The sequence below is a fragment of the Mytilus edulis genome, chromosome 1, assembly GCF_963676685.1.
Source record: "Mytilus edulis chromosome 1, xbMytEdul2.2, whole genome shotgun sequence".
NCBI classification, from domain to species: Eukaryota; Metazoa; Mollusca; class Bivalvia; order Mytilida; family Mytilidae; genus Mytilus; species Mytilus edulis.
This window is the reverse complement of record NC_092344.1, coordinates 76,681,399-76,753,487: the sequence shown is the minus strand read 5'-3', so window position 1 is coordinate 76,753,487 and position 72,089 is coordinate 76,681,399. Positions and strand designations below refer to the sequence as shown.

General features: G+C 32.4%; 2 long non-coding RNA genes across 2 annotated transcripts; both read right to left on the bottom strand.

Moving 5' to 3' along the window:
• Window positions 1-23,544: 23,544 nt before the first annotated feature.
• LOC139490393 (uncharacterized) lies at window positions 23,545-32,263 on the bottom strand. Its single transcript, XR_011656314.1, has 3 exons — window positions 31,740-32,263; window positions 27,857-28,015; window positions 23,545-27,507 (listed from the first exon to the last, which is right to left on the bottom strand). It is a non-coding gene; the product is annotated as an uncharacterized lncRNA (long non-coding RNA).
• A 7,572-nt stretch (window positions 32,264-39,835) lies between these two features.
• LOC139490385 (uncharacterized) lies at window positions 39,836-44,785 on the bottom strand. The gene is made up of 3 exons (XR_011656308.1): window positions 44,651-44,785; window positions 44,296-44,363; window positions 39,836-41,925 (listed from the first exon to the last, which is right to left on the bottom strand). It is a non-coding gene; the product is annotated as an uncharacterized lncRNA (long non-coding RNA).
• Window positions 44,786-72,089: the final 27,304 nt, after the last annotated feature.

The window sequence follows — 72,089 nt, the reverse complement described above, 5'->3', positions numbered from 1 at the left end:
GGTCTTCTCCGAGAATTGGCTGAACAATATGATTTGTCCTTATCTCGACTCAAAGGCAACATATTATTTGCGGTGTTATATATTTGAAAACCATGTCGGTGCCTTTTACAACTAACTATACGTTATTAGTGATTCTTATAGTTGAAGGACACTCTCTGGTTGTTAATTGCTTAACTCCACGTCATTTGAACTTTTGTTATTAGTTGTCTCATTTTCAATCATGCCACTTTTTTTTTTTTTTTTTATATAGTTTATTAGATTATACCTTGTTTTATATTTAACCTTAATTTACTTTATCTGAAAACACACCGAGTACAATTAAAAGACAAAACAGTATTTATAAATATATATTTGGACTTTTAGATGACGGTTAAGTAAGTGTTTGACGGTTTAGGCCGATTATTTGAAGCTGCAGTACGATTAGTGTACGCTGAAATACGATGGTATGACGCATATAAACTATTGTTTGACACCGAAGTACGGTTGTAACGCTATCTTACTAGGATACTTACAGAAAACATCGGCATCGCTAAACGGCTAGGTGATTATACAATGGTCCAAGTATAGCACATCAACGAAAAGAAGAACTTCAGGTTAGAAAGTGATGCAATTGCGGACCATGCAAGCAAATGAAAAACATGCGGTTAGATTATCACAAACTGGACACTTTATCTTAAGGGATCAAAATTGAGCGATGATACATTCAGACGCACGTTCAATATCTTTGACGTGCGATGATCACGCTGATTTCTAATCCTTTTAAACTAGCACGGGATGTAGATGCTTTATCTTCATCCTCACGGCACATATAATGTTGTTCCAGTAAATCTTAAACAGTATTGCTTTCATATCTCATTTAGGAATTAGAATGCAATGCAAAACTAATAATCGCACATACATCCATCTCACAATAACATTAATGTCAAAAAATAGGATCTTTAGAAATCACATATCCTTCTCATTTCTTCTCCGGTAATGACATAACACATGATGATGAAACTCTAACATTTTAACATTAAACTTCTAAACTTCATACACACCTAAAAAGAACAATTAATAGTGATGAGGTATATTGAAACAGCAGTGTAAATCAGATTGAATTCCAAAAATATTTAAAGTCTACTACAAAGTCTGCCATCAGAATCATTGAAGTTTGTTGCTGTGTTGTAATTTTTCTACGCTGTGCTATTCTTGTCTTCAATTGAACGGTCAGTAGAAAGATCGAATACATTCTCTCATAAAACAGAGCGCTGCGCTCACTAGCTGAAAAAGTTCACATTGTGGCTTGTGACTAATATTTAACGATATTAATATGTGGAAAACCCGAAAATCTATAATTATATGCGTCATTTGCATTAAATATACGTAAACAAATTTCAGTCGATGTCGTTTGTTTATGAGTTTCGTGGGTTTTTTCGTTTATTTTTTATACACAAATTATGCCGTTAGTTTTCTTGTTTGAATTGATTTACATTGTCATTTCGGAGCCTTTTATAGCTGACTATGCAGTATGGGCTTTGCTCATTGTTGAAGGCCGTACTGTGACCTATAATTGTTAATTTCTGTCTCATTTTACTCTCTTGTTGAGATTTGTCTCATTGGCAATCATACCACATCTTATTTTTTATAATCACAAACTTTCCCGTAAAATGGTGACGTAATAATTGCAAAAAGTTGACGCCACAATGCAAAAGTGATTGTTTTCTGATAAAACCTTTTGCCCACTGTCATACACGTTTTTTTTTATTTTGTTTAAAATATTCAACAAAATTTGATAGAAGCCTTTTTTGTTATCCGGCCTAAAAATATGTAATAAATAGACGACTTCAAAATAGAAATTTTGACAAAACGGTCATGTCTACTTATCATTTCTCGGCAGTAAAATATTTTTTGTCAAGTTGTATCTTGTTTACATATTTGAATTGATGTTTGCCCCTCGTGCAGATCAACACTGTCTCTTCTTCGTAAACAAGAATAGTCTCCTTACAGAAACACTGCTCCAACTCAGTAATGATAATGAACGATTAAAATCAACACAATATATAAGTTTTAAGGTATACACAGATAATTGGTTGAACAATATGATTTGTCTTTGTCTTAACACACAGGCGACATATTATTCGCGATCTTTTATATTTGAAAACGGTGTCGGTGCCTTTTACAGTTGACAGTACGGTATTGGTGATTTTCATAGTTGAATGCCGCTCGTTGGTCGATGAGTTTCATTTCATATGAACTTTGGTTGTTAGTTTTCTCATTTTCAATCATACCACTTATTTTTATTTTTATAGTTTATAAGTTGATACCTTTTTTATATATAATCTGAATTTACTTGATTTAAAAACACACCGAGTACACTTCAAAAGACAAAACGGTATTTATAAATATATATAATATATGTCTCGACCGCTTTGGTCGTTCTAACCGCTATTATCACGCTAAAGGATGATAGTTTGACGCTGATGAACTTTTGAATGGCGGTAAGTAAGCATTTGACTACATTTAAGACGATTGTTTGACGCTGATGGTGCAAGATGACAGTTAAGTAAGTGTTTGATGCTGAAGGACGATAGTTTGACGCTTATGGACTATTGGATGACGGTTAGGTATGTGTTTGACGCTTCAGGACGATTGTTTGACGCTGAAGTACGATTGTTTGACGCTCAAATACGATACTTAAGTACGGTTGTAATGTTATCTTAATAAACAACGATGTATTGTATTATCGTCAATATTTCTTATGTTCCTATGTCGATGAAGAAGTATTTTTTTTTTATAATTTTAAGTTAATTAATCTTCGTCAGTTTGAAGCTGAATGAAATAGAAATATCTATCCATTATCAGACACGCATAATATCAATGTAATCTTGTTAATTAAACGTTCCAAACACCGTTTAAAGAGATGTACACTATAAACTGATTAAACTAGGCTATAAGTACGTTACTTACAGAAAACATCGGCATTGCTACACGGCTAGGAGATAATGGAAAGGTCCACAGTAAAGCCTATGAAAGGAAGAACTTTAGATTAGAAACTGATGCAGTTGCGGACTGTGCATTCAAATAAGTAAAATGATCACAAACTGGACACTTTATTTAAAGGGATCAAAGTTGAGCGATGATACATTCAGAAGCACTTTCAATATCTATGACGTGCGATGAATACGCAGATTTCTAACCATTTTAAATTAGCACGGAATAGGAATGCGGGAATTTCTCGCTACATTGAAGACCTGTTGGTGACCCTCTGCTGTTGTTTTTTATTTGGGCGGGTTGTTGTCTCTTTGACACATTCCCCATTTCCATTCTCAATTTTATTTATCTTCAACTTCACGACAAATTCAATGTTGTTCCAGTGCAAGAAATCTTAAACAGTATTGCTTTCTTGTTTCATGAATCTCACATACATCCATTACATAATAAACATTTTCCTCAAAAGATAAAATTTTTATAAATCACATATCCGTCTCATTTCTCCTCCAGTAATGACATAACACATAATGATGAAACTCTACCATTTTTACATTAGACTTCTCACCGTCATACAACCTATAAAGAACAATTGACAGCAATGAGGTATATTGAAACAGCAGTGTAAATCAGATTGAATTTGAAAAAAATATTTAAAGCCTACTACAAAGTCTGCTATCAGATTCATTGAAGATTGTCTTGATTGTGAAACATTGATTTTTTTACGCTGTGCCATTCTATTCTTAAATTGAATGATGCATAGAGATTTAAATGCATCCTCTCATAAGATAGAGTGCTGCGCTCACTGGCTAATAAAAGGTTTATAATGTGGCTCGCGGCTGATAGTTTACAATATCAGAGTTAAGAGAACGCTTTAATTCATACGGTTGTGCGTCTTGTGCATTAAACATATCTCAATGAATTTTACATAAGAATAACACCCAACGCGATACAAAAAAAATCAATAGAAAAACAACAGTAAACAAACCATAACATATAAATGTAAAGACAAAGAAATTTGAAACCAACCAAAAAAGGGGTTGTGATCAGAGCTGCTCCGGAAGGTTTATTTGTATAATTATGTCTTAGTTTTTGACTATGCCAAGTTTTATACTATGATACGTCTTAATGGGATTCAATCCGTAAAAGATGGATAAAAAAAGTATCTCATTGTATGATATTTAGATAATTTGCCCAGTTCGGCTGTTGTTTGCTCTTTGTTCGGGTGGTTGTCTCTCTGACATACTGGCCGTTTCCATTCTCAATTGTATTCTCTATTTTTACTTTTAAATAAATACTTGTAGAAGATGATCTCAAGTCACTTAATTAACATTATTTATCGTCCCTTCCTACGACTATACAACCCTACTCAGTCCCTGTCTAATTCACATATCTTTGAGACGATGACAACATTATCAGCTACGTCACAATCTCAAAGGAGAAGTTATCAGCGACGTCACATTAGTCATTATCGAGCATGCTTTCGTCAAGCGCCAAACTTTCTTAGGAAGATAGAAGAAACCTGTTATACAACGATTAATATATAACTGGGTTTTCTTCGTATATATCTCGTAAAGATAGCAGCCGTTCGACACAAAATCCAGTTTTATAGCTCGTTTACCGCGCTCACTCGCCAAAACGTTTCACATTGTGGCTCGCGGCTAATATTTTACGATATCAATATGTAGAGAACCGGATAGTCTGTACTTCTGTTTCATCCTTTGCATTAAATATCTATAAATGAACTTCAGATAAGGGAAAATTTGCAAGTAGAATATCTGCTTCTCATTGAAATGTTCTTATGTCTTGACATAGATGGGCGACTTCAAACTAAAACATATGACACAATTGTCTTTTCAATTTTTCAATTGTCAACTTACCGTTTCTCCGCAGTAATTTATTTTCTTTCCAGTCGTATCTTGTTTACATATTTGAATAAATACTGGCTTGTACATATTAACACTGTCGGTTCTTCGTAAACAAGGATAATCTTCATACAAAAACACTGCTCCAACACAGTCATGATGAAGAACGATTAAAATCAACACAATATAAGTTTTGAGTTTACACCGAGAATTGGTTGAACAATACAATGTGTTTACAGCTGACTATACGGTATTGGTGTTTTTATTGTTGAAATTCCCTCGTTTGTAAATATTGCTTACATCCACTTCAATTGAACTTTGGTTGTTAGTTGTCTAATTTTTAAATCATATCATCTGTGTATTTTTATAATTTATTAGATGATACCTAACATCTTAATTTGCCATATCTAAAAAAAAATAGCAAGTACATCTGAAAAGACCAAACATTACTGAAATTGTCTTCTGCTTCTAATCCCACGAATATACTGTGGATTCATTTTTTTCGTGGGCATCCACTTTCATAAATTGAGCGAAATTTGCCTTTTCGTGTATATTTGCTTACGTTATTTTGCTATTATCAGCATGTAAAGTCTGTAGAAAATTGTATTCCGATGAACATTTAAATTTGTTGATAATAAAGGGAAAAAAATATCTAATATTTTACAAAGTATTTTTTCCCCCATTTTTAACGAGATATTTTCCGAATTTTTTAAATATATATGAATCTAAATCGCTATGGGCGTTCTAACCGCTATAATCACGTTGATGTACTATGGTTTGACACTCCGGGGCAATATCGATATCAGCCCTCCAAATTGATACCCAGCCCTCCTCCCAATTTATCTTCCGATACCTAGTCAATAAAAAACTTTTTGTTACCAAGATGTCATCTGAGGCAGCCAGACAATCAGAATCGGTTTCTCCCAGTATCAAATGACGATGCAAGTAAATTCATACAAGAAATGCAACATTTGCTCGTTGTTTAAGGCCGTACGGTGACTCATATTATATTTGTTAATTTATGTGTCATGGAGAGTTTTCTCATTGGCAATCATACAACATATTTTTTTAAGAATCACAAACTTTCCCGTAAAATGTTGACGTCATAATTGAAAAAAATATGACGCCACAATGAAAAAGTGATTATCACACAGGTTTTTTGAGGTTTTTGTTTAAAATATTCAACATTATTTTATAGATTTTGTTTTTTTTTATCCAGCTTGAAATATGTGATAAATAGATTGATGCATGTCATTTTCCATATTGGCCGTGGTATCAACTCACGACCCATATTAAACCCTCGGGGTTTGATATGGGATACATTATCAGCGACGTCACAATTGTGCAGAGACGTTATCAAGCTTGCTTTGATCAAGCGTTAAACTGTCCAAGGTAGGGGAAAGAGGTCATAAATAGGACGATGAGCAGATAATCGGGATTTCCTCGAATATATATTGTAAATTATCAGCCGCTCGACACAATGTGAAGCTTTTTAGCCCGTTCGCTGCACTCACTGGCCAAAAGGTTCACACTGTGTGGTGCAGCTGATATTTCACAATATCAAAATGAAGAAAATCTGATGATCTATTCTTCTGTGTGTCCTTTGCATTAAATATACCAAAAGTAAACACAGATATGGGAAACTCTGCAAGTAGCAGATCTGATTTCACATTTTGAAATATTCCTATGTCTCGACACGACTTCAAACTAGAAATTATTGCGCAATGGTCATTTCAACTTTTCAGGTGTCAACGTATCATTTTTCGGCAGTAAAATATTGTCTTTCAAGTTGTATCTTGTTTACATATCTGAATTGATACTTGCCCTAGTGCATATCAACACTTTCGGTTCTTTGTTAACAAGGATTATATCCTTACAAAAGCACTGCTCCAACTCAGCAATGATAAAGAACGAATAAAATCAACACAATATAAGTTCAGGGTTTACACCCAGAATTGGTTGAACAATATGATGTGTCTTTGTCTCAACTCATAGGCGGCATTACATTCGCGATCTTTTATATTTGAAAACCGTGTCGGTGCCTTTTACAATTGACTTTACGGTTTTGGTAAGCACGTTCAAAATCTATGATATACGATGAACACGTGGATTTCTAACACTTTTAAAATGCCAGATGATGTGGACGCTTTATCTTCTTCTTCACGACAAATATGATGTTTTTTCAGCACAAATAAAAAATTACCTTTCTTCAAAACATAATGTGATTTTTGAAATCACAAATCTGTTTCATCTCTCCTCCGGTAATGACATAACACATGTTGATGAAACTCTACCATTGTGATGACAGACTTCGAAACTTCACACACACCTATAAAGAACGTTTAATAGCAATGAGGCATATTCAAACAGCGTTGTCCATCAAATTGAATTCAAATAATATTTAAAAGTTTTATGGTATCATAGGTTTCATACAATTCGTATCAGCTGAATAAAAAAGTATCTCCCAATATGAAATGTTGATAATTTGCAAAAATCTATTTCTCAACTTTTAAATATTTCAAGTAAATGAAGGAGGATGTTTTGTCACTTAATTATTCACATTTATCGTCTTTTCCTATGAATATTTCATCCTGCTCCGTCGCTCAATAATTCTTATATCACGGTTTTGACACGAAAGCAGGCATTTTAGCGACGAAACAATTTTTCGAAAACGTTATAAGCGACGTCACAAAGTTTGGAGAAAAGTTATCAAGCTTGCTTTCATCAAGCGTAGAACTATCTGAGGGAGGGAGAAAAGACCAGTTAAAGAACAGTATTAAAACCGATACTCAGGTTTATTCGTAAAGGTATCGTAAAGTATCAGCCGCTCGACACAATGTAAATCTTTTTAACTGCTCTCACTCGCCAAAAGGGTTCCTATTGTGGCTCTCTGCTGTTATTTTACGATATCAATATGGAGAAAACCCGATAACAAAATTGAGAATGGAAATGGGGAATGTGCCAAAGAGACAACAACCCGACCATAGAAAAAAACAACAGCAGAAGGTCACCAACAGGTCTTCAATGTAGCGAGAAATTCCCGCACCCGGAGGCGTCATTCAACTGGCCCCTAAACAAATATATACTAATTCAGTGATAATGAACGCCATACTAATTTCCAAATTGTACACAAGAAACTAAAATTAAAATAATACAAGACTGACAAAGGCCAGAGGCTCCTGACTTAGGACAGGCGCAAAAATGCGGCGGGTTTAAAAATGTTTGTGAGACCTCAACCCCTATACCTCTAGCCAATGTAGAAAAGTAAACGCATAACAATACGCACATTAAAATTCAGTTCAAGAGAAGTCTGAGTCTGATGTCAGAAGATGTAACCAAAGAAAATAAACAAAATGACAATAATACATAAATAACAACAGACTTCTAGTAGTTAACTGACATGCCAGCTCCAGACTTCAATTAAACTGACTGAAAGATTATGATTTCATCATATGAACATCAGGCACAATCCTTCCCGTTAGGGGTTTAGTATCATACCATCATAACATATATGAGAAGAACATAACCCGTGTCATGCCAACAACTGGTTTTTGAATAAATGTGTTTAGTTCCGATGCAAAGACCCTATAAGTGAATCAATATTAACGCCAAAAAAATGCAATCTTTAATGACCTTACAACAGTATCGTAACTATTTCCCTTCTTAATAAGTCTATTCAAAGGTTTTGTTAGTTTTTGAGGTGAATACTGACACCTTTGTGCTTTATAAAGAATATTTCCATAAAAAATTGGATATAAAATACCTGAACGTATAAGAAGTCTGCATGTTGAGCTATATTTACGAATGATGTCCTTATACCGATGATAAAATTTAGTAAATGTTTTGACTAGTTTGTGATATCGAAAACCCTGGTGTAATAATTTTTCAGTAATACATAAATTTCTCTCGTTAAAATCTAAAACATTGTTACATACACGAGCGAATCGTACAAGTTGAGATATATATACACCGTAAGATGGTGACAAGGGAACGTCACCATCTAAAAATGGATAATTAACGATAGGAAATGAAAAATCATCTCTTTTATCATAAATTTTAGTATTCAGCTTTCCGTTAGTGATATAGATATCAAGATCGAGGAAAGGGCAGTGGTCATTGTTAGTATTAGCTTTATTTAAAGTAAGTTCAACAGAATAAATTTCTTTAATATACATACTGAAGTCGTCATTATTGAGAGGCAAAATATCATCCAAATATCTAAAAGTATTATTAAATTTGTTTATCAGATGTTGTTTCGATGGGTCTTTGCTTATTTTTGTCATAAATTGTAACTCATAGCAATACAAAAACAGGTCCGCAATAAGTGGTGCACAGTTAGTCCCCATTGGAATTCCGATAATCTGACGATATACGGAATCCCCAAAGCGAAGAAAAATGTTATCTAGTAAAAATTCAAGGGCATATATAGTATCAAAGCATGTCCAATTGACATAGTTTTTTGGTGTATTGCTACTAAAAAATGACCTAAAAGAGTTTGAACATATATATTCACATTCTGACTTTTTAATTCCCATTTAATTAGGTGTGTGAATTTTTTCTTAATGAGAATGTGAGGCAATGTGGTATACAGGGTAGAAAAATCAAAACTTTGAACAGTTTTAAAATCACCAATATAAGCATGCAATTTATCAAGATCTTCCAACGAGTTCTTGACACTCCAAAAGTAATTAATTCCACTATTTTCGAAGGCCTTATTTGAACAATTTATTTTCAGGTTTTCAATTGTACCAAGTGTGCTGGTAAGAAGAAAAGACAATTTAGTAGTGGATCAATGGCTTCGGAAGCCAGTACATAGTTGGGACTTTCATTGAATTTGGCTCTGTTTGTAAAGCGGTAGCTAAAAGTTTATGTTTGTTACAGATGTCGTTTTCTGAAAATGGAGTCAGTTGGAATGTTGGTGAATTGGTGATTTCTTTTTTCAGAACCTCAATGTAAAATTTACGTCAAACAATAATAATATTATTAGCAGCTTTATCGGCCGGGACAAAAACAAATTTCTTGGCTAGTTCTTTTAGTTTATGTTTGATACGAGAAATAGGTTTTTTGTGGTTATTGTTAATAGCAAAAATGTTCTTTAAAATGTTGAATACGTATATCAACTATCTTCATTACTGAATTAAAAAAAGAGTCCAAATATTTTTTGTCAGCTTTTTCCCGTTTTATCCATTTCATACAGTAAGTATGGAGTGAGTCGTGGATGATATTACGACACTCATTCCAATTAATAATTGATGGGGGACGATATTTAGGTCCTATACTGAGGAACTATACTTCTGTGCGTCTTTTGCATTGAAAATAACTCAATGCACTTCAGATACGGGAAAATCTGCCTTTCAACATTGTCGGTTCGTCGTTAACAAGAATAATCTCCTTTCAAAAAACACTGCTCCAACACATAGTTAAAAGAACGAGTAAAATCAACGTCATGCAAATTCTAGGTCTTCTCCGAGAATTGGCTGAACAATATGATTTGTCCTTATCTCGACTCAAAGGCAACATATTATTTGCGGTGTTATATATTTGAAAACCATGTCGGTGCCTTTTACATCTAACTATATGGTATTAGTGATTCTTATAGTTGAAGAACGCTCTCTGGTTGTTAATTGCTTAACTCCACTTCATTTGAACTTTAGTTGTTAGTTGTCTCATTTTCAATCATGCCACTTCTTTTCATTTTTATATTTTATTAGATAATACATTGTTTTATATTTAACCTTAATTTACTTTATCTGAAAACACACCGAGTACAATTTAAAAGACAAAACAGTATTTATAAATATATTTTTGGACTTTTGGATGACGGTTAAGTAAGTGTTTGACGCTTTAGGACGATTGTTTGAAGCTGAAGTACGATTATGGTACGCTGAAATGCGATTGTATGACGCCTACAAACTATTGTTTGACACCGAAGTACGGTTGTAACGCTATCTTACTAGGATACTTTCAGACAACATCGGCATCGCTAAACGGCTAGGTAATAATAGAATGGTCCAAAGTATAGCACATCACCCAAATGAATAACATCCGGTTAGATGATCACAAACTGGACACGTTATCGTAAGGGATCAAAATGATCGATTATACATTCAGACGCACGTTCAATATATATGACATTGCGAAGATTACGCAGATTTCTATACCTTTTAAATTCCCAATCGGATGTGGATGCTTTATCTTCATCTTCACGACAAATATAATTTTGTTCCAGTAAATCTTTATGGAATGCCGGAACTGTCTTATATTGTAAATATTTAATGTGTTTTGTCGATTTGCCTTTACGTCCTGTCATTTCTTCTTTATGTTATGTGCAGATGCCTTTCTTTCCTGACACGGAATCTCTTTGTTATGTAAAATTAGTAATTTGTTTGGTCAAACAATTGTATGATATGTCATTGCTAAACTTTGTTGTGTAAAATATGCATTACATTATGCTGTAACTACTATATATTCTGTGAATAGTTCGAAACTTTATGATCAATCACCTTTTCATTCTCTTATATTTTATCTATGCTGTGTCTATTCTTCTTTTACGTAAGTCAGTTAATAATTGCGTCCTGTCTCAAGTGTTATTGTTATGTCAAATGTTCCAAAGCTTTTGTTTTGATACACCTTTGTTCTATGTAAATCTCATGATATTATAGTATTTTGGCATTATGTTTTGTTTATACATATGTATCTCCAGTGAAAAACCCAATACATCATGGTATAATTCATATGCGTTTTGCCGAACAATTGATACTCTCTGTGAGCATTCATTACGTCATGTGCAAATGCCTTTTACATTATGTGCAAACAACTAATACGTTTTGTGCAAACCTCGTTTACCTTATGTGCAAACATCGTTCACCCTTTGTGCAAACATCGTTTACCCTGTGTTCAAACATCGTTTACCCTGTATGCAAACATCGTTTACCTTATGTGCAAACACCTATTACGTTATGTGCAAATACCTATTAAGTTATGTATAAAAACTACATCATTATGTGCAAACACTATTACGTTATGTGCAAATACCGCTTACATTATGTGCAAACACCATGTAAGTTATGTGCAAATGCCTATTTCATTATGTCCAAACATCTATTACGTTATGTGCAACACCTATTACGTTATGTCCAAACACCTTAACGTTATGTGCAAACACCTATTACGTTCTGGTAAACGCTTTTTTGACACAGATTAAAACAAAACGCATCAATGATATGCATTTTGAAAATGAAGAAAATTAATAGTTTGACCTTTCTAACAAACTTTGGATTTTTATATTAATTATATTGATTGGTGTAAAAATGCTATATAATTACATTGTATCTGTATCTAGTTTTATGGGAAATTAATTTGCTCTTCGCAAGAGTGTGCGTTATGCATCCATGCTTTTAAAATTTGTTTACTTTACTTGTTGAAAATTATAACAAATATACAGACACGACTTTAGTTTTCAAGAGGTGCAACCGAAAGGAACAATACGATATAAAAAGGAAGATGTGGTACGAATGCTAATGTGACAACTCTTCACAAGAGACCAGGATGATTTGTTATTAACCTCCAAGTAGGGTTATCATCTAGCGAGAAACGTGTACTAGATTAATGATACAAATGTAATGACCTCTCTTACGATTCACGTAGCAGCTAAGGAATCAAATGTTTAAGATTTTTTTTTTCATATTAAAAACTGCATCATCCTGTAATCTACAAAAATGACGCATACACATATTTTTTTTTAATGAAAGGGTTATCAGCCTTGTTTCACCTTCACTGGCCATACTCGAAATTAAATCCCGCAACTTGAAACTCCATATAATGACTTTCATTTATCCGTATTTGGTCCGTTAACTTTTCGAACCGTGTCATCAAGAACGATACAAAAAATAAATATTATAGTAAATTGAAATGTTTTCTTCTATTATTTTTTTTATAAGTGATATGCATATTTTGTTGTCCAGAAGAATAAATAAATAATTTCGTTGCTAAAATGGTCATCTTAACATAATTTTCCTTTTGAATTTCAGAAAAACCTGACTATCTATAAAAAAAAATGTGGTATGAATGCCAATGAGACAATTCTCCACGAGAGACCAAATGAAAAAGAAATAAATAACAATATATAGATCTTCGTATGGCCTTTAACAAAACACCCATACCGCATAGTCATCTAATCTATTTATTTTTCTACCCCATTTAATTTTTCACCAGTTTAAAAAAAATGGTTACAGTTAAGTAATTCGCTTTTATCCTGCAATTAGCTAGTTATTGTATACAAATAACAGATAAACAATTTTTTTTTGCTTTGTTTGTACATGTACAAATAAATTTCCCTGCTTCCCGTTTCCATGTTGATCAATCGGTAATATATTTCTCTCTGGGTAATCTTCATTTTGGGGTTTTCTTCGAGTCCGCGTTTCAATAATTGTAAAAATCAAAGACAATGGTTAAGATTTATACAACTTATGCTCAAATACCAGGTGTAAATTGTAAACAATATATGTACATTGTCAGAAATATAACATGTATTAGTTCTCGCTGCAAAACAGGAGAAAATTCGGTAAGCCTCGCTTTTCGTCCTGTTTCTAAAGCTCGTACAAATAAATTTCACGTTTATCGACAAAGTACATTTATAATCAATATATTATTCCACAGTTGTTGATATATATAAAAGAAGATGTGGTATGATTGCCAATGAGACAACTATCCACAAAAGACCAAAATGACACAGACATTAAAACAACTATAGGTCACCGTACGGCCTGTTGATATACATTTATCTTTTGGTTCAATATGTCAATGAATATCGTCGTATAAACTAGAAACATCAACCTATTTTCCGAACGGAGAGTCATAAATTCAATGAATATTATTGCGGGATATACGGTATAAACAGTAAGATTCGATGCGTTTAGTTATGAACGCGAATGGTTCGATAAATATAGCTAAATACACAATTAAGCCAAATGTTCATAAAAGGGATTTGCTGCATATCATTATTTAAGAAATTTTCTGTTAAAAAATATAAAATTTCATACAAATATATTCTTTTGGATCTAAATGTTATCTTTGACAGTTTCCGTTAAATATTGCCATTTTTAGATATATCGGTCCCTCTTTTCTCGGCTACTGTTAAAGCGAAACGGTTTTTTTATTAATAGGTTACGAGGCATATGATTCAATCCAAATTATCCTCAAAGTGCGGTTACAGTCTTGAATTGATTCAATCTTGTTCGCCTTGAAATCGACGTAACATATTTAGTCAAAATTCTTAAAATAAAATCACCTATATATCGAAAAGAAAACCGTGAAGACTTTAACACGAAAGGGAAGACTTAAATTCTTCTGTAATTTTCCTGCTACCAATTAAAAAATTAAGAAAGTCATGTTTTGTATTGTTGGAATTTCGGAACCCTCTTATTCATCCGTTTAAAGCACCATGAAATTGCAAGCTTTTAAAAAAATCTTTAAATGTGCAGTATGTCATTGATACGGTTTGAGTTCTCAAAATGAATCAAGATAAAATAAAAATAACAAGACATTTATAAAAAATATAAAACCCTTGTTATGTTTTATCAATTTTTGAGAACATCTTTAGGTTGAAGATATTAATCAAAGTACTTAAGTACTGAACATCGGATGACCGCAAGTTCTAGTGGACGGTCACAAGCACTTGTCTAAGAAAACCAAATCACATCTCTTTACCTGAAAGTGACGTTAAAATACAGATATATATTTTTTCTGTGCGTGGATGATAAATTCAACTTCATCGTAGAAGTGATACAAATCAGTAAACTCTGGTTTTTTTTATATACATTATTTTAATATTTGTAAATTACAGTTACAGGTATATATAATTTTTATCCATTTGTATATCATTCTATTGCACTATATTAATTATAGTGCTGTGCAAGTGCATGGTGGACACTCTGCTGTAATAATTCGATTTTTCTGATAGATTGAATTTGAGTGGGCATTCATATTTTCCAGCAAAACATCCTTTTGTCCCACGCAGAGAGAGGGAGCAAAGATAGATAACTCTGTATGGGAGATTACAAACGTTCTTATAAATATTAAAGATTTTTTTACTTTATTTATGTTTCTTACGAGTTTAACGACATTTTCATATCATTAATTTATGTTCAAAACAATATATTTTTAGGAGTATCCATTTGAAATGAATTAAGAACAAGTGATAAGGAATGTAATTTTGCACTCGATAACGTCCGCGTATTTATTGTTATCATGTTTATAGATCGGTTACAATCTCAAAACGAAGGTTACGTAATGGAAATGTTAGGCGACAGCAATACACATTAATGCCCTCACGGTCATCCGATGTAAAATGAATAGAAAAGTTGTTCATTAAGATATCATTAGATAAACAAACTCACGGACCTATTTTTTTTTTCTATCTCTTTTTGATTTCTTATTCAATGACCAGTGGCGGAACCAGAATTTTGAAAATGATGGAGCTGCGTTTGTTGGTTCTATAAGCAGTTTGATTAAGAGGGGCTATGGGCTCAGTTTTGCCACAACTCCCTGCTGATTCAAAAAACAAATACAAGATAAGAGGTGGCGGGAAAATATATTCGTCCTCGGTCAATAACATCTGAATAGACACATATATAATGTGTTGACCTTGTCAAAAGTCTAACATTCATAAATGTAATTCGGCGCCTTCTAAAACCATATGTTATGAATATGTATGCAAGATATGGCGACCTATGAAATGACCTGCTTGGTGCAGATGAAAGAGAACATTACATAAATAAGGCCGTTAGTGCTATCGTTTGAATTGTTTTACATAATCTTTTCGAGGCCTTTTATTGTTGACGATGCGGTATGGGCTTTGCTCATAGTTGAAGGCCGTACGGTGACCTAAAGTTGTGTCATTTTGGTCTCTTGTGGAGAGTTGTCTCATTGGCAATAATACCACGTCTTCTTTTTTAAATTAACTTATTTTCCGTTCACATTTTCCGTAAAGAAATGAGGTTGCATTTTGTTTTTTACATGTAGCCTTTTTTGCTTCGAATAACAGGACAGAGCTTTTAATTTCAGTCTATATACACGCCATCTGGAAATAATAAATTGTCTCATATAAATTCTGTGTGTTTGCTTCATGATGTGGCTGATATTCAGCAACAACTAGTGGCTTAAATGCGATAAATAATTACAAACTGTTCTCTTCTGAGGATATTAAGCCATCAAATGCCGGAAATTTAACTATGTGTATTATATTTCAGATCAAATGTTATTAATTCATGGTCGTTTTATCATGCATATATATATTACACACTGAAATTGAAAATTGAAATATCAATCATTAATAAGTGTTTATTTGCATTGCTAATCTGCAATATGCACGATTTGTTTGCTAAAAAATGTTCCTGTACAATGTTTTCAAAAATGCATTAAATGTATTTATGACTTTTGTCAATCTAGGCACTACTCCAGAGAGACACACCTCGAGAATCGTGTCTATATATTTGTAAATATTTTAATTTTCAACAAGTAAAGTGAACAAAATATAAAAAGAATAAATGTATAACGCACACTCTTTAAATAGAACAAAAAACTTAATATTTATATAACATTTTTATATCAATCAATATATAAAAATACTACATTTCCAATACTAAATCGACATCCCGATGCACATATATAACCTTCAGTTCACATTCAACATCCAATGGATATTACCTTGAAAAAGAATACAACGAAGTAGTTCAGAGCTTTTTAGAAAGCTAAAACTTTTATTTTTTTTTAATTTTCAAAGTGTATATCACTGATGCGTTTTGTTTTAATCTTTTTTTTTTGCACATAACGTAATTGGTGTTTGGACATAACGTAATAGGGTGTTTGCACAAAACGTAATAGATGTTTGGACATAATGATGTAGTTGTTATACATAATTTAATAGGTATTTCCACATAACCCAATAGGTCTTTGCACATAAGGTAAACTATGTTTGCACATAGGGTAAACGATGTTTGCACATAAGGGGAACGATTTTTGCACATAAGTTAAACGAGAATTGCACAAAACGTATAAGTTGTTTGCACATAATGTAAATGGCATTTGCACATGACGTAATGAATGCTCACAGAGAGTATCAATTGTTCGGCAAAACGCATAGGAACTATACCATGATGTGTTGTGTTTTTCACTGGAGATACATATGTATTAACACAATATAACGCCAAAAGACTATAATATCATGAGGTTTACATAGAACAAAGGTGTATCAAAACAAAACCTTTAGAACATTCGGCATAACAATAACACTTGAGACAGGACGCAATTTTTAACTGACTTACGTAAAAGAAGAATAGAAAGAACATAGATAAAATATGAGAGAATGTAAAGGTGGTTGATGATAAAGTTTCGAAATATTCACAGAATATATAGTAGTAAAAGCATGATGTAATGCCTATTGTACACAACAAACTTTAGCAATGATATATAATACTACTGTTTGACCAAACAAATAACTAATTTGACATAACACAGAGATGCCGTGTCAAGAAATACAGACATTTGCACATAATATAAAGAAGAAACGACCGGACGTAAAGACAAAGTGACAGAGCACATTAAATATTTACACTACAAGACAGTTCCGGCGTTCCATAAATCTTAAACAGTATTGCTTTCATTTATCATTTAGGAATGGGAATGCACTGCAAAACTATGAATCTCAAATACATCCATCACATAATACACATTATTGTCAAAAGATAGGATTTTTAGAAATCACATAATTTTCTTATCTCACCTCCGGTAATGACATAACACATGATTATGAAACTCTGCCATTTTAACATTAGACTTTTAAACTTAATACACACCTATAAAGAACAATTAATAGTGATGAGGTATATTGAAACAGCAGTGTAAATCAGATTGAATTCCAAAAAATATATAAAGCCAACTACAAAGTCTGCTATCAGAATCATTGAAGTTTGATGTTGTCTTGTAATTTTTCTACGCTGTGCCTTTCTTGTCTTCAATTGAACGATCAATAGACAGATAGAATACAATTTCTTATAAAACAAAGCGCTGCGCTCACTAGCTAATATTTTACAGTATTAATATGTGGAAAACCCAATAATCTATAATTCTGTTCCTCTTTTGCATTACATAAACATAAATGAACTACAGTGGATGTCGTTTGTTTATATGTTTAATGTTTGTTTTTCGGTTTTTTTTTATACACAAATTAGGCCGTTAGTTTTCTCGTTTGAATTGTTTTACAGTGTCATTTCGGGGCCTTGTATAGCTAACTATGCGGTATGGGATTTGCTCATTGTTGAAGGCCGTATGGTGACCTTTAGTTGTCAATTTCTTTGTCATTTTGCTCTCTTGTTGAGAGTTGTCTCAGTGGCAATCATACCACATCTTATTTTTTATAATCACAAACTTTCCCGTAAATGTTGTCGTCATAATTGAAAAAATATGACGGCACAATGCAAAAGTGATTGTTTTATGACAAAACTGTATTTGTTCACTGTCAACCTACGACCAAGCCCTCGGGCTTGATTCAGGATACGTTATCAGCGACGTCCCAACGTGTGCGGAGACATTATCAAGCTTTCTTTTATCAAGCGTTAATCTGTCTAAGGGAGGAGGAAGAGGCCATTAATAAAACGATGAGCAGATAATCGGATTTACCTTGAATAGATATTGTTAAATATCAGCTGCTCGACACAATGTGAAGCTTTTTAGAAAATCTGATGATCTATACTTCTGTGCGTCCTTTGCATTAAATGTACCTCAACGAAATGCAAATAAGGGAAAATTCTGCAATAGAAGATCTGATTCACATTTAAAAATGTTCCTCTGTATTGACATATCTGGACGACTTCAAACTCGAAAATTTTCGCAAAATGGTCATGTCAACTTATCCTTTCTCGGCAATAAAATATTTTCTTTCAAGTCGTTTCTTGTTTACATATCTGAATTGATATTTGCCTTCGTGCATATCAACACTGTCTCTTCTACGTAAACAAGAATAATCTCCTTACAAAAACACTGCTCCAACTCCATAATGATAATGAACGATTAATATCAACACAATTTAGGTTTAAGGTTTACACCGAAAATTGGTTGAACAATATGATGTGTCTTTGTCTCAACACATAGGCGGCATATTATTCGCGATCTTTAATATTTGAAAACCGTGTCGGTGCATTTTACAGTTGACTGTACGGTATTGGTGATTTTCATAGTTGAATGCCGCTCTGTGGTCGATGAGATTCACTTCATATGAACTTCGGTTGTTAGTTGTTTCATTTTCAATCATACCACATGTTTTAATTTTTATAGTTTAAAAGTTGATACCTTTTTTTAGTTATAATCTGAATTTACTTTATGTAAAAACACACCGAGTACACTTCAAAAGATAAAACGGTCTTTTTAAATATGTATATATATATACATATATTTATATTTAGAAGTACGTCTGAGTAAGTGACAACTCTACAACAGATTTATCCATCGGATCACCAGCAATGATGGTGATACATGGCTGTGTACATAATGTATATACAACTCGTATAAACATCAACCCAACAATGTTAGATCTGCAAATTTTTTGTTCTTCCCTCGCCAGGATTCGAACCCACGCTTCTCAGATATCGTTACACCAAATCGCCTGTCTTGCAGCCGTCCCGCTAGATCACACGACCACCTGGGCTTCAAAATAAAGCTTTCGGTGGCCGTGTGTTACCTTTCCTCGTCAGTTTTAATTTAGCGTCGTACTACAGTATATGATATAACGGATGGAGATGTTATTGTTACATATATATATATAAATATATTGTCGAAATCCGGATCTGGTGAACAGAAAAAAAATTTGACACCTCATGTTTGTGGTATTACATCTTTGCCGCATGTTTATTGTTTTCTGTTTAGTATTGAATTAATATTAAGATCCATTTTGTTACATCTTGTGATCAATGTATTTGGCAATCGCCAATGGTAGTCAGCAGGTTTAAGAACATCAGTTGTTCGACCTGTTAGCCAAATGCGTTTTGTTAAAATATACTTTTTCACTTTTTATGGTCTTCTGGAAAATGTTGTTTGTGCTGTAGTAAGACCCTTCAACAACGAACTTTGTTTTACATGCACACGTATGCACATGTATAAAAATTGAGATTTTTATCCAACGCAATCATAGGATTCAACGTAGTTTTTAATTTAGACTTGTATATATATATCTATATATATATAAACAAGAATAAATTGAATATATATATAATGGCTGAATAAATAGCTAACGAAAAGTCTTACGGGGCGATGGATCATATAGATATGTTACAATGCACTACAAAATATAAGATATAACCAGTCTAAAAGGGTACAAAATCACTAAAAAAATATCAATAAAATTAACAATTGTCACTTTAGATATTTTGGATAACAGATATCCTTCTTCAGTATGACAACGGTGTAAAATGAATCATGTTAATCTATTCTAATTATAACACTATCACAATCTTGAATTTATACAACAAAACAACAGTTTTAGCAAACATCAGAGACGCTGGTACAATTTAAAAATTTCCAAACACGACGCAAAGACTGCACAGATATGCAAAAACAAAAATAGTTATTTGCGATATGAACTGGCACAACTCTAAAATTCCAAAAGAGAAGACAGTTAGGATGTTACAACAACTGCATGGAAAAACAATCACAATAAACAGCCCTGACCAATTTAAGTTGGTGTAATATTTCAAATTTTACAAAGGTAGAGCAATAATAACAAAGACTGCGTATTTAAACATTCCAAATAAATAATGATTAAAAAAATAGTATTTTGACTAAGGTTAAATAATTGAACGTGACTGCGTAGTTATACATCCCTGCCAATCCTGTAATTTAAACTAGTATTCTTGGAAAAATCTTATAAGAGTCCAATACGGAAGCTGGAGTTACTGGAGACAAGTGATGGCGGGAAAGAGTGATGGTACGGAAAATGAGTGACTCGTTCTATGTTTTTCCATTAATGCCTTCTGGGGAAACTGTTCTGAGATTATTTTTTTTTTAATTCAAAACCATTCCCGGGCAATTATGTCAGCCCTAAACCAATCCTCGTTGTGATCTATGATGATGGTGGAAGTCACTACGATGACCATTCATGCGTTTGTTGAATGACTGTTCTGTGTCGCCAACATAATACATGCCACATCGAAACTGCAGAAGGTATTCAACACGCCGGGATTCGAACCCATGCTACTGTGATATCGTGACACAAAATCGCCTGCACTGCAGCCGTCCCGCTAGACCACACGACGACCTGGGCTCTCAAAAAAGAGCTTTCGCTGGCCGTGTGTTACATTTCCTCGTCAGTTTTAATCTAGCGGCGTACTACAGTACATGATATATAAGGCATGAAGATGTTATTGTTACAGATCAGCTAAGTTATCTTTAGTAAAGGATCCTACAAATTAATGTACAGTCACAGAAAATAATTATATTTATAAGTACGTTTGAGTCTAACTCGTTTAAACATCAACCCAACAATGTTAGATCTGTAAATTTGCTTTCGCAAATTATTTGTTCTTCCCTCGCCGGGATTCGAACCCATGCTACTGAGATATCGTTACACCAAATCGCCTGCACTGTAACCGGAGCGCTAGACCACACGACCACCTGGGCTTCATAAAAATAAAGCTTTCGGTGGCCGGGTGTTACCTTTCCACTTCAGTTGTAATCTAGCGTCGTACTACAGTACATAATATATAAGGCATGAAAATGGTTTTTTTTACAGATCAGCTAAATTATCTATAGTAAAGGATCTTACAAATTAATGTAAGATACAGTCACAGAAATAATTATGTATATAAATACGTCTGAACCAGTGACAACAGATTTATCCATCGGATCACCAGCATTGATGGTGATACCTGGCTGTGTACATTCTGTATATACAACTCGCCTAATCATCAACCCAGTAATGTTTGATCTGTAAATTTGCTTTCGCAAATATTTTGTTCTTCCTTCGCCAGGATTCGAACATACAAGTCTAAATTGAAAACTACGTTCAATGCTAAATACAGCACAAACAACATTTTCCAAAAGACCAAATAAGTGAAAAAGTAAATTTTAACAAAACGCATTTGACTAACAGGTCGAACAACTGATGTTCTTAAACCCTGCTGACTGCCATTGGCGATTGCCAAATGAATTGATCAAAAGATGTAATAAATGGACCTTAATATTAATTTAATACTAAACAAAAAAAACAATAAACTTGCGGCAAAAATAGTATGCCACAAACATGAGGTGCAATAATTTGTACACCATATTCGGATTTCGACAATTAATGTCTCTTCAGTGATTTTAGGAATCGAAACGGTATTTGGAATATCTCTATATATATACCATATGTTTGTATTTCTTGTTTATGAAAAGTTTTCATTTCACTCAGACTTTTGTTATGAATGGAGGTGTTATGAGTAAATAAAGTCGATTATATATCAATTTCCTATTGACACGTTCCCATTTTGCACAGTCATCTATGAAATCATCAATAGTAGTGTGCTCCAGACACAAACATAGATCAATGGTTTAGACTTTTATAACTTCATGATACCCGTCATGACTTGCTTGACCGATACGATATGTATGCGCTTAAATTCACAAGCGAATGTTTGTGCAATCTTGGCTCTTTCGATGCTGGAGTTGCTGTCCGATTTTGACATTTTGACTGAGTGTAAATTTGCATGACGTATGAGGAATGCATAGCGAAAGACGTCTGTTGCATATTTTGAGTTGATGTGATTCCTTAAAGGTATTTTACTAATTGAAGTATATCTTTTTTTATCAATTGGAAACTTATGTTGCTTCTTATTTAATTTACCGGATTTGTAATCACATAAGCAACACGACGGGTGCCACATGTGGAGTAGGATCTGCTTACCCTTCCGGAGCACCTGTGATCACCCCTAGTTTTTGGTGGGGTTCGTGTTGTTTATTCTTTAGTTTTCTATGTTGCGTCATGTGTACTATTGTTTTTCTGTTTGTCTTTTTCATTTTTAGCCATGGCGTTGTCTGTTTGTTTTAGATTTATGAGTTTGACTGTCCCTTTGGTATCTTTCGTCCCTCTTTTAATGAAGTTAACATCTTTCAGAGTAAATAAGAGAAGCTGATCTGTCGAAAATTATAATTTGTCTGTTAGGGTTTTGACAATAACATATGTTAATGTGCTCCCTGGGACCTTATGATGTGGTTTACTATATTTAATGACTTATAAGTAATGACATCAAAAAGAATATGGCATGTCTCATGTTGTGAACTAAATACTAATTAACATATCTGTGATATTGACGTTGAAAGTTATATAGGTTCGTTAAGTGTTATGTGACATTTATTTTTAAATGATAACATCAGATTAACTCTGGTAACCTATACATATTGGAACCGTTATAATATGTCTGTTTAAAATATAAAGGTAAGATATTGAAATCAAAAACACTATTGTTTTCCCACCAACTTTGAATGTCCGGAGACCGACAAGTATCGTCATTAGACCGAAACGTGATGTCTTAATACATTTGGCGAACGCATTTAGTAAGATTCTGTTAAATAAAACATTTATTTGCGATTGGTTGAGTTTAAAACAAATGATATTTTTAAAACTAATTAATTTCTTTTAATCACGAGTTGTTGTCACATTATACAACTCATGTATTAACAAAGCATTGGAAACTTCTTTAGGTTTGTATAATATGATGCCTTATATTTTTTGTCAAATCTGTTTACTTTACAAACAAAGTTGTATGCGGTTTGGTGGACACTAAACCAACATATGACAAAGTTGAAGAAAATGTAACATATATATTCAATGGTTTCATTATATATATTCTTCATTAGTTAAGTGTTGCTAATCAGCAATATCCTGATTGTTTTCTATGTTAGCACTATATTTTGATATTTGAATGTTTATAATTTATGTAATATAGTATCAAGTTTGTGATAACAGAACTACTAATGCCTGTTATATTATTTGTAGAAAAGAAATGAAAAAAATGGAATATTTATTATAGTAAAAAAAAGTTGTACGATTACTAATGTAGCATTTCTACACTAAAAACTAAATAAAATGAATTCAACAAATGTAAGTCACCGTACGGCCTTCAACAATGAAAAAAAAAACCATACCGAAAACTAACGGCCTGAATATAGATAAAAACGTTTGCACTATTTATGCCGACGACAATGCCTGCAATAGAAAAAACACATATTTGATCAATTTTATAAAAACAAAATCATACCTAAGATAATTAGATTTATTTAACAAATCATATACTTGTCGCTGTTACTCCAAAATTTTATGTATTCTCTTTATATATTCTGCTTAATTTTGTTAGAATTTTACAAGTCAAACGCTCACCATTTCATACTGTGGATTCATTCACAAATTTTGTATTGCATAAGCATAAGAATATTTTCATGTTCTAAAAATTAAAAAAAAAATACAAAAATAAATAACGTTTTACAAACGAAAAGCGATAATCAATATAGTTATCAACTTATTATGTTGACGAAACTTTTCAAATATACTGATAACAACAAGCTAACTTTGATTTACAAACACCATGACACTGAATGCCCATTTATACAGTTTGTTGTTTCGGCCTTAGTGTAGATACATTTTTCTTAATGGTATTTTTTAACAGCGTTCAAATTTTCAAGATTTCATTTCAATTTCATTGAATTTGAGTATTGCAAATATTTGGTAACGGTTGATAATGGAGAACTCAGCGGACAACAATTATTTTCTTTATTTAGAAAAAATAAATAAAGTAGCAGGCATAACAAATTTCATTTAATTTGTGAAATTAAATTACTCGTTTTTACATCAACATAATAAGCGAGTGATACATAATAAATGTTCAAAACAGTGTTTGTTATTTCAATACTTGAATTATTTTGAGAAAAAAATAAAATAATTGACCAAATATTGTGATAAGTTATGCGCAATGATTTTGTGTCATGAACATACCCATACTTATTTTGTCTTTTATTACATTTTGTATTTTAATGATAAATTGGTGAATATATAGGTTACATATTCAAACCAAAGGACTTGCCACCTCTTGAAGATCAATTTTAATATGTTTATTTCTCTTATTTGCCGGTTCATGTAAGCTAGGGTAATTATAACATTTTAAAAGATATGACAATGTGCAATGTTGTATAACAGTTGGAAAATATACTAAATATCAAAATTAAGAGACAAAACTGAGAATATTGACTATTATAACAAACAAATTGGAGGACAAAAAGATATGATTACACATGTATTAAAGTTTGTATGCTACTTTTATGTATCAATCAGTTGTGACCGATATCCAAAACCTATGCCACAATAATAAAAGCACAAGAATTACATGTACAATAGAACACATTTTTTTAAGTTAAAAAACAATAAATACTGATCACGATAATTTTACCTGTTTGAGACAGCTTCAGATTTGAAATATTTTAACAGCTGAAAAGTATATCGTCATTCTACATGACTCGTGTTGATTTCTAAACGTTTTTTTAAACGTGCATTTAAAAACATTTCCTTTAAGATTGAACTTTATACACAATTAGTTGGACGATTTTTATTCTTTTTTTTTTTGCTCTTTGTAACTAAAAATAAAATTGCTTCTTAGAATTGCAACAGAGTCATACGATTTGTAAAATTTATTTGCAAGTAATAAAAAGAAAAATATAGAAACTCGTAAGTTGCTTGTATAATTTGATATGACGCTTTTGAAAACATTACAGCAATATCTTTACCAAAAAAACAACGCAAATCATAAGAAACGCAAATGATTGACAAGAAAAAGAACCAACACAATTATGGCATGTTTTGGTAAAATTTTGGATATCGGTCACACAATATATTCATTCCACCAGAAAAAAAACAGACTGGTCGAATGAAAATGTAATATACTGTCAGGGCTAATAAATTTATCTTTATAGTAATATCATTTACAACTTTACATTTCTGAAAGGCTTTCGAATATAGGCCGTTAGGGTAATGAAGTTGATCTTCTATACATATGATTCAAAGTTATAGATTTGACATGTGTCATTCTTTACAAAAAAAGAGTAACTTCTCTAAATAAAATGAAAATGTATGTGCAAAATGTATTAGTTGTTATTGCTCTATATTGGCTATCACGTGTTTCTTTTTATTCTCATTCAATAATCGCTATATTTGAGTTGAGGCTGACATGTTACATATTTTTTAATACTACTGATTGATATATTCATACTAAAAATTGTTAAATTTATATGTCATTTTTTATTATAACTTAAATAGCCCAACTACAATACAAACTTTAGCCAAAACAGAAATGATTTTCTCTGATTTTGAAGATTATCCTCATCGTTCAGATTTTTTTTTTATGCGAACAAAACGTATATAAGTTGTGTTAAAAAGCTTGTTATTGATTACAGTCAGCTGGTTCATTAAGAGCTAGACCTTTATCCATATTTTCAAAAATTACTTAGTCCGTACATTTTGTGGCCTAATGGAACACTATGACTATTCTTTATGATGGCGATATATGATTTTTTTCAACATTTTGCATAAAAAAAACAGTCTTAAATCATCGTTTGAGTCTTAAAGTGTTACTTGTCCACTTTCAGATAAAAATGGAGATAGTTATATATATTATTTGATATCCATATTCAATCTCTTAAACAGCTACAATACGGGATTTGTACATTTCACTAGTTTATATCAGAAATATACTGTTCTGTCAACACACTCCTATGACATTTTATTAGTTTATTAATTAAGGTAGGCACCGGAAGTTGAAAGAACAAATTGATTGAAGTGTTGTGCCTCTATTATGAAGATGTTTATGTTTTATTTCAATTTCTACTGTACTTTGTATGTTTCAGTCATACTTTATTTGGAATACAAGGTGTCTCCCAAATTTCGTCTCAGCATTCTTATTGACACTCGATCAATATTAACTAATGTTAAATCGTTAATTTGACAATTGCCAAAGTCATAAGCTCGCATAAAACTTCAAATAAGATGTAATCTTGACACACACATCTTTCGAATGTGAAAAGGATCCACTTTTGATATTTTCATTATTATTGTCACGACGTTCAAATTAGTGACATTTCCAGTACCTGGACAATACCAGGATATCTTGTTTCTGGGTAGTTTTTAAATGAAGGATATCATTTTGACCTTTTATCTCGTATAGGATTTGCAACACGCTGACACCTACCTCTAACGGTGGTGGTGAATGCATTGGAGTTTTCCTTAATGGATATTTGCATATTCCAGGAATTTGCATGTACATATCCTCATCCGTTATCCTAACGAACTGTGCTTTTCTGCAGTGTAGTGTTGTCCACTGATAACCAAACAATGTTTTTAAAGTAAGATAATTGTATGCGTCCTTAAAGCTTCCCAAAATAATAATATTCTTCATGGGTAGTATCTTTTTTTTCCATATCTCTTTGGTCATTGGGGATTTTCCAAGTAGAAATTCGTGTCCTTTATTTCCTTTGTTCTGTATGTGTTAGCCAAACAAATCTCTCGTTTCGACTCAAGGAAGACGTTATCATAATCTATAGACTCATTACTAGGTTTACACATTTCTTCATTATCATTATCGATGGTTTCAGTGAATGCTTTCTGAAAAGCAACCAATACATTGGTGACTCCTGTCTATCTATTTGTTTAACAGGTATTTTAGTCCTTGTTTGTGAAGTTATATATTTAGTTCATTAGTTTTTTTGCATAAAATTGCTTAATGTTTGAAGAGTTGCTGTATGGACTTTAATTCCCATTGACGTTATGGCCCTTTCAAGAAACTTCCAATTTTCATGCTAAGGAAGGAACGTATCGAACGTTCTCTCTTACTGGACCAAAAATACACGCCAAAATGCGTAAACATGGAAAAAGTTTTGCATTCCATAATTATATTTTTTTCTAAATATAAATACGCCTAAATGAAGTTAATTGGTATGGCGTTTTTACCTACCTTGTTCAAATGATTTAACTTGCAGTAGAATTCTTGCTTTAAAATGTGTAAAGAAAACGTTTCAATGACCATGCAGTAGTCGGATCGGCTGACGTAAGAGCTAAATGGGTTTCTTTCTTGCTGTATCCACTTGCAGCGTTACGAATATAATAGGTCATCCTGGAACGAATAAAACCAATACTCGCTTAATATTTGCATTATCTATTAAAATTTGATTTCAAAAACGTTTTTTGCGAGAATTTGAATTGTGATAAGCCAGATTTTCTTCAAATAAAATATTTACATCTTCTTCATCTCGTTTTAATTTGTTTTTTAGTATTGACATAGTAGGTGAAGTGGCGGATCCAGTTGGAGCGAATTAGTATTGTGTTCTTTTCTTAGACTGATATATATACATTTTATTCAAGTTCTCATGCAAACAAGACCGGAAACGGAAGTAGATTTCTACGCAGATCCGGAAACTGGAAATTCAAAAACGCGACATACAAAGTGTTCAACGATTTTGAGTTCATTAGTACAATGAAAAATTTCGGGAAAATTTCCCGATTTTTTTTTGATTTTAGTGTATTGAATTTTCTACTGTAATAGGGGACTTCGTCCCCATATCAACATGATAAATCAAACAGATACAAGTATTATAAATTCCAAATAGTTCGACACAATTTTTGACATATTATTTGGATTGTTCAGCGTAATTAAATTATTGATATCGGGCCAAACTTTTAATGAATAAAAAGTAGCTGTAGGGTACATATAAATGAGATAGCAATCCACTTAGAAAAATAACCAAGACATCTAGATGTTTCAAAAATAGATTGACCCCAAGAAGGCAACTTCGAATTCAATAACTGACGGGTCTTTATACCAATAGATCTATATATACATATATGTTATTGCATGTCTTTCTATGATGTTTTGATGTTACACTTTTGTTTCAGGTAAGAGTGAAGTTTGGTACCTATTAAAACATTTAAACCCGCTGCATCTGTTTGCACCTGTCCTAAGTCAGGAACCTGATGTCAGTAGTTGTCGTGTGTTGATGTGGTTTATGAGTGTTTCTCGTTTATCGTTTTTTTTTTGTGTATAGATTAGACCATTGGTTTTTACAGTTTGAATGGTTTAACACTAGACTCATTTTGGGGCCCGTTATAGCGTGCTTTTCGGTGTGAGCTAAGGTTACGCCGTACTTTGGCCTATAATGGTTTACTTTTACAAATTGTGACTTGAACAGAGAGTTGTCTCATTGCCACTATAACGCATCTTCTTATATCTATATGTATGTTGTAAATACAATTATTGGCAATAATTTCAAATCTTCTCATTTCTATAAAGGTATGTTTTAAACACAAGAACTCTCCAAATAAATAATAAAAAAATAAGATATGACATATTACAACTTTTTGTGTTAAACTACCTTAAAGATCTCAACCCTTTTTAAACGTAATATATTAACAAACATGCATAACAGAAAATAAAATTAAGACCAGTACAGGAACAGCACTTTACTCTTATCTATTTAAGGTTCTGCAATAAACCATTTTTGGTGCTGACAATATCATGTTCTCTACCATTTTGTGCAAACTTTACTGTTTTAAATCATAATTGCCCGCAAAATATACAACTATATTAAAACCAATCTAATTAAAATATTGATCCCTGATTACGTTATACTACATATGGAAAAGACATGTTATAATCTATTTATCACATATTTAAGTTTTGCAGGAAAGAGAAAAAAAGTTCAATTTTAACAATTTAATGAAACAAAACAGCACCATCATTGTTCGCCATTGTCGTTAAGGACGCAATGACGTCTCATCATTTAGAATCAGGGCACACTATCAATCAAACTAATTAAAATATTGATCTCTGATTACGTTATACTACTGTCCTTCTGGTATCGTTCGTCCCTCTTTTGCATTAAGTATATATAAATGAACTTATTGGCGTTCTAACCGGTATTATCACGTTGATGTTCTATAGTTTGACGCTCTGGGGCAATATCGATACCAGCCCTCCAAATTAATACCTAGCCCCCGAATTTATCTTTCAGTAACTAGTCAATAAAAAACTATTTGTTAACAAGATGTCATCTGAGGCAACCAGACAATCAGAAGCGGTTTCTCCCAGTATCAAATGACGATGCAAGTAAATTCATACAAGAAATGCAACATTTGCTCATTGTTGAAGGCCGTACGGTGACTTATATTTGTTAATATCCGTGTCATGGAGAGATGTGTCATTTGCAATCATACCACATATTTGTTTTACTTTCCCGTATAATTTTTAAAATATGACGCCGAACTGAGAAAGTGATTATCATACAGGTTTTTTGTTTAAAATATTCAACATAATTTGAAAGATGCTTTTTTTGTCCAGCTTGAAAAATGTGATAAATAGATTAATACATGTTATTTTCCATATTGGCCGTGGTATCAGCCCACGACCCATATTAAACCCAGGGGGCTTGATATGGGATACATTATTTGCGACGTCACAATTGTGCAGAGACGTTATGAAGCTTCATTTCATCAAGCGTTAAACTGTCTAAGGGAGGAGGGAGAGGCCATTAGTAGAACGCTTAGCAGATAATCGGGATTTCCTCGAATTGATATTTTAAAATATCAGCCGCTCGACACAATGTGAAGCTTTTTAGCTCGTTCGCTGCATTCACTGGCCAAAAGGTTCACACTGTGGCGTGTGGCTGATATTTCACAATATCCAAATGTAGAAAATCTGATGATCTATACTCCTGTGTGTCCTTTGTATTAAATATACCTCAATGAAACACAGATAAGGGAAAACTCTGCAAGTAGAATATCTGATTTAACATTTTGAAATGTTCATCTGTTTTGACATAGTTGAACGACTTCAAACTAGAAAGTATGGCGTAATGGTCATTTCAACTTTTCAGCTGTCAACTTATCATTTCTCGGCAGTAAAATGTTTTCTTTCGAGCCATATCTTGTTTACATATCTGATACTTGCCCTAGTGCATTTCAATACTGCCTCTTCTTCGTAAACAAGGATAATCTCCTTACAAAAACATAGCTCTAACTCGATGTGTTAAAGAACGATTAAAATCACCACAATATAAGTTTAAGGTTTACACCAAGCATTGGTTGAACAATATGATATGTCTTTGTCTCACCTCATCGGCAGCATAACATTTGCGATCTTTTATATTTGAAAACCGTGTCAGTGCCTTTTACAGTTGACTTAACGGTTTCGGTAATGTTCATAGTTGAATGCCGCTCGTTGGACTATACGTGCTTACATTCACCTCATGTTTCAACTTTGGATGTTAGTTGTCTAATTTAAAATCGTATCACTTCTCTGTATTATTATAGTTTATAAGGTGATATCTTTTTTTATAGTTCATTTTCATTTAAAAACACAGCAAGAATATTTTAAAGGACAAACCCGTATAATCACGTTGAAGTACGATAATTTGACGCTGATGGACTATTGTGTGACGCTGAAGTAAGAGTTTTGACGCTTCATGACGATTGTTTGACGCTGAAATACGATTCGTACGCTACAATACGATTGTATAACCATGAAGTACCATTGTTTGATACTAAAGTACGGCTGTAATTCTATTTTATTAAACAACGATGTATGATATTCTCTTCAATTATTTTCTTGTTCATATATCGTTGAAGAAATAAATTTGTAGCAATTCTTATTATTTTAAGTTTAGTATTCTTCCCTACTAAGTATGCAGAAGAATGAAATAATACGAACAAGCATTTATCAGTAAACTTTTGCTGAGAACATGAATAATATAAAATGTATTCTTGTTGATAAAATGTTCCAAACACCGTTTAAAAAGGTGTACATTATAAGGTGAATTAAACTATAGTAATAGCAGGATACTTACAGATGACATCAAAATCTTCAACAGCGAGGAGAGTTCTAATCAAATGATCCAAAACATAGGTCATCAACCAAAACAAGAAGTTCAGGTTACCAATAGCGTCTGTTGCGGACTGTGCAAGCAAATGAGTCAAATGAAGTCAGATGGTCAAAAGGGATCAAACTTGTCGGTGATGCATTCAGAAGTGCGTTCAAAATCTATGATGTACGATGAGCACGCGGATTTCTAACCCTTTTAAAATGTCAGATGATGTGATCGCTTTATCTTCATCTTCACAATAAACATGATAAATATAATGTTTTTTCAGCACAAAACACATCTTTGACACTATTGCTTTAATATCTCTCATTTAAGAATAGGAAGGCACTTCATAACTTTGAATCTCACCTATATCTATCACATTAACGTTCTTCAAAAAATAATGGGTTTCGAGAAATCACAAATCTGTCTCATCTCTCCTCCGGTAATAGCATAACACATGTTGATGAAAAACTCTACCATTGTGATGACAGACTTCGAACAATCACACACACCTATAAAGAACGTTTAATAGCGATGAGGTTTATTCAAACAGCGTTGTCCATTAAATTGAATTCACAAAATATTTAAAGCCTACTACAAAATCTACAATCATAATTTTTTTTTTTTTGTGGTGATTGCAAAACTATTCATTGTTCTACGCTTTGCAACTATATCCTGAAATTAAATGCTTAATTGAAAGTGCAAAGACATTCATTTATTTTACAAACATTCACTACAAACAGGGAATCGTAGATACACATTTGTTATTTAAGGTCATGATAACAGTTTACATTGTAAAGAACTGCATTAAATCAAGTATCAAATATATCAAAGATGATAACACCAACATGCTTGAAAACAGACCAAACAGACATGATTGGTAAAAATGTCAAAAAAGCAACTCCAAATAATAGCAGACAAGCAACTCAATGACAAATAAACGAAAACAAATCAATAGATAAACATTATTATACAAATGACAACATAGAATTCTAAAAGCTGAGAAACTTGAAACTTCGCCACAAAGGGTTGTGATTTCGAAAAGTGTTATTTGTATCATTATGTCTTTAAATCTTTGACTATGCCAAGTTTTATGCTATAAAAATTTTCATACAATTCGTATCAGCTGGATAAAAAAGAATCCCACAATATGAAATTTTGATAATTTGCAAAAATCTAAATCTTAAATTTTAAATGATTTAAATAAATGCAGAATGATGTTTTGTGACTTATTAATAAACCACATTTATCGTCTTTTCCACTGCATAATTCATCCGCTCAGTCGCTTAATAATTCTTCTTTCATGGCTTTGAGACGAGAGCAGACATTATCAGCGACGCCACAATGTTTGAAGAAACGTTATCAAGCTTGCTTTCGTCAAACGTAAAACTGTCTGAGGGAGGCGGGAAAAGACCAATAACAGAACGATGAACAGATAATCTGGTTTTCTTCGTAAAGGTATCGTACAATATCAGCAGGTCGACACAATGATTATCTTTTAGCTTGTTTGCTGGGCTCACTCGCCAAAAAGGTTCACATCGTGGCTCGCGGCTAATATTTTACGATATCAATATGTAGAAAACCCGATAATCTATACTTCTGTGCGTCTTTTGCATTTAATATAACTCAATGCATATCAGAAAAGGGAAAACTCTGCATGTCAACAGTGTATGTTCTTCGTAAACAAAAATAATTTCCTTACAAAAAACACTGCTCCAACATATAGCTAGAAGAACGAGTAAAATCAACACTATGTTAATTCAAGGCCTTCTCTGAGAATTGGTTCAACAATATAATGTGTCTTTATCTCGACTCATAGGTGACATATTATTTGCGGTGTTATATATTTGAAACCACATATCTGTGCCTTTTACAATTAACTGTACGGTATTGGTTATTTACATAATTGAAGGCCGCTCTCTTGTTGTTAATTGCTTACATCCACTTCATTTGAACTTTAGTTGTTAGTTGTCTCATTTTCAATCAAACCACTTATTTTTATTTTTATAGTTTATTAGATGATACCTTGTTTTATATTTAATCTTAATTCACTTTATCTAAAAACAGAGCGAGTACATTTGAAAAGACAAAACTATATTTATAAAAATATACATGTCTGGACCGCTATGGTCGTTCAAACCGTTATTATCACGCTGAATGACGATACTTTGACGCTGAAATACGATTGTATGACGCTGATCTCCTATTTTGTGACGCTTGAGTAAGTGTTTGACGCTGATCTCCTATTGTGTGATGCTTGAGTAAGTGTTTGACGCTTAAGGACGATTGTTTGACGCTGAAGTTAGATTATTTGACGCTAAAATGCGGTTGTATGATGCTGATGTACTGTTGTGTGACGCTTAAGTAAGAGTGGATGACGCTAAAGGACGATTTTTTGACGCTGAAGAACGATTGTTTGACGCTGAAATATGATTGTGTGACACTGAAGTACGATTGTAATGCCATCTTAATAAACAACGATGTATTATAATATTTTCAATATTTTCTATGCTTCCTTGTCGCCGAAGAAGTATTTTTTTATTTAAAGTTAATTAATCTTCGTCAGTTTGCAAGAGAATGAAAAAGGCACATCTATCATTAATCAGTAAACTTTTACTGAGAACATGCATAATGTCAAAGGTATTCTTGTATATCAAATATTTTAAACACCGTTTAAAGAGGTGTACATTATCGAATGAATTAAACTATGCTATTAACAGGATACTTACAGAAAACATCGGCATGGTTAATCGGATAGGAGAGTTATAACGCAATGGTTTAAAGTATAGCACATCACCCAAAAGAAGAACTTCTGGTTCAAAATTGATGCAGTTGCTTACCATGCAGGCAAATGAGTAACAAACGGTTAAATGATCCCAAACTTGACACTTTCTCTGAAGGGATCAAAGCAAATTGGTGATACATTCAGAAGCACGTTCAATATCTATGAAGTGCAATGAGCAAACCTTTCTAACCCTTTTAAATCACCACGGGATGTGGAGGCTTTATCTTCATCTTCACAACAAATGTGATGTTGTTCTAGTAAAATAAATTTTAAACAGTATTATGAATCTCACATACATCCATCACATACACATTATCCTCAAAAGTTAGAATTTTAGAAATCACAAATCCGTCGCATCTCTCCTCCGATAATGACATAACACATGTCAATGAAACTCTACCATTTTAATGACAGACTTCTAAACTTCAAACACACCTATAAACAAAAAATAATAGTGATAATTTATATTGAAACAGCGGTGTAAATCAGATTGAATTTCAAAAAATATTTTAAGCGTACTACAAAGTCTGCTATCAGAATCATTGAAATTTGTTGGGATTGCAAAACTATTGATTTTTATTACGCTGCGCCATTCGATTCTTAAATTGAACGATCAATAGAAAGTAAGAATATATCCTCTCATAACACAGAGCGCTGCTGTCACTGGCAAAAAAAATTCACTCGCGGCTGATATTTTTCATAATCATATAATTAGACTAAATAACATACGATTTTTACTGTATGATAATAACACAAAATTAACGTTAATTCCATATTTAACATTATAATTAGTGCTTAGTGGGCTAATATGAAAAGTTTATTACATGCTTCGAATATTATCACATGCTTTCCGTAACGTTATCGTATGCCATTCCGGTGATACTTGGCAAATTCCGGGAAATACACATCAATCATTATGGTACTTTTCAATGAAAAAAATTAAAAAGTAGGGAACCAAAATAACTATTTGGATACGGGAAAGTATATTGAGTAAAATTCAACAAAAAAAAAACAACTAACAAACGAAATAACTAACAAATGATAAAATAAACACATTTTAAAATATTCCCAACATATTTAAGAGCTACTTTTTAAAAATGATGACTTTTTCAAATAGAGTTCATTATGTTTATTGTTGAATTTTTTTTTAATATAGGAATATGAGAATAGAGCATACTGTTGTTATCATCTCTTTTGTGGCATTTAATATATTTAATTTTGGGTGTACTACCTTTGGGGTCCGAAGTCTGTAAACTTTTCATTCTTTGAACTTATATTTGAGAACCACCTAAAAGGATTTATATATTAAATTAATCTGTCATTTTTCTCCATTTTTGAATCATATGATAAAAAGATCATTGCACATCATTTTTCATATCGCATGTCACACCTCCGTCAATAAAAGCCCTCGAGCCAAGCGACATGCGATATGAAAAATGCCATACAATAATCTGATAATATAAATGCTAAGAAAACAAGATAATTAATACTTTTGTGCGTCTTTTACATTAAATATATCTCAATGAATTTTACAAACGAGAAAAAACTGACAAAACAAATCAAAAGAAAAACAACAGTAAACAAACAATTACAAAGAAATGTAACGACAAAGAAATTTAAAACCCACCAAATAAAGGGTTGTGATCGGACGTCATCCGGGAGGGTTATTTGTATAAGTATGTCTTTTAATCTTTGACTATGCCCAGTTTTATGCTATCATTAGTATTCATTGGATATAATTGGTAAAAGCTGGATAAAAAAAAAGATTCTTATTGTATGACATTTGGTTAATTTGTAAAGTTCGGCTGTTCACTTTGGTTGAGTTGTTTTCTCTTTGGCATATTCGCCGTTTCCTTTCTCAATTGTATTCTGTATTTTCAATTTTAAATAAATACTAGTAGAGGATGATCTCAAGTCACTTAATTTACATTATTTATCGTCCCTTCCTACGCCTATACAACCTTACTCAGTCCCTGTATTATTCACATATCTTTGAGACCAAATTATCAGTGACGTCACAATGTCTGAAGAGAATTTATCAGCGACGTCAAAATGTGTCAGAAGACATTTGTTGTAAAATACTTTTACATTCTTTTATTATAGACATTTTCGTTTAATTGGTAAACGTCTTAACGTCGTTTACCGCGGTAATTACGTAACTGTATATTCGACGTCGCTACTTAGCGACGTTATTGTATTCCTACATGTAGTTTAGATAAAGATTTCGTTCTATGAAGACGTTCTTCATCATTTCTTTAGATTTTCTGTTAAAACATTATCAAACATGCTTTCTTCAAGCGTCAAACTGTCTTAGAAAGATAAAATAGGTCAGTTATTCCACGATTTATAGATCTTTCTTCGTATAAATATCGTACAAAAATCAGCCTCTCGACAAAAACTGAATTTTTTTAATTTATTTTCTGCGCTCACTCGTCAAACCGTTTCACATTGTGGCTCGAGGCTAATATTTTACGAAATCAATATGTAGAAAACCCAATAATCTCTACCTCAGTGCGTCCTTTGCATTTAATATTGTTATGTGTATGGAGAGTTGTCTCATTGGCACTCATACCACATGTTCCTATATCCATAAATGAACTTCAGATGCTTCTCATTTTGATATATTTCTCAATCTTGACATAGATAGGCGACTTCAAACCAAAACATATGAAATAATCGTCTTTTCCGCTTTCAAATTGTCAACTTACCATTTCTCCGCAGTAATGTATTTTCTTCCAAGTCGTATCTTGTTTATTTATCTGAATGAAAACTTGCTCTCTTGTTTATAAGTCTGAATTAATACTTGCTCTCTTGTTTATATATCTGAATTAATACTTGCTCTCGTGTCGGTTCTTCATAAACATTGACAATCTCCTTGCAAAACACTGCTTCAACACAGTAATGATGAAGAAAGATTAGAATAAATTGTCTGTACGTTTTAAGTCGTCAATGAGAATTACGACATATTATTTGCGATATCATATCTCTGCAAACCAAGTTTGGGGTTTGGGTCTTTGACAGCTGACTATACGGTATTGGTGTCGTAAATTTAATACATCAACTTCACTTGAACTTTGGTTGTTAGTTGTCTCATTTTAAAATCATACCACTTCTCAGTGTCTTCATAGTTTATAAGGTGATATCTTGTAATACATTTTATCTAAATTTGCCATATCTATAAAAAAAAAAAAAAAAAAAAAAAAAAAAAAAAAAAAAAAACAACAACAACAAGAAAATGTGAAAAGAACAAACAAAACTGAATGTGTCTGCTGTTTCTAATCTCACAAATAAACTGAGGATTCATTTATTTCCGTGGGCATTACTTTTCTTTGATTGAGCAAAACTTGCATTTTTATGGATATATGATTTCGTGGTTTTGTTTATTCAGCATATAAAGCCTGCAGAAAATTCGTATTTCGTTGACATCAAACAAATAATAATGATTCCTAAGTTATTGATTAAGAAAAAAATTTACAAAGTCTTTTTTTATACCACTATTTTTCATTGATTCATTTTATGAATATTCAATACACAATATAGCTTTCTTTGTTAGACTGCTGTAACAATGTATTGTTTAAAACTGTCTTAATACTTTTAGGCGGTAATTGAAAACATATATGAATCTAAATCGCTATGGGCGTTCTAACCGTTATTATCACGTTAATGTACTATAGTTTGGCGCTGATGTACGTATCTTTGGCGCTTAATAACTAATGTTTGACGCTTTAGTACGATTGTTAGACGTTGAAATACGGTTGTAACACGATGAAGTACTATTGTTTGACAATTAATTTAAGTTGTATCGCTATTATGTTGAAAAGTGATAAATGAGTAGGTTCAGTAAGACCCCTTTTTGGCCCCAAAATATAGCAGTTTTACCAAATTTTGAAAATGTAATCGTTAAGCTGTTTATTGGAAAGTAGAATGATTCTGCTACATAGAAATGGGCTTTTTTGACAATACAATGTACATATATCGGGTACTAGCATCATTAAGTCATGCTAAATTACTGAAATTTTCACAAATTTAGCATTTTAGTTAAATTTTAGACGGTTTCCGTCTTAAATGAAAGTGTCCGCATTCGTGTTCATTCATAATATTGAAATATAAGTTGTGTTTAATGATAATACATAATATATATAAAGGTTGTGGATGAACACGGATGCGGCCACTTTCATTTTTTACAAAAACCATCTGAAAAATGACGATTTTTGGCATATTCGATAGATTTTTCATATTTAAACTTGAATTATAGCGTTTTTATTGACTTAATCAGTTAAAATCTTTCACAGAAACTAATTGAATCAATTGAAATAGACACTCAAGTGTTTAAAAAGTGTCTAAAATATATCTTTAGATGAACTTGAAAATTGAGGCCAAAATCGGGCCTTATCGGACCTACTCCTTTTATTATTCTCAAAGTTTTCAATAATCAAATGGTAAAATCAAAGCTCAAACAAATCAAACGAATTGATAACGTCTTTCAATTTCCTGACTTGAAACAGACATTTTCTTTTGTAGAAAATTGTGGATTAAACCTGGTTTCATAGCTAGCAAAATCCTCACTTGCATGACAGTCGCATCCGATTTCATTACATTGACAACGATATGTAAACAAAACAAACAGAAATAATAGGTTAAATATGTAAAAAACTTTTTTTTAAAAGCAAATAAGCAACTGAATGGCAAAAAAACGAAAACAAATCAATAGACAAAACAACAGCCTGAGTTTACAAATAATAAAATAGCACTTGAACGACTGAGAAACTTGAATTCCTCTAAAAAGGGTTGTGATCGAAGGTTCTCCAAAAGGGTTATTTGTATAATCATGTAGTTTAATCTTTGAAAATGCCCAGTTATATGTTATCACAAGTTTCAAACAATTCGTATCAGTTGGATAAAAATACAGTAACTCATAATATGAAATTTTAATAATTTGCAAAGTTCTCTATTTTCATTATAAACAAATGTGGGTATATGTCAAGTCACTTTATAAACCACATTTATCAAACAATTTGTACTGATATGTACGTTTTTGCATGGTCAATAATATCCGGAAGTCAAGGTTGGTTATTTGCCTCCGGGGCAAATATTAATATCAGTCCTCGAAATCCATATTCATCCCTCGAATATGACTTCAGATAACCTGCCAATGAAACCCTATATGTTAACAAGATGTCATCTAAAGCAGCCAGACAATCAGGAGCGGTTTGAAAAAATATGACGCCACAATGAAAAAGTTATTGTTTTATGACAAAACTGTGTTTGCTCACTGTTATACTGGGTTTTCTAATTTTTGTTGAAAATATTCCACATAATTTGATAGATGCTTTTTTATTTATTCAGCTTGAAATATGTGATAAACAGATTATTACATGTCATTTTCCATATTGGCCGAGGTATCATCCCATGAACCATATTCAGCCCTCGGGGCTTGATATGTGATACGTTATCAGCGACGTCACAGTGTATGCAGAGACGTTATCAAGCTTGTTTTGATCAAGCGCTAAACTGTCTAAGGGAGGAGGAAGAGGCTTATTAGATACTGTAAAATATCAGCCGCTCGACACAATGTGAAGCTTTTTATCTCGTTTGATGCACTCACTGGCCAAAAACGTTCACATTGTGGCAGGTGGCTGATATTTTACAATATCGAAATGTAGAAAATCGGATGATCTATACTTCGGTGCGTCCTTTACATTAAATACACCTCAGTGAAATTCAGATTAGGGAAAACTCTGCAAGTAGAAGATCTGATATCGATTCACATTTTGAAATGTACTTCTGTTTTGACGTAGTTGGACGACTTTAAACTAGACATTTTAGCAAAATGGTCGTTTCAACTTTTCCGTTGGCAACTTATCATTTCTCGGCAGTAAAATATTTTTTTTCAAGTCGTATCTTGCTTACATGTCTGAATTTATACCTGCCCTCGTTTGTGTCAATACTGTCTCTTCTTCGTAAACAACGATAATCTCCTTACAAAAACTCTGCTCCAACTCAGTAATAATAAAGAACGATTCAAATCAACACAATTTATGTTTAAGGTTTACACCGAGAATTGGTTGAACAATATAATGTGTCTTTGTTTCAACTCATACGCGGCAAATTTTTCGCGAAAACCGTCTTTGTGCCTTTTACATTTGACTGTATGGTATTGGAGATTTTCATAGTTGAAATCCACTAGTTGGTCGATTATAATTGCTTACATTTATTTCATATGAACTTTGGTCGTTGGTTGTCTTATTTTCAATCGTATCACTTCTCTGTATTATTATAGTTTATTAGGGGATATCTTTTTTAGTATAGTTGATCTTAATTTGCTTTATCTAAAAAACACAACAAGAATATCTAAAAAGACCAACCCGTATTTATGAATATATATTACTCTGGACAGCTAAGATCGTTCTGACGGCTATTATCACAATGAAGTACGATAATTTGACGCTGATAGACTATTGTGTGACGCTGAAGTAATGTTTTGACGCTTAAGGACGATTGTTTGACGCTAAATATGATTGTGTACGCTGAAATACGATTGTATAACCATGAAGTACTATTGTTTGATATTAAAGTACGGTTGTAATTCTATTTTATTAAACAACGATGTATGATATTATCTTCAATATTTTTTTATGTTCATATATTTAGATGAAGAAATAAATTTGAAGCATATCTTATGATTTTAAGTAAATTAATCTTCGTCAGTATGCAGAGGAATGTAATAATACGACCTAGCATTTATCAGTAAACTTTATTGAGAACATGCATCATATCAAATGTACTCTTGTTGATCAAATGTTCCAAACATGGTTTAAAGAGGTGTACATTATAAGATGAATTAAACTAAAGTATTAGCAGAATACTTACAGATGACATCAAAGTTGCTCGGCTAGGAAAGTTCTAAACTAATGGTCCAAAACAAAGGCCATCAACCATGAATTTCAAGTTACCAAAAGTGGCTATTGCGGACTGTGCAAGCAAATGAGTCAAGTGAAGTCAGATGGTCAAAAGGGATCAAAGCTGGTCGGTCATGCATTCAGAAGCATGTTCAAAATCTATGATGTACGATCAACATGCGAATTTTTAGCCCTTTTGTAAAGCCAGATAATGTGGACGCTTTATCTTCGTCTTCACGACAAATATAATGTTTTTTCAGCACAAAACATATTTTTAACACTATTGCTTTAATATCTCTAATTTAAGAACAGAAAGGCACTGCAAAACTTTGAATCTCACCTGTATCTATCACATCAACGTTCTTAAAAAAACTATGGGTTTTTAGAAATCTCAAATCTGTCTCATCTCTCCTCCGGTAATGACATAACACATGTTGACGAAACTCTTCCATTGTAATGACAGACTTCGAAACTTCACACACACCTATAAAGCGGTTAATAGCGATGAATTATATTCAAACAGCGTTGTCAATCAAATTGAATTCAAAAAATATTTTAAAGCCTTCTACACAATCTACAATCATAATTATGATTCTTAGTGGTGATTCGTTGTTCTACGCTTTGCAATTCTATTCTGAAATTTTAGGCTCAATCGAAAGTTTGAATAGTAGATACACATTTGTAACATAAGTGCATGAAATAAGTTTCCATTGTAAACAACTGCATTAAATCAAGTATCAAAGATGAAATCATCAAAATGCTTGACATTTTGCTCGATAGCATAATTATTGTCTTAGTAGAAATAAATTTCTACCGATAGTTACTGGTCCTTTGAATATTTATGGTCCATCTCGATTAATGGACTCGTTATTGTGATCATATGAAGCAGTTCTAACAATATATACCACAGACAACGAAAAAGCATCTTGCAAAAGGAAGACAACAGGCATTAAAAGGACATCCAAACTCAAATGCAGTATGCAAAGGAATGAAATAGAAAGATCTAGCATTCAACATTGGACTTTTACTGAGAACAAATGCTAAATGTCTCGAAAACCATTTTTACATTAGACTTCTTAACTTTATACACACCTATACAGAACAATTAATAGTGAAAAGGTATATTGAAACAGCGGTATAAATCAGATTGAATTCAAAAAAAATATTTAAACCCTATAACAAAGTCACCAAAAAAGGAGTTGTCATCAGAGGTGTTCCGGAAGGGTTATTTGTATAGTTTTTTCTTTTAATCTTTGACTATGTCAAGCTTTATGTTATCATAAATTTCATACAATTCGTATCAACTGGATAAAAAAAGTATCTCAAAACATGAAATTTTGATAAAAGGCAAAAATCTATATCTTAACTTTTAAATATTTCAAGTAAATGAAGGGTGATGATTTGTCACTTAATAAACAACATTTATCGTCTTTTCCTATGCATATTTCATCCTTCTCCGTCGCTCAATAATCCTTATGTCACAGTTTTGACACGAGTGCAGGCATTTTTAGCGACGTAACATTTTTTTTAAGACTAAATCAGCGACGTCACAATGTTTGGAGAATGTTATCAAGGTTGCTTTCGCCAAGCCTAAAAAATATCTGAGGAATGGAAAAAGACCAGTAGTAGAACAGTAAACAGATAGTCTGGTTTCTTTGTAAAGGTATCGTAAAGTATCAGCCGACACAATGTAAATCTTTTTAGATGCGCTCACTCGCCAAAGTGGCTCGCGGCTGTTACGATATCAATATGTAGAAAACCCGATAATCTATACTTCTGGTGCGTCTTTTGCATTGAATATAACTTCAATGCACTTCAGATTAGGCAAAACTCTGCATGTCAACATTATCGGTTTTTCGTAAACAAGAATAATCTCCTTTTAAAAAACACTGCCCCAACACATAGTTAAAAGAACGAGTAAAATCAACATTATGTAAATTCTATCTCTTCTCCGAAAATTGGTTGAACAATATGATTTGTCCTTATCTCGAATCATAGGCAACATATTTTTGCGGAGTTATATATTTGAAAACCATGTCGGTGTCTTTTACAACTACATATTGGTGATTATTATAGTTGAAGGCCGCTCTCTGGTTGTTTATTGCTTACATCCACTTCATTTGACCTTTAGTTGTTAGTTGTCTCATTTTCAATCAAACCACTTATTTTTATTTTTATAGTTTATTAGATGATACCTTGTTTTATATTTAATCTTAATTTACTTTATCTAAAAACAGAGCGAGTACATTTGAAAAGACAAAACTAAATGTCTGGACCGCTATGGTCGTTCTTACCGTTATTATCACGTTAAATGACGATAGTTAGACGATGGAGTACGATTATTTGACGCTGAAATACGATTTTATGACGCTGATCTACTATTGTGTGACGCTTGAGTAGTGTTTGACGCTTAAGGACGATTGTTTGACGCTGAAGTAAGAATATTTGACGCTAAAATACAATTGTATGATGCTGATGTACTGTTGTGTGACGCTTAAGTAAGAGTGATCGACGCTAAATGACGATTTTTGACGCTGAAGTACGATTGTTTGACGCTGAAATATGATTGTGTGACGCTGAAGTGCGATTGTAATGCCATCTTATTAAACAAAGATGTATTATGATATTTCAATATTTTCTATGTTCCCTTGTCGCTGAAGAAGTATTTTTTTTATTTAAAGTTAATTAATCTTCGTCAGTTTGCAGGAGAATGAAATAGGATCATCTAGCATTAATCAATAAACTTTCACTGAGAACATGCATAATGTAAAAGGTATTCTTGTATTTCAAAATACCGTTTAAAGAGGTGTATATTATCAAATGAATTAAACTATGCTATTAACAGGATACTTACAGAAAACATCGGCATAGCTAAACGGCTAAGTGAGATATAATGCAATGATCCAAAGTATAGCACATCACCTAAAAAAGAATTTCTGGTTAAAAAAACTGATGCAAGTGCTTACCATGCAGGCAAATGAGTGACAAACGGTTAGATGATCCCAAACTGGACACTTTATCTAAAGGGATCAAAGCAAATTGGTGATACATTCAGAAGCACGTTCCATATCTATGACGTGCAATGAGCAAACGGATTGTTAACCCTTTTAAATCACCACTGGATGGGGATGTTTTATTTTCATCTTCACGACAAATTTAATGTTGTTCTAGTAAAATAAATCTTTAACAGTATTATGAATCTCACATACATCCATCACATACACATTATCCTCAAAAGTCAGCATTTTTAGAAATCACATATCCGTCTCATCTCTCCTCCGGTAATGACATAACACATGTTGATGAAACTCTACCATTTTTATGACAGACTTCTAAACTGCATACACACCTGTAAACAACAATTTATAGTGATGAGGTATATTAAAACAGCGGTGTAAATCAGATTGAATTTCAAAAAATATTTTAAGCGTACTACAAAGTCTGCTATCATAATCATTGAAATTTGTTGGGATTGCACAACTATTGATTTTTTTTCTACGCTGCGCCATTCTATTAATAAATTGAACGATCAATAGTAAATTAGAATACACCCTCTCATAACACAGAGCGCTGCTGTCACTGGCCAAAAAAGTTCACCCGCGGCTGATGTTTTTCATAATCATATACTTAGACTAAATAACATATGATTTTTACCGTATGATAATAGCATAAAATTAACGTTGATTCCATTTTTTTTTTTTTAATTGGTGCTTAATGGGCTGATATGAAAAGTTTATCACCTGCTTCGAATATTATCACATGCCTTTCCGTAACGTTATCGCATGTCATTCCGGTGATACTCGGTAAATTCCGGAAAATACAAATCAATCACTAAGGTAATTTTCAATGAAAAACATTAAAAAGTAGGGAACCAAAAACAACTATTTGGATACGGGAAAGTATTTTGAGTAAAATTCAATAAATAAACAAACAAACGAACTAACAAATGATAAAAAAAGACGCATTTTAAAATATTTTTAACATATTTAAGATAGCTACTTTTTAAAAATGATGACTTTTTCAAACAGTGTTCATCATGTTTATTGTTGAATATTTTTTTAATATAGGAATATGAGAATAGATCATACTGCTATTTTCAACGCTTTTTTGGTATTTAAGGGGGTAGACCTTGGTTCAGGGAGATAACTCTTTAAATCAGTCTAGCGTTTGTAAAAGTCAAGTTCATCAATGTATTTTAAGCATTTACCTGAAACAGATTGAAAATAATCTATGTAACCTAGAAGCTTAGAATATGTTTTTGAAAATGGTTGACACAAACGTACTGATGATTTTAAGAGTTATTTCCCTTAACCTAGGTCTACCTCCTTAATATATTTATTTTTTACCTTTTTGCGGCTCTTGGGCTGACATTGAATCTAGGGCTGATAATACATACGATATGAAAAATGCCATGCAATAATCTGATAATATTAATATTAATGTTAAGAAAACAAGATAATTCATACTTTTGTGCGTCTTATATATTAAATATATCTCAATGAATTTTACAAACGAGAAAAAAACTGACAAAACAAATCAAAAGACAAACAATAGTAAACTAACAATTACATAGAAATGTAACGATAAAGAAATTTAAAACCCACCAAAAAAGGGTTGTGATTGCAGGTGATCCGGAAGGGTTATTTGTATAATTATGTTTTTGAATCTTTGACTATGCCGTGTTGTTTGTTATCATTAGTATTCGTTGAATACAATTGGTAAAAGCATGATAAAAAAAAAGATTCTTATTGTATGACATTTTGTTAATTTGCAAAGTTCGGCTGTTGTCTGCACTTTGGTCAAGTTGTTTTCTCTTTGGCATATTCGCCGTTTCCTTTGTCAATTTTATTCTCTATTTTTACTTTTAAATAAATACTAGTAGTGAATGATCTCAAGCTACTTAATCAACATTATGTATCGTCCCTTCCTACGCCAATACAACCCTACTCAGTCCCTGTCTAATTCACATATCTTTGAGATGATGACAACATTATCAGCGACGTCACAATCTTAAAGGAGAAGGTATCAGCGACGCCACATTGTGTCAGGAGACATTATCAAGCATGCTTTCTTGAAGCGTCAAAATGTCTTAGAAAGATAAAATAGGCCAGTTATATCTTCCTATATCTATAGATGAACTTCAGATGAGAAGAAACTCTGAAATAAATAGATCTGCTTCTCATTTTGATATATTTCTCAATCTTGACATTGATGGGCGACTTTAAACTAAAACATAAGAAATAATCGTCTTTTCAGCTTTCCAATTGTCAACTTACCATTTCTCCGCAGTAATGTATTTCTTTCAAGTCGTATCTTGTTTACATAACTGAATGAATACTTGCTCTCTATTTTACAAATCTGAATTAATACTTGCTCTCGTGTCGGTTCTTCAAAAACATTGACAACATCCTTGCAAAACCCTGCTTCAACATAGTAAGGATGAAAAACGATTAAAATAAACACTCTGTAAGTTTTAAGTCTACAATGAGAATAACGACATATTACTTGCGATCTCATATTTCTGCAAACCATGTTTGTGTCTTTTACAGCAGACTATACGGTATTGGTTTTTTCATAGTTGAAGGTCGCTAGTTTGTCGTAAATTTAATTCATCCACTTCTAATCTCACAAATATACTGAGGATTCATTTAATTTCGTGTGCATCACTTTTAATCGCTTCTTTGATTGAGCGAAACTTGCATTTTTATGGATATTTGATTTCGTGGTTTTGTTTATTCAGCATAAAAAGCCTGCAGAAAATTCGTATTTCGTTGACATCAAACGAACAATAATGATTCCTAAGTTATTGATTAAGAAAAAAACATATCAAATATAAATTTACAAAGTCTTTTTTTATACCACCATTTTTCATTGATACATTTTCCGAATATTCAATACACAATATAGCTTTCTTTGTTAGACTGCTGTAACAATGTATTGTTTAAAACTGTCTTAATACTTTTAGGCTGTAATTGAAAACATATATGAATCTAAATCGCTATGGGCGTTCTAACCGTTATTATCACGTTAATGTACTATAGTTTGGCGCTGATGTACGTTTGTTTGGCGCTTAATAACTTATGTTTGACGCTTAAAAACTAATGTTTGACGCTTAAGTACGATTGTTTGACGCTAAATTTGGTTGTATTACGCTGAAGTACAAATCAGACGAATTGATAACATCTTTCATATTTCTGTCTTGATACAGGCATTTTCTATTGTAGAAAATTGTGGATTAAACCTGATTTCGTAACTAGCAATATCCTCACTTGCATGACAGTTGCATCAAATTTAACAGAAATAAAAGGTTAGATATGTAAAAAATCTTTTAAAAAAAATAGCAAACAAGCAACTGAATGGCAAAAAAACGAAAACAAATCAATAGACAAAACAACAGTTTACAAATAACAATATAGTTGTTTGAAGACTGAGAAACTTGAATCCCTCTAAAAATGGTTGTGATTGGAGGTTCTCCAAAAGGGTTATTTGTATAATAATGTATTTAATCTTTGAAAATGTCCATTAATATGTTATCATAAGTTTCATACAATTCGTATCAGCTGGATTATAAACAGTATCTCACAATATGAAATTTTCATAATTTGCAAAGTTCTCTATTTTCACTTTAAATAAATGTAGGTATATGTCAAGTCACTTTATAAACATCATTTATCAAACAATTTGTACTAATATGTACGTTTTTGCATGGTCTATAATACCCGGAAGTCAAGTTTGGTTTTTTGCCTCCGCGGCCAATATCAAAATCAGCCCTCGAAATCTATACCCATCCCTCGAATATGACTTCAGGTAACCTGCCAATGAAAACCTACTTGTAAGCAAAATGTCATCTGAAGCAGTCAGACAATCAGGAGCGGTTTCTCCAAGTATCAAATGACGATGCAAGTAAATTCATACCAGAAATGCAAAATTTGCTCATTGTTCCAGGCCGTACGGTGACCTATAACTGTTAATTTCTGTGTCATTTATAAACTTTAACTGAGAACATGAATAATATCAAGATATTCTTGTTGATCAAATGTTCCAAACACCGTTTAAAGAGGTGTACATTATAAGATGAATTAAACTATAGTATAAACAAGATACTTACAGATGACATCAAAATTGCTCGGCTAGGAAAGTTCTAAACTAATGGTCCAAAACATAGGCCATCAACCAAACCAAGAAGTTCTGGTTACCAATAGTGGCTATTGCGGACTGTGCAAGCAAATGAGTCAAGTGAAGTCAGATGGTCAAAAGGGACCAAAGCTGGTCTGTCATGCATACAGAAGCACGTTCAAAATCTATGATGTACGATGAGCACGCGAATTTCTAACAATTTTGAAATGCCAGATGATGTGGACGCTTTATCTTCATCTTCACGACAAATATAATGTTTTTTCAGCACTAAACACATCTTTAACTCTAATACTTTAATATCTTTCATTTAAGAATAGGAAGGCACTGCAGAACTTTGAATCTCACCTATATCTATCACATCAACGTTCTTCACAAAACTATGGGATTTTAGAAATCATAAATCTGTGTCATCTATCCTCCGGTAATGACATAACACATGTTGATGAAACTCTTCCATTCTGATGACATACTTCTAAACGTCACTCACATCTATAAAGAACGTTTAATAGCGATGAGGTATATTCAAAGAGTTGTCAATCAAATTGAAATCAATATATTTAAAGCCTACTACAAAATCTGCAATCTTAATTATTATTCTTTTAGGTGATTGCAAAACTATTCATTGTTCTACGCTTTGCAATTCTATTCTGAAATTTTAGGCTCAATCGAAAGTCTGAATACATCATCTTATTAACAATCATAAACTACAAAACAGGGAGAATAGTAAATACACATTTGTAATATAAGATCATGAAATAAGTTTACATTGCAAAAACTGCATTAAATCAAGTATCAAATATAACAAAGATAAAATCATCAAAATGCTAGACATTTTACTCGATAGAAATAAATTTATACCAATAGTTACTGGTCCTTTGAATTGTATGATTCGTCTCTTTTAACGGACTCGTTATTATGATCATATGAAGCAGTTCTAACACTATATTCCACAAACAACGAAAAAGCATCTTGCAAAAGAAATACAACAGGCATTAAAAGGACATTTTAACTCATATGCCGTATGCAAAGGAATGAAATGATAAGATCTAGCATTCATCAGTGAACTTTTACTGAGAACAAATGTCAAATGCTCCAAAAACCATTTTTATAATAGACTTCTTAACTTCCAAATTTTTTTTAAGCAAATAACAAAGTCACCAAAAAAGAGTTGTGATCGGAGGTGTTCCGGAAGGGTTATTTGTATAATTTTGTCTTTTAATCTTTGACAACGCCAAGTGTTATGCTATCATAAGTTTTATACAATTCGTATCAGTTGGATAAAAAAAAGTATCTCACAATATGAAATTTTGATAACTTGCATAGAAGTAAATCTATAACTTAAAATATAAATATTTCAAATAAATGAAGGATGGTCTTCTGTCACTTAACAAACATCATTAATCGTCTTTTCCTATGCATATTGCATCCTGCTACGTCATTCAATAATTCTTATATCACAGTTTTGACACGAGAGCAGGCATTTTTAGTGACGAAACATTTTATCGAAGACGTAATCAGCAATGTCACAATGTTTGGAGAATGTTATCAAGCTTGCTTTCGTCAAGCGTAAAAAATGTCTGAGGGAGGGGAAAAAGACCAGTAATAGAACAGTAAACAGATATTATGATTTCTTCGTAAAGGTATTGTCAAGTATCAGCCGCTCGACACAATGTAAATAAAGGCAACAGTAGTATACCGCTGTTCAAAACTCATAAATCCATGTACAAAAAACAAAATCGGGATAACAAACTAAAACCGAGGGAAACGCATTAAATATAAGAGGAGAACAACGACATAACACTAAAATGTAACACACATAGACAAAATCCCACGAGAATAACAAATATAACATATATATATAACATCAAAACCAAATACATGAATTTGGGATAGACAAGTACCGTGACACGTCTTATCGCAATGTGAATTTACACTCAAAAATAAGAGAAAACAAACGACACAACGTTATTGTAAATCTTTTTAGCTGCGCTCACTTGCCAAAAAAAATCCTGTTGTGGCTCTCGGCTTTTATTTTACGTTATCAATATGTAGAAAACCCGATAATCTATACTTCTGTGCCTCTTTTGCATTGACTATAACGCAATGCAATTCAAATAAGGGGAAACTCTGCATGTCAACATTGTCGGTTCTTTGAAAACAAGAATAATCTCCTTTCAAAAAACACTGCTCCAACACATAGTTAGAAAACGAGTTAAAATCATTTTTATGTAAATTCTAGGTCTTCTCCGAGAATTGGTTGAACAATATGATTTGTTTTTATCTCGACTCAAGGAAACATATTATTTGCGGTGTTATATATTTGAAAACCATGTCGGTGCCTTTTACAACTAACTATACGGTATTTGGTTGCTAATTGCTTAACTCCACTTCATTTGAACATTAGTTGTTAGTTGTCTCATTTTAAATCATACTATTTCTTTTAATTTTTATAGTTTATTAGATGATACCTTGTTTTATATTTCACCTTAATTTACTTTATCTGAAAACACACTGAGTCCAATTTAAAAGATAAAACAGTTTTTATAAATATATATTTGGACTTTTGGAGGACGGTTAAGTAAGTGTTTGACGCTTTAGGACGATTGTTTGAAGCTGAAGTCCGATTATTGTACGCTGAAATTCGATTGTATGACGCATATAAACTATTGACACCAAAGTAAGGTTGTAACGCTATCTTACTATGATACTTACAGAAAACATCGGCATCTCTAAACGGCTAGGTGATGATACAATGGTCTAAACTATAGCAAATCACTAAAAAGAAGAACTTCAGGTTAGAAATTGATGCAGTTGCGGACCGTGCAAGCAAATGAAAACCATGCGGTTAGATTATCACAAACTTAACACTTTGTCTAAAGGGATCAAAGTTGAACGATCATACATTCAGTAGCACGTTCAATATCTATGACGTGCAATGATCACACAAATTTCTAACCTTTTTTTTAAATAAAAATTCCCACGGGATGTGGATGCTTTGTCTTCATCTTCACGACAAATTTAATGTTGTTCCACTTAATCTTAAACAGTATTGCTTTCATGTCTCATTTAAGAAAAAGAATGCACTGCATATCTATGATTCTCACATACATTCATCACACAGTAAACATTATTGTCAAAAGATGGGATTTTTAGAAATCACATATCCTTCTCATCTCATCTCCGGTAATGACATAACACATGATGATGAAACTCTACCATTTTAACATTAGACTTCTAAACTTCTTATACACCTATAAATAACAAGTAATAGTGATGAGGTTTATTGAAACAGAATTGTAAATCAGATTGAATTCCAAATAAATATTTAAAGCCTATTACAAAGTCTGCTACCAGAATTATTGAAGTTTGTTGTTGTCTTGTAATTTTTCTACGCTGTGCCAATCTTGTCCTCAATTGAAAGATATATAAAACAGAGCGATGCGCTCACTGGCGAAAAAGGTTCACATGGTGGCTTGCGGCTGATATTTAACACTATCAATTTTAAGAAAACGCGATAGTTTATACTTTGTGCATCTTTTGCATTAAATATATTTCAATGAATTTTACATGAAAAAAAGTCAATGACAAAAATAAATCGGAAGACAAACAACAGTAAACAAACCATAACATATAGAAATGTAAAGACAAAGAAATTTAAAACCCACCAAGAACTAGTTGTGATCGAAGGTGCTCCGGAAGTGTTATTTGTTAATGTCTTTTTATCTTTGACTATGCCAAGTTTTATGCGTGGGATATTTATCTCCATCTGATACACTTCGTAAAAGCTTGGAAAAAAGTATCTCATTATATGAAATTTGAATAATTTACAGAGTTCGACCGGCTGTTGTCTGCTCATTGGTGGGGTTGTTGTCTCTTCGACATATTCGCCATGTTCATTCTCAATTTTATTCTCCATGTTTACTCTTAAATAAATACTAGTAAAGTCACTTAATCAATATCATTTATCGTTCCTTCATCCGCCTATACCACCCTGCTCAGCCGATGCCTTATTCACATATCTTTCAGACGATGCCAACATTATCAGCGACGTCACAATATCCGAGGAGAAGTAATCACCAACGTCACTTTGTCATGAGACTTTTGTCAGGTATCAAACTGTCTTAGGAAGATGTAAAAGACCAATTATACAACAATTGATAGATAATCGGGTTTTCTTCGAATAGAACAATTGAAATCAACACAATGTAAGTTTTAGGTCTTAACCGAGAATCGGTTGAACAATATGATGTGTCTTTGTCTGAGCTCATAGGCGGCATATCATTCGCGATCTTTTATATTTGAAAACCGTGTCGGTGTCTTTTACAGCTGACTATACGGTATTGGTGTTTTTATAGTTGTAGGTCGCTCGTTTGTCAATAATTGCTTACAACCACTTCAATTGAACTTTGGTTGTTAGTTGTCTCATTTTTCAAATCATACCACTTCCCTGTATTTGTATAGTTTATTAAGTGATACTTAAAATCAGCAAGTACATTCGAAAAGACCAAACAACACTGAAACTGTCTGTTGTATCTTATCTCACGAATAAACTGTGGATTTACTTATTTCCGGTAGCATCAATTTTCTAAACTTGCATTTTCGAGAATATTTTATTTCGTGTTTTTCACCAATATCAGCATATAAAGTATGTAAAAGATTTGTATTTCGTTGAATATTTGAATTTAATGATCACCTTAACCTACGAAACCTACGGAAATTAATATCCAACAAATAATAATGATTCCACAGTAATTGAAAAAGAAAAAAACATATCTAATATAAATTTACCCCCACTTTTCTTCGAGATATTTTCCGAATATTTGATAGACAATATATCTTTCCTTGTTAAACTGCTGTATCAATGTTTGTTTAAAACTGTCTTAATATTTTTAGGAGGTAATTGAAAATATATATGAATCTTAATCGCTATAGGCGTTCTAACCGCTATTATCACGTTGATGTACTATAGTTTGACGCTTATGTACGAATGTTTGACGCTTAATTACTAATGTTTGACGCTTAAGTACTTGAATTTAACGCTGATGTACAAATGTTTGAGGCTTAATTACTTACGTTTTGCGCTTAAGTACGGTTGCTTGACGCTGAAATACGATTGTATAATGCTAAATTACTATTGTTTGACAATTAATTCAAGTTGTAATGTTATTATGTTAAAAAGTGATAACTTTTATTATTCTCAATGTTTTCCCTACTCAAATGGCGAAAGTAACAGCTCAAACAAATCAAAAAAATTGATAACGTCTTTCATTTTCAGGTATTTTTTTATGTAAAAATGGTGGTTAAAACCTGTTTTCATAGCTAGCAAAACTCTCACTTGCATGACAGTCGCATCAAATTTCATTACATTGACAACTTCGAAAAAAATAGTAAACAACCAGCTGACTGGCCAAAACACGAAACCGAAATACATATACACACAACAGTATACATACAACAATATAGAATTCTAAACACTGAGCAACTTGAATCCCTTTAAAAAGGGTTGCGATCTGAGGTGCTCCAAAAGTATTTTTGTGTAATAATGTATTCTAATCTTTGACAATGCCAAGTTATATGCTATCATAATGTTTCATACAATTCGTATTAGCTGGATAAAAATGTATCTCACAATGGGATTTTTTGATAAATTAAAAAGTTCTCTATTTTCACTTTAAATAAATGCAGTATTTGTCAAGTTCCTTAATAACCCGCATTTAACACACATTGTGTACTAATATGTATATTTTGCATGCTCAATAATATCTGGAAGTCAGGGTCGGTTATTAGGCTTCAGGGCCAATATCGATATCAGCCCTCGAAATCAATACTTAGCCCCCGAATTTGACTTCCGGTAACCTGTCAATAAAAAACTATTTGTAAACAATATGTCATCTGAAGCAGTCAGACAATCAAGAGCGGTTTCTCCAAGTATCAAATGACGATGCAAGTTAATTCAAACAAGAAATGCAAAATATTCTCATTGTTATAAGCCGTACGGTGACCTATAGTTGTTAATTTCTGTGTCATTTGGTCTGTAGTGGAGAGTTGTCTTATTGGCATTCGCATCGCTACTTCTTTTTTATAATCACAAACTTTCCCGTAAAATGTTGACGTCATAATTGAAAAAAAACATAGGACGCCACAATGAAAAAGTGATTGTTTTATGACAAAATTTTGTTTTTGAATTTTTGTTTTAAATATTCAACATAATTTGATAGATGCTTTTTCTTAACCAGCTTAAAAATATGTGATAAATAGATAATTGTATGTCATTTTCCATATTGGTCGTGGTATCAAGCCCTCGGGCTTGATATTGATTACGTTATCAGCGACGTCACAATGTGTGCAGAGACGTTATCAAGCTTGCTTTCATAAAGCGTTAAACTGTCTAAAGGAGGAGGGACAGGCCATTAAAAGAACGATGAGCAGATAATCGTGTTTTCCTTAATTAGATATTGTAAAATATCAGCCTCTCGACAAAATGTAAAGCTTTTTATCTCGTTTGATGCACTCACTGGCCAAAAACGTTCATTTTTTTACATAAATAAGGCCGTTAGTTTTCTCGTTTGAATTGTTTTACATTGTCTTATCGGGGCCTTTTATAGCTGACTATGCGGTATGGGCTTTGCTCATTGTTGAAGGCCGTACGGTGACCTATAGTTGATAATGTTTGTGTCATTTTGGATTTTTGTGGATAGTTGTCTAATTGGCAATCATACCACATCTTCTTTTTTATACATTGTGGCAGGTGGCTGATATTTTACAATATCGAACTGTAGAAAATCGGACGATCTATACTTGTGTGCGTCTTTTGCATTAAATATACATAAATGAAACACAGATAAGGGAAAACTCTGCAAGTAAAAGATCTGATTCACATTTTTGAAAAGTTCCTCTATCTTGACATAGTTGGACGACTTCAAACTAGAAATTATTGCGGAATGGTCATTTCAACTTTTAAGTTGTCAACTTATCATTTCTCGGCAGTAACATATTTTCTTTCAAGTCGTATCCTGTTAACATCTCTGAATTGATATTTGCCCTCGTTCATATCAATACTGTCTCTTCGTCGTAAACAAGGATAATCTCCCAACAAAAAACACTGCTCCAACTCAATAATGATAATGAACGATTAAAATCAACACAATATAAGTTTAAGGTTTACACCGAGAATTGGTTGAACAATATGATATTTCTTTGTCTCATCTCATAGGCGGTATATTAATCGCAATCTATTATATTTGAAAACCGTGTCGGTGCCTTTTACAGTTGACTGTACGGTATTGGTGATTTTCATAGTTGAATGCTGCTCGTTAGTCGATTACATTCACATCATATGAACTTAAGTTGTTAATTGTCTCATTTTCAATCATAACACTTCTTTTTATTTTTATAGTTCATTAGATGATACCTTATTTATATTCAATCTGAATTTACTTTATCTAAAAACCAACGGAGTACAATTCAAAAGACAAAACGGTATTCATAAATATAGATATATGTCGTCTGGACTGCTTTGGTCGTTCTAACCGCAATTGTCCTTCTGAACGATTAAAGTTTGACGCTGATGGACTATTTGATGACGGTGAAGTAAGTGTTTGACGCTTAAGGACGATTGGTTGACGCTGATAGACTATTGTATGACGGTTAAGAAAGTGTTTGACGCTTAAGGACGATTGTTTGACGCTGATGGATTATTGGATGACGGTGAAGTAAGTGTTTGACGCTTAAGGACGATTGTTTGACGGTGATGGACTACTGAATGACGGTTAAGTAAGTGTTTGACCCTTACGGATGCTTTTTGACGCTGAAGTACGATTATTTGACGCCGTAATACGATTGCATGACGCCGAAGAACTATTTTTTGACACTAAAGTACGGTAAAAATGTTATCTTATTAAACAACGATGCATTATATTATCTTATTGATCAGATGTTAATTAATCTACGTCAGTGTGCAGAGGAATAAAATAGGGGGATTTAGCATTATCAGTAAACTTTTACGGATAACACGCATAATATCAAAAGTATTCTTGTTTATCTAATGTTCCAAACAGCGTTTAAAGAGATATAAAATGATTAAACCATGCAATTAGTATGATACTTACAGAAAACATCGGCATTGCTAAACGGCTACGTGATAATGGAATGGTCTAAAGTATAGCCCATCAACCAAAAGAAGAACTTCAGGTTAGAAATTGATGCAATTGCGGACCATGCTAGCAAATGAGTAAGATCATCACAAACGGTACACTTCATCTAAGGGATTAAAGTTGATATGTGATACATTCAGAAGCACGTTCAATATCTATGAAGTGCGGTGGTCAGGCAGATTTCTAACCCTTTTAAATCACCACGGGATGTGAATGCTTTATCTTCATCTTCACGACAAATTTAATGTGTTCCAGGAAAATAAATTTTAAACAGTATTGCTTTCATTTCTCATTTAGGAATAGGAATGCACTGCATATCTATGATTCTCACAGACATCCATCACACAATAAACATTATTGTCAAAAGATGGGATTTTTAGAAATCACATATCCTTCTCATTTCTCCTCCGGTAATGACATAACAAATGATGATGAAACTCTACCATTTTTACATTAGACTTCTAAACTTCATACACACCTATAAAGAACAATTCACAGCGATGAGGTATATTGAAACAGCAGTTTAAATCAGATTGAATTTCAAAAAATATTTAAATCCTACTACAAAGTCTGCTATCAGAATCACTGAAGATTGTTGTTATTGCGAAACATTAATTTTTCTACGCTGTGCCATTCTATTCTCAAATTGAATGAGGAATAGAGAGTTAAATGCATTCTCTCATAGGACAGATCTAGAGCGCTGCGCTCACTGGCTAAAAAAGGTTCACAATGTGGCTCTACAATATCAGAGTGAAGAGAACGCGATAGTTAATACTTTTGTGCGTCTTTTGCATTGCATATATCTCAATGAATTTTACATAAGAGAAAAACAAAAACTCAATGACAAAACAAATCAAGACAAATAACAGTAAACAAACCACAAATTATAAATGTAAAGATAAAGAAATTTGAAACCAACCAACAATGGGTCGTGATCGGAAGTGCTCTGGAAGGTTTATTTGTATAAAAGAGGGACGAAAGATACCAAAGGGATGGTCAAACTCATAAATCTAAAACAAACTGACAACGCCATGGCTAAAAATAAAAAAGACAAACAGAAAAACAATAGTACACACGACACAACATAGAAAACTAAAGAATAAACAACACGAACCCCACCAAAAACTAGGGGTGATCTCAGGTGCTCCGGAAGGGTAAGCAGATCCTGCTCCACATGTGGCACCCGTCGTGTTGCTTATGTGATTACAAATCCGGTAAATAGTCTAATTCGGTAGGTCATATTCATGAAAGGGAAGGGGAAATTGTGTCTTTTAACTTTTGACTATGCCAAGTTTTATGCTATCATAAATTTCCGTGGGATTCAATTCGTAAAAGCTGAATAAAAAAAGTATCATATTGTATGATATTTAGATAATAAACCAAGTTCGGCTGTTGACTGCTCGTTGGTCGGGTTGTTGTCTCTTTGACATATTTGCCGTTTCCATCCTCAATTTTAGTCTCTATTTTTACTTTTAAATACATACTAGTAGAGAATGATCTCAAGTCACTTAATTAACATTATTTGTCGTCCCTTCCTCACCCTATACAACCCTACTCAGTCCCTGTCTAATTCACATATCTTTGAGACGATGACATTATCAACGACGTCACAATCGCAAAGTAGAAGTTATCAGCGACATCACATTAGTCAGGAGTCATTATCGAGCTTGCTTTTGTCAAGCGTCGAACTGTCTTAGGAAGATAGAAAACATATGTTATACAACGATTAATATATATTGATATACATTTCTTCTCGTATAGATCTTTTCGTATAGATCTCGTAAAAAAATAGCAGCCGCTCGACAAGTTTTATAGCTCGTTTGCTGTGGTCACTCGAAAATAAGTTTCACATTGTGGCTCGCGGCTAATATTTTACGATATCAATATGTAGAGAACCCGATATCATATACTTCTGTTCATCCATTGCATTAGATATACATAAATAAACTTCAGATAAGGGAAAACATTGCAAGTAGCAGATCTGCTTCTCATTTTGACATAGATGGGCGACTTCAAATTAAAATATATGACATAATCGTCTTTTCAATTTTTTCAATTGTCAACTTACCATTCTTCCGCAGTAATGTATCTTCTTTCCAGTAGTATCTTGTTAACATATCGGAAATAATATTTGCTCTCGTTCATGTCAATACTGTCGGTTCTTCAAGGATAATCTCCTTTCAAAAACCCTGCTCAAACACAGTAATGGTGAAGAGAAAATTAGAATAAACACTCCTGATTCAGAGTAATTTCTCGCGATTTGATTGGCTGATATTGTTCTTAAAAATTTCAATACAATTTTTTATTATGTCAATTGGAATTATCCCCTTATTTATGACGTCAATTGGAATTATCTCCCTTATACCATTGACCTATTAAAAATAATAAAATTTGAGTAGCTTTATAGTCCTAATATTTTATTTCACAGTTTCAGATTAAATATCTATAATATATTTGGTTGATATTGTCCCAAAATTGAATTTGATTATAATAATATGCAAAATAACAAAATCAGGATAAATTCGTTACAAAGTGTGCAATTGACCTAATATCGCCTCACCCGATATGAATTTTATTGACCCGATAAATTCTCGTATTAGGACAATTGCAATATCTCTGCAAACCATGTTGGGACCGTTTACAGCCGACTATACGGTAGTGGTGATTTCATAGTTGAAGGTCGCCAGCTTGTCGATAATTGCATGCATCCACTTCAATTCAACTTTGGTTATTAGTTGTCTCATTTTTCAATCATACCACTTCTCACTGTTTTATAGTTTATTAGGTGATACCTTATATTACATTTCATCTACATTTGCCATATCTAAAACAAACATCAAGTACATTCGAAAAGACAAACAAACACTAATTGATTGATGGTTGCTTAACGTCCAGTGGCAAATATTGCATGCATATTCAGGACGAGAACAAGTTTACAATAAATACTATAGGTAGGTCTTGAAATAATAGAGGCCATCTGGGATGATGGTCGGGGGAAATTTGGACTGCCACTGGAAAATGAGGATATATTGGATAGGGACAGGAATTTTGCCTTGCAACAGGTCACCTACGGACCCCTCAAAGAGTTGTTGCAAGGGTTCTTACCGTGCAAAGAGCGTGGCACTCTCTTTACACGAGGCATCGGATTTAACGTCCCCAATCTGACCGGACGTGACTGCGAACTTAATACATCCCGCACAGCCAAATGGACGCCTCACTTCGGCAAGCGTTTTACTGCCGGTCGGAAGAAGACCAAGTGACCATATTTCTATTCCCCAGTCACCCTTGTCTGCTGTTTCTAAACTCACCAATGTACTGCGGATTCATTTACTTTTGTGGGCATTAATTTTCGTAGATTGAGCGAAACTTGCATTTTCGTGGTTATTTTGATTCGTGGATTTGCTTTTATCAGCATATTCCACTTGTATTTTTGTCCATCTGATGGGTTAAGCCTTTTTCAACAGATTTTTATAGTTCTTTCTTATGTTGTACTGTTATACCACTGTCCCAGGTTAGGGGAGGTTTGGGATCCCGCTGACATGTTTAACTCTGCCACAATATTGATGTATGTGCCTGTCCCAAGTCAGAAGCCTGTAATTCAGTGGTTGTCGTTTGTTTGTGTGTTACATATTTGTTTTTCGTTCATTTTTTAACATAAATAAGGCCGTTAGTTTTCTCGTTTAAATTGTTTTACATTGTCTGATCGGGGCCTTTTATAGCGGACTATGTGGTATGGGCTTTGCTCATTGTTGAAGGCCGTACGGTGACCTATAGTTGTTAATGTCTGTGTCATTTTTGTCTTTTGTGGATAGTTGACTCATTGGCAATCATACCACATCTTCTTTTTTATACAAAGCCTGTAGAAAATTTGTTTTTCGTTGAACATTTAAATTGTTGACCAACTAAATCCAAGAAACCCAAGAAAATTGACATCCAACAAACAATAATGATTCCACAGTATATCTGATAAAGGAGACAACTTATCTAATATAAATTTACAAAGTCTTTTTACCCCAATTTTTCATCGAGATATTTTCCGAATATTCAATACATAATATAGCTTTCTTTGCTAAAATGTAACAATGTAATGTGTAAACCTGTCTTAACATTTTCAAGCGGTAGTTTGAAGTTAAATCGCTATGGGGGTTCTACCCGTTATTATCACGTTGACGTACTTTACTTTGACGCTGATGTACGAATGTGGTTGACCCTTTAGTACTAACGTTTGACGCTTACTTACTAATGTTTGATGCTTAAGTAAGATGTTTTGACGCTGTAGTTGTTATGCTATAATGTTGAAAAGTGATGATTTATTTTTATTTTCAATGTCATTATTAATCAAATATCAAAATAAAAAGCTTAAACAAAAAAAAAGAATATTTTTTTTCATATTTCTGGTTTGATACAGGTAATTTTTATGTAGAAAATAATGGATTAAACCTGGCTTGCAAAACCCTAGCTCACTTGTAAGACAGTCGCATCAAATTTTATTATATTGACAACGATGTGTAAACAAAACTAACACACATAATAGGTTAAATATGTCAAAAATAGCAACTTCAAAATAAAAAAGCAAACACGCAACTGAATGACAAAAAAAACGAAAACAAATCAATAGACAAACAACAGTATATTTTTGTTTATTCGAGCCTCACTGATGAGTCTTTTGTAGACGAAACGCGCGTCTGGCGTAAATATAAACTTTTAATCCTGGTATCTGTAATGAGTTTATTCCCAACCACTGGGTCGATGCCACTGCTGGTTGAGATTTATTTCAATATATATCATCAACCCAGTATTCAGCACTTCTGTTTTCTTATTTCACTGCAACCAATGTTACAATACATCCAATAACATTTAATTACATTTTGTGGTGATTGCAAAACCATTTATTGCAGTTCTATTCTGAAATTTAAGGCTCAATTGCAAGTTCGAAAACATCCTTTGAGCCGCTCGACACAATGTGAAGCTTTGTAGCCCAACTTTTACTGAGAACAGGCATAATATCAAATGAATTCTCGTTAATCAAATGTTCCAAACAGCGTTTAAAGAGGTTTTCATTATAAGATGAATTAAACTATGGTATTAGCAGGATACTTACAAAAGCCATCGACATTGCAAAATAGCTAGGAAAGTTCTAATCCAATGGTCCAAAATTTATCCCTTCAAATAAAACAAGAAGTTCAGATTACCAATAGTGTAACTTGCAGACCATGCAAGCAAATGAATCAAGTGCAGTCAGATTGTTCCAAACTAGACACTTTGTCAAAAGGGATCAAAGCTGGTTGGTGATGTATTCAGATGCACGTTCAAAATAAATGATGTACGATGAGGACGCAGATTTCTAACCCTTTTAAAATGCCAGAGGATGTGTTCCACAAAAACATTGTTATATTAGACTTCTTAACTTTATACACACCTATAAAGAACAATAAATAGTGATGAGGTATATTGGAACAGCAGTGTAAATCAGATTGAATTCCAAAAGTTATTTAAAGCCTATAACAAAGTCACCAAAAGAGACGTTATCATTCGGTAAGTGTAAACATGTCTAAGGGAGGGGAAAAAGACCAGTAATAGAATGTTGAACAGATAATCTGGTTTCTTCGTAAAGGTATCGTAAAATATCAGCCGCTCGGCGCAATATCAATCTTGTTAGCTTGTTTGCTGCGCTCACTCGAAAAAAAGGTTCAGAGCGTGGCTTGCGGCTGATATTTTACAATATCAATTGTAGAAAAACCCAATACTCTATACTTCTGTGCGACTTTTGTATTGAATGTAACTCAATGCACCTCTGATAAGGGAAAACTATGCATGTCAACATTGTCGGTTCTTCGTAAACAAAAATAATCTCCTTTCAAAACACACTGCTCCAACACATAGTTGGTGCCTTTTACAACTTACTATACGGTATTGGGGATTTTTATAGTTGAAGGCCGCTCTCTGGTTGTTAATTGCTTTAATCCACTTTTTTTTTAACTTAAGTTGTTTCATTTTCAATCATACCACTTCTTTTTATTTTTATAGTTATTTGTTGATACCTTGTTTGATATATAATCGAAATTTACTTTATCTAAAAACACACCAAGTACAATTCAAAAGCCAATACGGTATTTTTAAATATATATGTGTCTGGACTTCTATGGTCGTTGTAACTGCTATTATCACGCTGAAGGACTATAGTTTGACGTTGATGGACTATTGGATAAAGGTTAAGTAAGTGTTTGACGCTTAAGGACGATTTTTTTACGCTGAAGTACGATTATTTGACGCTGAAATACGATTGTATGACACCAAAAAACTATTGTTTGACAATAAAGTACGATTGTAATACTATTTATTATGATTTTTACAGAAAACATCGGCACCACTTAACGGCAAGGTAATAATGCAATGGTCCAAAGTATAGCTCATCACCCAAACGAAGAACTGCAGGTTAGAAATTGATGCAGCTGCGGACCATGCAAGCACACGCTTAAGGGAAAACGGTAGTATTTAATTTTCCCAGCATTAGGTTGGCCTTTTGTGTACCCAAGACAGGGCGTAGGAAGTCAACTTAAGAGCGCTGTGATTGGATGTAAGGGTACAATATATTTTTTATTTATCTATGAATAACTGCAGTGTGTATATTTACAATATAAATTTTGAAACCTATTGGAATATTTTCTAGAGAATTATTCGAAATGACTTGCAAAATTTCATAAATTTGGTGCAAAATGACGGTGGGCATGGATAACATAAACAAGCTCCGTTGGAAGTTGGTCATGATACTATTTGGCTTTAATTTTTAAAACACAATAATAAAGTACTAACACAACATATAACTGTTTTATCCAGGTTTTTATCTTAAAAAGTGGTAAATTTAGAAAATGTTAATACTGTCGCCTATGGCAGAATAAACAGTACCGTTTTCCCTATACCGAACATAGCAAGGGAAATCAAAGTCACTCAGACTTCAATTCTTTTATACTATTTTGAAGCTTTTGATTAGTACATTTGATTTTTATCACAAAGAATAGAAATTTTTCACTGAGAACAATACTGTGTTGAGAAAAATGCTGAGTCATCATAATAGGTCAAATTGATTGGTAATGATATAAAACTTTATTCTAGGATGTCAATACTAACTATATTGTGTAAAATGCACCATATCATAGTTCTTTTGTATTTGATTTCACCTTTCGCAATGATTTTTTCAATTGGAAACACCAGAATTCAAGTCGCGACAAATATTTTTTACTGAAATGTTTGCCTTTTTGCTGCGTAATTCCCTAAATGTATCATTTGGGTATTTCTGTAAACATTATCTATTAAAATGGGAAATTGTCTGGTTTAGTTTGTACTGTTTATAGAATTAGGCATTATTTGGTCACATTGAAAGCATTTTCAGTGTTAGAATTGTTCATCTAAGAAAAAGAGAGGCCCACTTGAGGCTAAATTTACATAGAATTTATACTCTCCTGTGTAAAGAATTGTTCACATTCTTGATAATTCATGCAGCAAATATTTCAAAATTGCTTCATTTTGTAGTTTCTTTCTTTTGTTATATCAGACATAAATAATTTTTCATTTCCTACTGTTTGAAAGAACTTTTGTTGGAAATTAATACTCCCAAGGGACATAATTCAGCTTTTTCATTGATTAATACAGGCAACAAAGGCAACTTTCCAGCTGAGTATTTTGCATATTTAATGTTTAAAGTGTCTAATATCTTTGTTTTCATCATCTCAAGACAGAATAATAGATTTTATAACAATCTCTGGAATTTTTAACCACAATATGGCATATACTAAAGCATGGAATGGAGATTAGTATGAAAAATCTTGAATTTGTGCATTTGTTGTAAATTTTTGATGAAATGAATACAAATTGAATGGAACTGTCCATTTTATCTGTTTAAATGGAACTATTTATCATTCTTTTTAAATAAGATAAGATATGATGGGATACAGGTTGTTTATTAAGGCTTTTCTGAAAGAAGTAGAGAATGAGGTAAACCAGCATGTAGGGGTGGGGACATAAAATGATCTATGTTTCTTTAAGTACTGGGGACATACAAGTATTTATTATAGCCAAGGTTTTCACAGTAACCCAGTATTGCATTAATAATGTCATAAGAATTCTTTATATCATTATGTAACAGTATAGGGAAAACGGTAGTATTTAATTTTCCCAGCATTAGGTTGGCCTTTTGTGTACCCAAGACAGGGCGTAGGAAGTCAACTTAAGAGCGCTGTGATTGGATGTAAGGGTACAATATATATTTTTTATTTATCTATGAATAACTGCAGTGTGTATATTTACAATATAAATTTTGAAACCTATTGAAATATTTTCTAGAGAATTATTCGAAAAGACTTGCAAAATTTCATAAATTTGGTGCAAAATGACGGTGGGCATGGATAACATAAACAAGCTCCGTTGGAAGTTGGTCATGATACTATTTGGCTTTAATTTTTAAAACACAATAATAAAGTACTAACACAACATATAACTGTGTTATCCAGGTTTTTATCTTAAAAAGTGGTAAATTTAGAAAATGTTAATACTGTCGCCTATGGCAGAATAAATAGTACCGTTTTCCCTTAACATGCGGTTAGACAATCACAAACTGGACATTTTATCTAATTGAAATTTTCACCTGGCAAACGAGAGATAATCAAATGTTAATTATGTTCGATCGTAGCCAATTACATGTGATACTTATGGTACAAATTTATACGCAAAGCCGCATGTATGCTTTTTCGTTGAGCTTTGAAAAGAACCCGATATAAGCTATGACAGGATGTATAACCTTTTTTATCGAAAGTGGCATTTTACCAATTTCAATGTTCTCAATTCAACAACTTAATATTGTATCCACAACAGGAAAATTCGTTGATTTATTCTGTGTAGAAATATGTTTTTGTTGGTATAGATATTCTCTTTTCCTTCGTCTTTTATCTATAAAACCTATATTTAAGTTGTCGATGAGTTTGTGCATTTTAAAACCAAAGTTTGTGTTTTATTGTCTTGATACGGAAGTGTGGGCATTTTCACAAAAAGGAATATGTAGATAAATATAAAAATATGTGTCTTCTTTTTATATTTTTTAAATTATAGCTTACATCGGGTTCTTTTCAAAGCTCAATGAAAAAGCATACATGCGGCTTTACGTATAAATTTGAATCATAAGTATCACATGTAATGGGCTGTAATCGAACATAATTAACATTTGATTATCTCCCGTTTGCCAGGTGAAAATTTTAATCAAATGTGCTATTCATTCGAAATACGTATATAACTTGTGTCACACTTGTTGATTTTCTTCTACCTTCTGATGACAACGATGTGTGCAACCCATTCAAAAGTTCTGTTCTCGGTTAAACTTACATTTATATTTAATGGCCCGTCGCTTTTGATTTCGAAAACGAAAAAAATAAAAATAGCAATGATATATTGCTTTAATTTTAAGGGTAGGTGGAGATTTGTTTCACTCATTCATAGCTTATTATTCTCTTCTTTTCGTTTGAGTTTTATATTCTTTCTGCAAAACTCTTGCCTCCTACAGTGTTAAAATAATTAAATAGCTAACTTTTAAGAAATCGAAAACAATTAACGTATGTCAATAGTTTTATTAAACATAAGCGAAATGTTTGTATTTTGACAAATAGCTTGACAGTGATATTTAATTTATAAACGACATGATTGATTACAGAGGGCTTATATCAGAAGGAGTAATTAATTCAAAACTAAAACAAAAAAAATCATTTGATTGCTTATGTACTTATTTGCTATTATTAATGTAGCTGTTGTCAAAATCTTGTGTACATCAGTGAGTGTGTATGTGGGTATATATAACAAGTCTACATTGAAATAAACGTTCAAACCTTTGATTGCGTTGGATAAAAACCGAAATTTTTATACGTTTGCGTGTAAAACAAAATCGTGGTTGAAGGGTCTAAATACAGCATAAACAACATTTTTCAAAAGACCAAAAATTTTAAAGTATTTCAACAAAACGCATTTGACTAGCAGGTCGAACAATTGATGTTTTTAAACCCTGCTGACTTCAATTGCTTTAATTTTAAGGGTAGGTGGAGATTTGTTTCACTCATTCATAACTTATTATTCTCGTCTTTTCGTTTGAGTTTTATATTCTTTCTGCAAAACTCTTGCCTCCTTAAGTGTTCAAAAAGAATGATCTAGTGATATTATTGGATATATTATTTCAATGCATCACGGAATGATTACTATTATTGAATATTTGTTCCATATGTAAGGAATATTTATAATGAAATTGTCTGAAATAAAGATATCAAAGGGGCGTCTATTATAGGGGGAAATTATACGTGGCCATCAGTACTGTACAGGTTAAACAAAAGATTCAATTGAAACACAACTAATTCAAATCTTTAAATCTTTTTTGTTGTTTTAAAACGATACCCGTATTTAAAGTATAATTTGCCAACCTCAGCGTCAAGTATGAACTATTTTCGAACTCGGTTACTAGAATATATAATAAAAAGGTCAATATTAACTATAACTTTTGCGGAATGAACTTAAAAACGATTGTTCTTAAGTCTAAGGGACTTTATGTTCAGTTTAATACATATAAATACGTTACAATAAGAAATTTTTGCTTTCTGGTCTGAGTTGCCTTAATTATACCTTAATTAATTTAGCAAAACGTTTGCTAATTTTCAAGATAAATATAATCAAAATAGAATTACTTGATAAAACAAATATGACATAATACACCGCTTCTCTATCAATAATTGATTAAATCGTAAATATATTTGAATAAACTTTAAAATAATCAAATAGCTAATTTTTAAGATATCGAAAACAAATAACGTATGACAATAGTTTTATTAAACATAAGCGAAATGTTTGTATGTTGACAAGTAGCTTGACATTGATATTTAATTTATAAACGACATAATTGATCACAGAGGGTTTATATCAGAAGGAGATATTAATTTAAAACTAAAATAAAACAAAAATCATTTGATTGCTTATGTCCTTATTTGCTATTATTAATGTAGCTGTTGTCAAAATTTTGTGTACATCAGTCAGTGTGTATGTGGGTACATATTTGTTTTTCGTTCATTTTTTATATAAATAAGGCCGTTAGTTTTCTCGTTTGAATTGTTTTACATTGTCTTATCGGGGCCTTTTATAGCTGACTATGTGGTATGGGCTTTGCTCATTGTTGAAGGCCGTATGGTGACCTATAGTTGTTAATGTCTGTGTCATTTTGTCTCTTGTGGACAGTTGTCTTATTGGCAATCATACCACATCTTCTTTTATATATATATAAAGAAGTCTACATTGAAAAAAAACGTTCAAACCTTTGATTGCGTTGGATAAAACCCGCAAGTTTTATACGTGTGCGTGTAAAAATTTCGTGGTAGAAGGGTCTTAATACAGCACAAACAACATTTTCCAAAAGACCAAAAAAGTTTAAAAGTATTTTAACAAAACACATTTGACTAGTAGGTCGAACAACTGATGTTCTTAAACCCTGCTGACTTCAATTGACGACTGCCTACTAAATTGATCACAAGATGTAACAAAATGGATCTTTATATATGAATTTAATACCAAACAGAAAGCAAATAAACTTGCACCAAAGATTATATACCACAAATATGAGGTGCAAAAGTTGGTACACCATATCAGGATTTCGACAACTTATGTCTCTTCAGTGAAGTTAAGGAAGGAAACGGTATTTGGAAAGCCTTTTAATTTACCTCAATTTAGGATAGACTCTTGAGTTTTTAAAAATCGAAAAAGGATGAACGGATTATATAAACCGGAGAAAAAATATAATACAAGCCCAAACGAAAAAATAATTTGGTCACCGCGATAGCGTCGCTCTCCCCCATATGGAATTTACTGACCCCATATATATCGTATTAGGTCACTAACACACCATGTATCCAATAATATATATTCACTCTTTTGGTCTTTTGAAAAATGCTGTTTGTGCTGTTATTATACCCCTCTATAACGAAATTTGTTACATGCAAACGTATAAAAATTGCGGATTTTATCCAACGCGATAATAAGTGTGAACGTTTGTTTTCAATTGAGACTTTTCATAGTTATTTTGTTTTGGCTTGTATTATATTATCTACGCGTGGCGACCGTGCATACTCCATATGGGGTTAGTAGAGAGGCGGGCTTATTTCAATACACGGTTAGTACTGGAGTTTGGAACTATTTGATTATTTGAATGTATTGATAGTTCTGTTAATGTTGTTTATATTAAATTGCTACTGTTGGCATTAGTTTTTATGTGCAAACCAATGGAAGTAGGTTCTTGCAATTGAACACATGAATACTGTAAAATCAAAATAAGAAGATGTGGTAGGATTGCAAATGTGACAACTCTAGTCTCAATTCAACAAATAAAGATAGTCGGTAAGATATATTCGTTACATAGTGTGCTAGTGACCTAATACGATATATACGGGGTCACTAACACACTATGTAACTAATATTCTTTGTCATATGCAATTTTTAAAATCTTTTAGAGGCGAAAGCTGTTTATCAGACTAGAATTTATCAAGCAATATTTTTTATTGTTTATTTATTTATAATCATAAACAGTGATTTTAACGTAAATAATTTTTGTCATTTTGGAGAAACTTGTACTTTTTTAAAGTTTAAATATGGTAATTAATATTTCTATTTTCATTTCTTGTTTTTCCACAGTGTGATGTTTAGGATTCTTAGAATATGAATTTTACACATATAGACATAAATGACTTGTTTAAATAATTAACATTTAGATTTAGGAAATGTTTGTACATAAGGTTGGATATTTGGTCAATTTTATGTTTTGTTGTTTATGTAATTATGTGTATATATATATATATATATATATATGTCTGTGCAAATGTGTGACATTACAACAACAAAAAAATCATTATTATTACTAGCAACAAAGTAAAAATCATTTTGTTTTTTCGGCGTTATGTCCACGCTGTAGAATATTCAACTATGCATACTAAAAAACAGAGTCTGAGACCCCCTGTAATGTTTATATCAATAAAACTGAAATTTCCGTAACAATAATATATCATTTTAAAGGAAATTCGAAGGACAAGATTTCGAACGAGGTTAATTTTAAGTCTAATTACACCTTATGTAGGAATCCTGGGTTTTGATTGGTTGATAGCCAGTGTATTTTTCACCAATTTACTGCTATCAAATGAATATCGTTCATTTTTAACGTTGCCGGGGTATATGCAAAAAGGATATGCCTTTTTTACCTTCTCTGCCGTGGTATTTGCCAAAAAATACTCTATCCGACTGGACGCTTGTAACGTCACGATCATCAATGCGTTTTAGACATACGGTGTAAATATAGCATGTTCTTCAGGGGTATTTGCGAAAAATACCAGTCTTGAGAATGAATTTCTCTCGCCTTACGGCTCGCAAAATTTAACATTCTCTCGACTGGTATTTTTCGCAAATACCCCTCCTTAACATGATATATCTGTTCAAAATCAACTGAAAGTTTCAACAATATTTGCATGTATTCTTTACATTCATACTAGTATTTTATGGCCACTTTACCTTAAAAGAAAAGTGATATGTATGATTTTTTATGTTTATATGCAGTTCTTCATGTTCTAGATTATCTAAATTGACACTTAAGCCATGTATATCCTGTGTATACGTACTTTTAGCTGAAATATCCGTTAATTTAAAATTGCCTGTTTGCAGGACTTGAAACAATGAGAAGTGAAAAAAAATTAATAATAATAATGATAAAATAGGATAAAATGATCTCCCTCATTATGATATTTATTTCGTATTACTGACAGGTATAATCGATATATTCTTTCCAATAATCTTACCTTTATTGGTCTATTCATATATTCTTTCTTTTTGAGTGTTTCATAGTTTAAAACTTCTCAAATATCTCCTAGTGAACACCTTAATTGCCACTGCAAAACATCTATCCATGTTTTAAATATTTTAATAATTTAGCCTTATACCCCTATAACATATCCAATTGAATTGAAAACGTTATCTTTTTAAACATCATTGAAATCGAAATATTTATCTTTTTTCTTAATATCAATTAAATTCGAACCATTGGCCATCTTTTAACAAAATGTATTTATATAATATATAGCCCCTGCGTGGTGTTGTTGAAGCTATCTTAGCACTAGGACGTGTCCTAAGATCATCTTTTGACAATTTTTTGTCTTAAGTCGTGTTCTCGAAGCTCTCCTAATTTAGGATATATCTTATTTCTCGTCCTACTTTTAGGACACCTAGGTGTGTTAAGATTATCCAATCTTCATCCTAGTATAATAAAGCTTGGCATTTGCTTTTAGCTGATTATTTTACGTGAAGATTAGCATGAGACGAAGAGCACCAACGGTTATTAACTCGTATATAAAAAAAATTGTGCATGCTTTCAAACTTTGAACTTTGTGTTTCACGATACGATGACACTACAAATTTAATTATCATTTCAAAACAAATAGTTTTCCAGTTTAAATTACAATCCTTTTTGATGTAATTTCATTTGAAATCATAGATTTGGTTCTATACATGTAATAATAAAATGCGTAAACAATTTTATTGAATGGTTTTGTCATTAAAAAATGTTGTATCAAAAAACATAAGATGCGTCTGAGATAGCTTTGAACTAAGAGTGTCCTAAGATGATCCAATATAATTTCATTCTAAAATTGGCCTAAGATATGTCTTAGGACGAATCTGAGGATACTTTCGAGAACATCACCCTAGGGGCGTGATTATCGAAGTTGTCCTTGGATTTGTCATAAGACATCACTTAGGAATAAGTTAGGATAAAGATAGGACCGACTTACGAAATGTAATGCATGCACACCGAGGCTATCTCAGGAAAAAAAGGCTATGATGTCCTAACCGCTGTCCTAAGTGTAGGCGTAAATAAAAGAGGAATTCATAAATTTTAATGTTTAAGAATACATTAAAATCATCAAAATTAAATAATTACAAGATGAAAATCTAAAAATATATATTTACTATCAATATCACCAAAAAAATTACATTTATGTAAATAATTGCACATTCAATCTTTTTAAAACAAAACCAAAAACACTAAAAACGGAACAACGTTTTATATAATAAATGAAAAAAATGTTTGTAATCTGCTGTAACAATGAAAACTTATAAAAGACAATCGTAAACAATAAGTATATATTTTTGAGTGGGTTTATTCGAAGTGTCACGGTTTTATACAGAGTTCAAAGGTCTACCATAAAAATAAGGAATACATAAATTATTTCATCATGGAACATATGCACTTGGGTGATTGACACCCAATTTTGTGAACATTCCTTCAGTGTAAATATTCTTTAATATT